Source organism: Anomaloglossus baeobatrachus, chromosome 9 (genome assembly GCF_048569485.1).
Source record: "Anomaloglossus baeobatrachus isolate aAnoBae1 chromosome 9, aAnoBae1.hap1, whole genome shotgun sequence".
NCBI classification, from domain to species: domain Eukaryota; kingdom Metazoa; phylum Chordata; class Amphibia; order Anura; family Aromobatidae; genus Anomaloglossus; species Anomaloglossus baeobatrachus.
This window is the reverse complement of record NC_134361.1, coordinates 199,920,091-199,992,179: the sequence shown is the minus strand read 5'-3', so window position 1 is coordinate 199,992,179 and position 72,089 is coordinate 199,920,091. Positions and strand designations below refer to the sequence as shown.

Genomic DNA, 72,089 nt, shown 5'->3' with positions numbered 1-72,089 from the left:
GTGGCCCATTATTCTGTATGGAGGACTATGTGGGGCCCATTATTCTGTATGGAGGGCTATGTGGGGCCCATTATTCTGTATGGAGGACTATGTGGGGGCCCATTATTCTGTACGGAGGACTATGTGGGGTTCATTATTCTGTTTGGAGGACTATGTGGGGCCCATTTTTCTGTATTGAGGGATATGTGGGACCTGTTATTCTGTATGGAGGACTATGTGGGGCCATTATTCTGTATGGAGGGCCATGTGGTGCCCATTATTCTGTATGTGGGGCTATGTGGGGCCCATTATTCTGTATGGAGGACTATGTGGGGCCCATTATTCTGTATGGAGGACTATGTGGGGCCCATTATTCTGTATGTGGGGCTATGTGGGGCCCATTATTCTGTATGGAGGGCTATGTGTGGCCCATTATTCTGTATGGAGGACTATGTGGGGCCATTATTCTGTATGGAGGGCTATGTGGGGCCCAATTATTCTGTATGGAGGACTATGTGGGGCCCATTATTCTGTATGGAGGACTATGTGGGGCCCATTATTCTGTATGGAGGACTATGTGGGGCCATTATTCTGTATGGAGGGCTATGTGGGGCCCATTATTCTGTATGGAGGACTATGTGGGGCCCATTATTCTGTATGGAGGGCTATGTGTGGCCCATTATTCTGTATGGAGGACTATGTGGGGCCCATTATTCTGTACGGAGGACTATGTGGGGTTCATTATTCTGTTTGGAGGACTATGTGGGGCCCATTTTTCTGTATGGAGGGCTATGTGTGGCCCATTATTCTGTATGGAGGACTATGTGGGGCCCATTATTCGGTATGGAGGGTTATGTGTGGCCCATTATTCTGTATGGAGGGCTATGTGGGGCCCATTATTCTATATGGAGGACTATGTGGGGCCCATTATTCTGTATGGAGAACTATGTGGGGCCCATTATTCTATATGGAGGACTATGTGGGGCCCATTATTCTGTATGGAGGGCTATGTGGGGCCCATTATTCTGTATGGAGGACTATGTGGGGCCCATTATTCTGTATAGAGGATTATGTGGGGCCCATTATTCGGTATGGAGGGTTATGTGTGGCCCATTATTCTGTATGGAGGGCTATGTGGGGCCCATTATTCTATATGGAGGGCTATGTGGGGCCCATTATTCTGTATGGAGGACTATGTGGGGCCCATTATTCTATATGGAGGACTATGTGGGGCCCATTATTCTGTATGGAGGGCTATGTGGGGCCCATTATTCTGTATGGAGGACTATGTGGGGCCCATTATTCTGTATAGAGGATTATGTGGGGCCCATTATTCTGTATTGAGGGACATGTGGGGCCATTATTCTGTATGGAGGGCTATGTGGTGCCCATTATTCTGTATGGAGGGCTATGTGGTGCCCATTATTCTGTATGGAGGGGTATGTGGTGCCCATTATTCTGTATGGAGGGCTATGTGGTGCCCATTATTCTGTATGGAGGACTATGTGGGGCTATTATTCTGTATGGAGGGCTATGTGGTGCCCATTATTCTGTATAGAGGGCTATGTGGTGCCCATTATTCTGTATGGAGGGCTATGTGGGACCCATTATTCTGTATGGAGGGCTATGTGGTGTCCATTATTCTGTATGGAGGGCTATGTGGTGCCCATTATTCTGTATGGAGGGCTATGTGGGGCCCATTATTCTGTATGGAGGACTATGTGGGGCCATTATTCTGTATGGAGGGCTATGTGGGGCCCATTATTCTGTATGGAGGACTATGTGGGGCCCATTATTCTGTATGGAGGACTATGTGGGGCCCATTATTCTGTATGTGGGGCTATGTGGGGCCCATTATTCTGTATGGAGGGCTATGTGTGGCCCATTATTCTGTATGGAGGACTATGTGGGGCCCATTATTCTGTATGGAGGGCTATGTGGGGCCCATTATTCTGTATGGAGGACTATGTGGGGCCCATTATTCTGTACGGAGGACTATGTGGGGTTCATTATTCTGTTTGGAGGACTATGTGGGGCCCATTTTTCTGTATGGAGGGCTATGTGTGGCCCATTATTCTGTATGGAGGACTATGTGGGGCCCATTATTCTGTATGTAGGGCTATGTGGGGCCCATTATTCTGTATGTAGGGCTATGTGGGGCCCATTATTCTGTATGGAGGACTATGTGGGGCCCATTATTCTGTATGTAGGGCTATGTGGGGCCTATTATTCTTTATGGAGGGCTATGTGGGGCCCATTATTCTGTATGGAGGACTATGTGGGGCCCATTATTCTGTATGGAGGGTTATGTGTGGCCCATTATTCTGTATGGAGGACTATGTGGTGCCCATTATTCTGTATGGAGGACTATGTGGGGCCCATTATTCTGTATGTAGGGCTATGTGGGGCCCATTATTCTGTATGGAGGGCTATGTGGGGCCCATTATTCTGTATGGAGGACTATGTGGGGCCCATTATTCTGTATGAAGGGTTATGTGTGGCCCATTATTCTGTATGGAGGACTATGTGGTGCCCATTATTCTCTATGGAGGACTATGTGGGGCCCATTATTCTGTATGGAGGACTATGTGGGGCCCATTATTCTGTATGGAGGGCTATGTGGGGCCCATTATTCTGTATGGAGGGTTATGTGGTGCCCATTATTCTGTATGGAGGACTATGTGGGGCCCATTATTCTGTATGGAGGACTATGTGGGATCCATTATTCTGTATGGAGGACTATGTGGGGCCCATTATTCTGTATTGAGGGATATGTGGGACCTGTTATTCTGTATGGAGGACTATGTGGGGCCATTATTCTGTATGGAGGGCTATGTGGTGCCCATTATTCTGTATGGAGGGCTATGTGGTGCCCATTATTCTGTATGGAGGGCTATGTGGGACCCATTATTCTGTATGGAGGGCTATGTGGTGCCCATTATTCTGTATGGAGGGCTATGTGGTGCCCATTATTCTGTATGGAGGGCTATGTGGGGCCCATTATTCTGTATGGAGGACTATGTGGGGCCATTATTCTGTATGGAGGGCTATGTGGGGCCCATTATTCTGTATGGAGGACTATGTGGGGCCCATTATTCTGTATGGAGGACTATGTGGGGCCCATTATTCTGTATGTGGGGCTATGTGGGGCCCATTATTCTGTATGGAGGGCTATGTGTGGCCCATTATTCTGTATGGAGGACTATGTGGGGCCCATTATTCTGTATGGAGGGCTATGTGGGGCCCATTATTCTGTATGGAGGACTATGTGGGGCCCATTATTCTGTACGGAGGACTATGTGGGGTTCATTATTCTGTTTGGAGGACTATGTGGGGCCTATTTTTCTGTATGGAGGGCTATGTGTGGCCCATTATTCTGTATGGAGGACTATGTGGGGCCCATTATTCTGTATGTAGGGCTATGTGGGGCCCATTATTCTGTATGTAGGGCTATGTGGGGCCCATTATTCTGTATGGAGGACTATGTGGGGCCCATTATTCTGTATGTAGGGCTATGTGGGGCCTATTATTCTTTATGGAGGGCTATGTGGGGCCCATTATTCTGTATGGAGGACTATGTGGGGCCCATTATTCTGTATGGAGGGTTATGTGTGGCCCATTATTCTGTATGGAGGACTATGTGGTGCCCATTATTCTGTATGGAGGACTATGTGGGGCCCATTATTCTGTATGTAGGGCTATGTGGGGCCCATTATTCTGTATGGAGGGCTATGTGGGGCCCATTATTCTGTATGGAGGACTATGTGGGGCCCATTATTCTGTATGGAGGGCTATGTGGGGCCCATTATTCTGTATGGAGGACTATGTGGGGCCCATTCTTCTGTATGGAGGGCTATGTGGGGCCCATTATTCTGTATGGAGGGCTATGCGGGGCCCATTATTCTGTATGGAGGGCTATGTGGGGCCCATTATTCTGTATGGAGGGCTATGTGGGGCCCATTATTCTGTATGGAGGGCTATGTGGGGCCCATTACTCTGTATGGAGGACTATGTGGGGCCTATTACTCTGTATGGAGGGCTATGTGGGGCCCATTATTCTGTATGGAGGGCTATGTGGGGCCCATTATTCTGTATGGAGGGCTATGTGGGGCCCATTACTCTGTATAGAGGGCTATGTGGGGCCCATTATTCTGTATGGAGGGCTATGTGGGGCCCATTATTCTGCATGGAGGGCTATGTGTGGCCCATTATTCTGTATGGGGGACTATGTGGGGCCCATTATTCTGTATGGGGGACTATGTGGGGCCCATTATTCTGTATGGAGGACTATGTGGGGCCCATTATTCTGTATGTAGGGCTATGTGGGGCCCATTATTCTGTATGGAGGGCTATGTGGGGCCCATTATTCTGTATGGGGGACTATGTGGGGCCCATTATTCTGTATGGAGGGCTATGTGGGATCCATTATTCTGTATGGAGGGCTATGTGGTGCCCATTATTCTGTATAGAGGGCTATGTGGGGCCATTATTCTGTATGGAGGGCTATGTGGGGCCATTATTCTGTATGGAGGACTATGTGGGATCCATTATTCTGTATGGAGGGCTATGTGGTGCCCATTATTCTGTATAGAGGGCTTTGTGGGGCCATTATTCTGTATGGAGGGCTATGTGGTGTCCATTATTCTGTATGGAGGGCTATGTGGTGCCCATTATTCTGTATAGAGGGCTATGTGGGATCCATTATTCTGTATGGAGGGCTATGTGGGACCCATTATTCTGTATGGAGGGCTATGTGGTGTCCATTATTCTGTATAGAGGGCTATGTGGGGTCCATTATTCTGTATGGAGGACTATGTGGGGCCCATTATTCTGTATGGAGGGCTATGTGGGGCCCATTATTCTGTATGGAGGGCTATGTGGGGCCCATTATTCTGTATGGAGGGCTATGTGGGGCCCAGTATTCTGTATGGAGGGCTATGTGGGGCCCGTTATTCTGTATGGAGGGCTATGTGGGGCCCATTATTCTGTATGGAGGGCTATGTGGGGCCCATTATTCTGTATGGAGGACTATGTGTGGCCCATTATTCGGTATGGAGGGTTATGTGTGGCCCATTATTCTGTATGGAGGGCTATGTGGGGCCCATTATTCTATATGGAGGACTATGTGGGGCCCATTATTCTGTATGGAGGACTATGTGGGGCCCATTATTCTATATGGAGGACTATGTGGGGCCCATTATTCTGTATGGAGGGCTATGTGGGGCCCATTATTCTGTATGGAGGACTATGTGGGGCCCATTATTCTGTATAGAGGATTATGTGGGGCCCATTATTCTGTATTGAGGGATATGTGGGACCTGTTATTCTGTATGGAGGACTATGTGGGGCCATTATTCTGTATGGAGGGCTATGTGGTGCCCATTATTCTGTATGGAGGGCTATGTGGTGCCCATTATTCTGTATGGAGGGCTATGTGGGACCCATTATTCTGTATGGAGGGCTATGTGGTGCCCATTATTCTGTATGGAGGGCTATGTGGTGCCCATTATTCTGTATGGAGGGCTATGTGGGGCCCATTATTCTGTATGGAGGACTATGTGGGGCCATTATTCTGTATGGAGGGCTATGTGGGGCCCATTATTCTGTATGGAGGACTATGTGGGGCCCATTATTCTGTATGGAGGACTATGTGGGGCCCATTATTCTGTATGTGGGGCTATGTGGGGCCCATTATTCTGTATGGAGGGCTATGTGTGGCCCATTATTCTGTATGGAGGACTATGTGGGGCCCATTATTCTGTATGGAGGGCTATGTGGGGCCCATTATTCTGTATGGAGGACTATGTGGGGCCCATTATTCTGTACGGAGGACTATGTGGGGTTCATTATTCTGTTTGGAGGACTATGTGGGGCCCATTTTTCTGTATGGAGGGCTATGTGTGGCCCATTATTCTGTATGGAGGACTATGTGGGGCCCATTATTCTGTATGTAGGGCTATGTGGGGCCCATTATTCTGTATGTAGGGCTATGTGGGGCCCATTATTCTGTATGGAGGACTATGTGGGGCCCATTATTCTGTATGTAGGGCTATGTGGGGCCTATTATTCTTTATGGAGGGCTATGTGGGGCCCATTATTCTGTATGGAGGACTATGTGGGGCCCATTATTCTGTATGGAGGTGTGAGGTAAATCCGGAGATATGACGATAAATCATGATATTCAAGTTATGTCAGGAAGCCCTCTCCTGGTGTCACCCCCCCTTTCCTTCACACAACTGGTTTAGCAACAAATCCCATGGCCATCTCCTGTGATATGGAGATGAGGTGGTGTGGGAACAATGGACACAGGATGACTCCCTGCCGTCACCCTGTAACAAGAGTTGTATCTCATTAGCAAGGCTATGGAACTAGCTAGACAGAACGACTCCAGTAAAAAATGGTTCATATCTCGCAAGCCATATTTCCGATAAATACGGCAACCATAAAAATGGTGTTTTCGCATGCGGACGATGCTGGCACACCTTTTTTATGGGAGCGGGAGCTTGGGAAATGCCCCAGGCGTGATATCAGCCAATGGGGAACTGGCAGACAGGTCATGAGTCCCCTCGTTCTGTAGCTAAATTCATAACTGTCACAATGAGAGTGTTGGCGTCCGCCTACGACGCTCCCAGGCAAAGTTATGGCCCCTATTCCATGTTGGGATATTGTCCATAACTCAAGCCAGGGGTGGAGCAGTGCTCCCTCTGAGGTCACTAAGGTAGGAGGGGACCTGGATTTGCCCAGGTTGATAACCCTACTTCGGCCATTTTCCAGTGTTCTTTTCGCTGGGGGCACGTGTAGGAAACATCTGTGGGAAGGATCCTAGAAACCTGGGTACAGCGCCCCCCTGTGGCCAGACGCAACAAGGTAACTGCTGGAACTGTGTATGCCTGTTTGTAACCCATGCTTTGATTGTAACTGTACTCTGACATATGTATATTCTGTAGATTCCCTATTGTATATATTGTAGTTTCTAGTGTGCTTTAGGCTGATTAAATTATATAATTAATCTTGGGCTGTTCTGTTATCTCGATCTTGAATCCCACGTCTGTGTGTTCGGCTAATAGTTACCGTAAATCGGTTGGTGGCAGCGAATTGTGCCAAGGATTATTGTGGGGAGGCCAGTGAGATTCGGGGAGATTTTATATATTCCGCCCGCGGAGGTCGGGGGAATATATACCTTACTCTCACCGGGGACCCTTCAATAATCGGCATAAGTAGTATAGCGGCCTCCTTGCTTATTGTCGGGCAATTCCATAATTGGCCTGACTATAAGAGGGGCGCTAGAGAGCGCGTCACGTGCTCTGTCTGTCGGTCGGGAGGTATAAAGGAGGGGTGACCCCCACTTGTTACCCCCCGATTGTGACGTACTGGTAGCCAGCGCGGGGGATTTCTGAGTGACCCCCCCGGTGGTTTGTGACATATTGGTGGCATAGCGGTGGGATCGAGATAATAGTGTGTGTGAGTGTGAGACCCATACTCCCAGACACTAAAGACTGCCTGCAGCAGCTGTGGCTGCTGGGGTCTTCAGACTAGCTCAACACTAGAGTGTCAGAGTGCAGATACTGTAAGGTGTGTGGAGGCATCAGGTGTCAGTTCTGTGTCAGTGACCAAAAGTCTGCAAGAATGGCTGATGGCACCAGGAGCAGAGCTATGCAACTGGCCAATGCTAAGGCAGGAGCCGAAGAGAGGGAGGACGGTGCTGTGGACAGCAATGAGGAGGTTGCCCACGAGTCCTCCAGGAGCCCGACGCCAGAAAACCGTTCTGCCGAGGACATTGCGCAACCTGGCACTGCTGGACAAGATGAGGAGGAGCTCACCCAAGGTTCCTCAACGAGCCAGATGCCAGCCCTCCGCTCTGAAAGGGACAGTGAATCGCCTAGCTCTGCAGCGTGCCGCAGATCACCACGTGCCATTCCCCCGAGCCTGGGAGGCTCGGATAGCCTTCTTCAAATGGCTATGGCCCTTCTCCAGGCTGGAGACCAGAAGGGCTACAAGGAACTCCTGGCAGAGCGCAGGGCAGAGCGGCAGGCAGCGCGTGACGCTGAGGCTGCGGAGCGGCACGCAGAGCGTGAGGCTGCGGAGCGAGAGCGGCAGGCAGCGCGTGAAGAGCGAGAGCGACAGGCAGACCGTGACTACCAGCTGCAGCTAGCTCAGCTCCGGCCCTCATCAGCCACATGTGACCTTCGAGACACCAAACTTCCAAAGGTCCGTGTTGAGGACTTCCCAGTGCTGGAGAAGGATGGAGACTTGGACTCTTTCTTGACTGCTTTTGAACGGACTTGCTTGCAGCACCATCTGGACAAGGACCAGTGGGCCAAATACCTGACCCCCCGTTTAAGGGGTAAGGCCCTGGATATCCTTGGGGACTTGCCTGCTGAGGCAGATCAGGGCTACGACACCATCAAGCGGGCCCTGATCCAACAGTACAACCTCACTCCAGAGTCCTACCGCAAGAAGTTCCGGAGCCTACAGAAGGGACCAAAGGACTCCTGGGCTGACCACCGGCGGGCACTTGCCCGAGCTGCCGACCACTGGACCCAAGGCCTGCAGCTTTCCACCGGACCGGAGATCCTGGACTTGTTCATCACGGAGCAACTCTTGTGGAACTGCCCTGAGGATCTCCGCCAGTTCATCCGAGACCAGAAGCCAAAGGGGTCCACGGCTACAGCTGCCCTTGCCGATGACTACACCAACAACCGGGCCCCTGAGGCCAGGAGAGCGGCCACCAGCAGCACCTGGAGAGGGGGTAAGATGAATTCTGCGACTGCCCCACCTGCCCCTAGACTGCAGGGGGTGTCCCCCTCAACTCCCCTCTCCAGGCCCGTGGCAGAACCAAGACGGTGCCACCAGTGCAACCTACCTGGACACTTCAAGGCCATGTGCCCTCAGCGTCCCAAGGCCCCGGCTCCGTCCCCGTCCCAAGGGCCGCCCAAGGTGTATTGTGTGGTTGGGGGTGGTGGTAGGTCCCTGGACAGCTTCCAACCTGTCACCGTCGGCCGGTCTGTGACCATGGGACTGCGAGACAGCGCCTCGGAGGTGACTCTGGTGCGGCCTGAGATGGTGTCCCCCCAAGACTTGATCCCTGGAAAAACCCTCGCTGTCTCCGGGATTGGAGGCACTGACCCGGCGCTGCCTGTTGCTGACATTTATGTGGACTGGGGCGCAGGGCGAGGGGTGAGGGAGGTGGGGGTAACTGATCGGATCCCTGCAAACGTGCTACTTGGGACAGATTTGGGGCAGATAACCTCCCAGTTCGGGCCCCAACCAAGGGCTGAACCTTCAGCCAGTACTGACATGACTCCTGACAATGTTAATGTGTTATCTATGAATGATGTAAGGGAGGAGGGAGTGAACTCTGATATTTCTGCTTGCACAGACACCATAGACACACACGCAGCTGCAGCTGTGACAGGAGGGGAGGGGGTCAGAGAAAGGTGTGACAATGCCTCTACAAGTAACCAGCCTGTGAGCTGGGATCTGTTGCCCTCTGCAGGGATAAGCAGAGAGCAGGGTGCTGCAGGGGGAGGACCAGTGTGTGGGGTGGGGGCTACCACAGCAAATGTGGGGTCCCCAGAGATTTCACAGCGGGGTTCTGTTGCTGCAGGAGGGGAACAGGCAGGTGAGATTGGGGCCGGTCCCGGAGCGGAAGTGCTCCCAGGTAAGATCTCGGTGCATGGTTCCCCCACAACCGGGGTGTCAGGAAGCCAGGTAGGTCTGCCTGAACCGGCGACTTGGTCAGGAACGGAGGAGGAGCAGGCACGACCCACGGTCGCAGCGGCTGTGGCCGCTGTCACCCGCAGTGGGAGTGCTGGAAGCCAAGGGGCCTCCCGGAGGTCCGATAGCTCTTCCCCTTCTGACCAAGTGGCAGCCGAGTCAGGTGGAGGCCAGGACACAGGTCCCGGGGTACTGACTGAAGATGTGACAGTCTCGTCGATTCTGGCCACATCTAGTCAGGGGTTTCAGGCAGCGTTAGAAGCTGACGACAGCCTGAAAGCTCTTAAGGAGCAGGCGGCACAGCCTCCCTCGGACTCGGACCCGGAGCGAGTGGTCTGGGACCAAGGACGGCTGTACCGGGCCACGGTCCAGCAGGGTTCACCGGAGGCGTGGCCCAGGGACCGACAGTTGGTGGTACCCTATCCGTTCCGGACGGAGTTGTTGCGGATCGCACATGAGATTCCGATGGCCGGACACCTAGGGATCGCTAAGACCAAGGCCAGGTTAAACCAGCATTTCTACTGGCCAAAAATGGGGGCCGATGTGGCTGCCTACTGCCGTTCGTGTGAAACCTGTCAGAGAGTGGGGAAGGCGGGGCCACGCCCCAAAGCCCCACTAGTATCTCTGCCAATCATCGATGAGCCTTTCAGGAGGGTGGCTGTGGATCTGGTCGGCCCGCTGGCCATCCCCAGCAGCTCCGGGAAACGCTTCCTACTGACGGTAGTGGACTATGCCACCCGGTACCCAGAAGCAGTGGCCTTGTCGTCCATTCGGGCTGACAAGGTGGCCACCGCATTGCTGGAGATTTTCTCCCGAGTGGGTTTTCCCCAGGAAATGCTCACTGACCGGGGGACCCAATTCATGTCCCAGCTGATGGAGGCCCTCTGTAAGCAGGTCCAGGTGCGACATCTGGTGGCCAGCCCGTACCATCCACAGACTAATGGCCTGTGCGAGCGGTTCAATGGCACCTTAAAGCAGATGCTTAAGATGTTGGTCGACTCCCATGGGCGTGACTGGGAGCGGTATCTCCCACACCTGTTATTTGCTTACCGGGAGGTTCCACAGGCCTCAACAGGATTCTCACCGTTTGAGCTCCTGTACGGGCGACGTGTGCGGGGCCCCCTGGCTCTGGTGAAAGAGGCTTGGGAAGGGGATTTGGCCACCCCTGGAGTGTCGGTTATCGAGTATGTCATGCGCTTCCGGGACAAAATGCAGGCCTTGACGCAACTGGTACACGACAATATGGCTCAAGCCCAGGCCGATCAGAAGCGTTGGTACGACCAGAACGCTTGTGAGAGGACCTACCAAGTGGGTCAAAAGGTGTGGGTACTGGTCCCCGTACCACAGGACAAGCTTCAGGCAGCCTGGGAAGGCCCATACCTCGTGTACCAGCAGCTCAACCCTGTGACGTACCTGGTCACCCTGGACCCTGCCCGTGGAAGGCGGAAGCCCTTCCATGTGAACATGATGAAGGCACATCATGAGCGGGAGGCATGTGCGCTCCCCGTGTGCAACCTGCCCGAGGAGGGAGAAGCGGAAACCCTCTTGGATATGCTAGCCCAGGTTAGGGCAGGCGGATCCATTGAGGATGTGGAGGTTGGCCACCAGCTCTTGGAGGACCAACGGTCCCAGCTGTGGGCCACCCTACACCCCTTCCGGGGGTTGTTTACCAACCAGCCCGGAAGGACTGACTTGGCTGTCCATCACGTGGACACTGGGGATCATCCCCCGATCCGGCGTTCAGCATATCGGGTCTCCCTGGAGGTGCAGCAACACATGCGCCAGGAGATTGACGAGATGCTGAAGCTGGGGGTGATCCAGGCATCCAACAGCGCTTGGGCCTCGCCTGTAGTCCTCGTCCCTAAGAAGGACCGAACCACTCGGTTCTGCGTGGACTACAGGGGGCTCAATGCTGTCACGGTCGCCGATGCGTACCCAATGCCACGCATCGATGACCTGCTCGATCAGTTGGCCGGGGCTCAGTACCTGACCATCATGGACCTGAGCCGGGGATATTGGCAGATCCCCCTGACTCGCAAGGCCAGGGAACGCTCTGCCTTTATTACCCCATTTGGACTGTACGAGTCCACGGTGATGCCATTCGGGATGAGGAATGCCCCTGCCACTTTCCAGCAGATGGTCAACACCCTGCTCAAGGGACTTGAAGGGTACGCGGCCGCGTACCTGGATGACATTGCCGTCTTCAGTCCCACCTGGGAAGATCACCTAGAGCATCTAGCACAGGTGCTCAGGCGGGTCCACCGGGCAGGTTTGACCATCAAGCCGGGCAAGTGTCAGCTGGCCATGAGCGAGGTCCAGTACCTCGGTCACCGGGTAGGCGGGGGAACACTGAAGCCCGAGCCTGAGAAAGTGGAGGCCATCGCATCCTGGCCCACCCCCAGGACCAAGAAGCAGGTGATGTCCTTCTTGGGGACCGCTGGGTACTATAGGAGGTTTGTTCCATGCTATAGTAGCCTGGCAAAGCCCCTGACGGACCTCACCAAGAAGAAGCTGCCCTCTGCAGTCGATTGGACAATGGACTGCGAGACAGCCTTCCGGGCCCTAAAGGACGCCCTGTCCAGCCCGCCCGTGCTACAGGCAGCCGACTTCACGCGGCCGTTTGTAGTACAGACCGACGCCAGTGACTTCGGCCTCGGTGCGGTGCTCAGCCAGGTGGACTCTGCGAGCCAAGAGCACCCAGTCTTGTACCTGAGCAGGAAGCTGTTACCGAGGGAAGTGGCCTATTCCACAATGGAGAAGGAGTGCCTGGCCATAGTGTGGGCCCTGCAGCGTCTGCAACCCTATCTATACGGGCGCCACTTCATCGTGGAGACGGACCACAATCCCCTCAGCTGGTTGCACACCGTCTCTGGGACGAATGGGCGATTGTTGCGATGGAGCCTTGCGCTCCAGCAATACAACTTCACCATTCGCCACAAAAGGGGCCGTGACCACGGTAACGCAGACGGGCTGTCCCGACAAGGAGAGGTCGCGGACGGGCGCACGGGGGAACACCGGAGTGTGCTGCCCCCTAGCGCCCTCAAAAGGGGGGAGGTGTGAGGTAAATCCGGAGATATGACGATAAATCATGATATTCAAGTTATGTCAGGAAGCCCTCTCCTGGTGTCACCCCCCCTTTCCTTCACACAACTGGTTTAGCAACAAATCCCATGGCCATCTCCTGTGATATGGAGATGAGGTGGTGTGGGAACAATGGACACAGGATGACTCCCTGCCGTCACCCTGTAACAAGAGTTGTATCTCATTAGCAAGGCTATGGAACTAGCTAGACAGAACGACTCCAGTAAAAAATGGTTCATATCTCGCAAGCCATATTTCCGATAAATACGGCAACCATAAAAATGGTGTTTTCGCATGCGGACGATGCTGGCACACCTTTTTTATGGGAGCAGGAGCTTGGGAAATGCCCCAGGCGTGATATCAGCCAATGGGGAACTGGCAGACAGGTCATGAGTCCCCTCGTTCTGTAGCTAAATTCATAACTGTCACAATGAGAGTGTTGGCGTCCGCCTACGACGCTCCCAGGCAAAGTTATGGCCCCTATTCCATGTTGGGATATTGTCCATAACTCAAGCCAGGGGTGGAGCAGTGCTCCCTCTGAGGTCCCTAAGGTAGGAGGGGACCTGGATTTGCCCAGGTTGATAACCCTACTTCGGCCATTTTCCAGTGTTCTTTTCGCTGGGGGCACGTGTAGGAAACATCTGTGGGAAGGATCCTAGAAACCTGGGTACAGCGCCCCCCTGTGGCCAGACGCAACAAGGTAACTGCTGGAACTGTGTATGCCTGTTTGTAAACCATGCTTTGATTGTAACTGTACTCTGACATATGTATATTCTGTAGATTCCCTATTGTATATATTGTAGTTTCTAGTGTGCTTTAGGCTGATTAAATTATATAATTAATCTTGGGCTGTTCTGTTATCTCGATCTTGAATCCCACGTCTGTGTGTTCGGCTAATAGTTACCGTAAATCGGTTGGTGGCAGCGAATTGTGCCAGGGATTATTGTGGGGAGGCCAGTGAGATTCGGGGAGATTTTATATATTCCGCCCGCGGAGGTCGGGGGAATATATACCTTACTCTCACCGGGGACCCTTCAATAATCGGCATAAGTAGTATAGCGGCCTCCTTGCTTATTGTCGGGCAATTCCATAATTGGCCTGACTATAAGAGGGGCGCTAGAGAGCGCGTCACGTGCTCTGTCTGTCGGTCGGGAGGTACAAAGGAGGGGTGACCCCCACTTGTTACCCCCCGATTGTGACGTACTGGTAGCCAGCGCGGGGGATTTCTGAGTGACCCCCCCGGTGGTTTGTGACAGGAGGGTTATGTGTGGCCCATTATTCTGTATGGAGGACTATGTGGTGCCCATTATTCTGTATGGAGGACTATGTGGGGCCCATTATTCTGTATGTAGGGCTATGTGGGGCCCATTATTCTGTATGGAGGGCTATGTGGGGCCCATTATTCTGTATGGAGGACTATGTGGGGCCCATTATTCTGTATGAAGGGTTATGTGTGGCCCATTATTCTGTATGGAGGACTATGTGGTGCCCATTATTCTCTATGGAGGACTATGTGGGGCCCATTATTCTGTATGGAGGACTATGTGGGGCCCATTATTCTGTATGGAGGGCTATGTGGGGCCCATTATTCTGTATGGAGGGTTATGTGGTGCCCATTATTCTGTATGGAGGACTATGTGGGGCCCATTATTCTGTATGGAGGACTATGTGGGATCCATTATTCTGTATTGAGGGATATGTGGGACCTGTTATTCTGTATGGAGGACTATGTGGGGCCATTATTCTGTATGGAGGGCTATGTGGTGCCCATTATTCTGTATGGAGGGCTATGTGGGGCCCATTATTCTGTATGGAGGACTATGTGGGGCCCATTATTCTGTATGGAGGACTATGTGGGGCCCATTATTCTGTATGTGGGGCTATGTGGGGCCCATTGTTCTGTATGGAGGGCTATGTGTGGCCCATTATTCTGTATGGAGGACTATGTGGGGCCATTATTCTGTATGGAGGGCTATGTGGGGCCCATTATTCTGTATGGAGGACTATGTGGGGCCCATTATTCTGTATGGAGGACTATGTAGGGCCCATTATTCTGTATGTGGGGCTATGTGGGGCCCATTATTCTGTATGGAGGGCTATGTGTGGCCCATTATTCTGTATGGAGGACTATGTGGGGCCCATTATTCTGTATGGAGGGCTATGTGGGGCCCATTATTCTGTATGGAGGACTATGTGGGGCCCATTATTCTGTACGGAGGACTATGTGGGGTTCATTATTCTGTTTGGAGGACTATGTGGGGCCCATTTTTCTGTATGGAGGGCTATGTGTGGCCCATTATTCTGTATGGAGGACTATGTGGGGCCCATTATTCTGTATGTAGGGCTATGTGGGGCCCATTATTCTGTATGTAGGGCTATGTGGGGCCCATTATTCTGTATGGAGGACTATGTGGGGCCCATTATTCTGTATGTAGGGCTATGTGGGGCCTATTATTCTTTATGGAGGGCTATGTGGGGCCCATTATTCTGTATGGAGGACTATGTGGGGCCCATTATTCTGTATGGAGGGTTATGTGTGGCCCATTATTCTGTATGGAGGACTATGTGGTGCCCATTATTCTGTATGGAGGACTATGTGGGGCCCATTATTCTGTATGGGGGACTATGTGGGACCCATTATTCTGTATGGAGGACTATGTGGGGCCCATTATTCTGTATGTAGGGCTATGTGGGGCCCATTATTCTTTATGGAGGGCTATGTGGGGCCCATTATTCTATATGGAGGACTATGTGGGGCCCATTATTCTGTATGGAGGGCTATGTGTGGCCCATTATTCTGTATGGAGGACCCATTATTCTGTATGGAGGACTATGTGGGGCCCATTATTCTGTATGGAGGGCTATGTGGAGCCCATTATTCTGTATGGAGGACAATGTGGGGCCCATTATTCTGTATGTAGGGCTATGTGGGTCCCATTATTCTGTATGGAGGACTATGTGGGGCCCATTATTCTGTATGTAGGACTATGTGGGGCCCATTATTCTTTATGGAGGGCTATGTGGGGCCCATTATTCTGTATGGAGGACTATGTGTGGCCCATTATTCTATATGGAGGACTATGTGGGGCCCATTATTCTGTATGGAGGGCTATGTGGAGCCCATTATTCTGTATGGAGGACAATGTGGGGCCCATTATTCTGTATGGAGGGCTATGTGAGGCCTATTATTCTGTATGGAGGGTTATGTGGGGCCCATTATTCTGTATGGAGGACTATGTGGGGCCCATTATTCTGTATGGAGGGTTATGTGGGGCCCATTATTCTGTATGGAGGACTATGTGGGGCCCATTATTCTGTATGGAGGGCTATGTGGGGCCCATTATTCTGTATGGAGGGCTATGTGGGGCCCATTATTCTGTATGTAGGGCTATGTGGGGCCCATTATTCTTTATGGAGGGCTATGTGGGGCCCATTATTCTGTATGGAGGACTATGTGTGGCCCATTATTCTGTATGGAGGGCTATGTGGGGCCCATTATTCTGTATGGAGGACTATGTGGGGCCCATTATTCTGTATGGAGGACTATGTGGGGCCCATTATTCTGTATGTAGGGCTATGTGGGGCCCATTATTCTTTATGGAGGGCTATGTGTGGCCCATTATTCTGTATGGAGGGCTATGTGGGGCCCATTATTCTGTATGGAGGGCTATGTGGAGCCCATTATTCTGTGTGGAGGGTTATGTGGGGCCCATTATTCTGTATGGAGGGCTATGTGGGGCCATTATTCTGTATGGAGGGCTATGTGGAGCCCATTATTCTGTATGGAGGGTTATGTAGGGCCCGTTATTTTGTATGGAGGGCTATGTGGGGCCATTATTCTGTATGGAAGGTTATGTGGGGCCCATTATTCTGTATGGAGGGCTATGTGGGGCTCATTATTCTGTATGGAGGACAATGCGGGGCCATTATTCTGTATAGAGGACTATGTGGGGCCCATTATTCTGTATAAAGTGCTATGTGGGACCCATTATTCTGTATGGAGGGCTATGTGGGGCCCATTATTCTGTATGGAGGACAATGTGGGGCCATTATTCTGTATGGAGGTCTCTGTGGGGCCCATTATTCTGTATGGAGGGCTATGTGGGGCCCATTATTCTGTATGGAGGGCTATGTGGGGCCCATTATTCTGTATGGAGGGCTATGTGGGGCCCATTATTCTGTATGGAGGGCTATGTGGGTCCATTATTCTGTATGGAGGACCAAGTGGGGCCCATTATTCTGTATGGAGGACAATGTGGGGCCCATTATTCTGTATGGAGGGCTATGTGGGGCCCATTATTCTGTATGGAGGACTATGTGGGGCCCATAATTCTGTATGGAGGACTATGTGTGGCCCATTATTCTGTATGGAGGACTATGTTAGGCCCATTATTCTGTATGGAGGACTATGTGTGGCCCATTATTCTGTATGGAGGACTATGTGGGGCCCATTATTCTGTATGGAGGGCTATGTGGGGCCCATTATTCTGTATGGAGGGCTATGTGGGGCCCATTATTCTGTATGAAGGGCTATGTGGGGCCTATTATTCTGTATGGAGGACTATGTGGGGCCCATTATTCTGTATGAAGGACTATGTGGGGCCCATTATTCTGTATGGAGGGCTATGTGGGGCCCATTATTCTGTATGGAGGCCTATGTGTGGCCCATTATTCTGTATGGAGGACTATGTTGGGCCCATTATTCTGTATGGAGGGCTATGTGGGGCCCATTGTTCTGTATGGAGGACTATGTGGGGCCCATTATTCTGTATGGAGAACTATGTGGAGCCCATTATTCTGTATAGAGGGCTATGTGAGGCCCATTGTTCTGTATGGAGAACTATGTGGGGCCCATTATTCTGTATGGAGGGCTATGTGAGGCCCATTGTTCTGTATGGAGAACTATGTGGGGCCCATTATTCTGTATGGAGGGCTATGTGAGGCCCATTGTTCTGTATGGAGAACTATGTGGGGCCCATTATTCTGTATGGAGGACTATGTAGGGCACATTGTTCTGTGTGGAGGACTATGTGGAGCCCATTATTCATTATGGAGGAATATGTGGGGCCCATTATTCTATATGGAGGACTATGTGGGGCCCATTGTTCTGTATGAAGGGCTATGTAGGGCACATTATTCTGTATGGAGAACTATGTGGGGCCCATTATTCTGTAAGGAGGACTATGTGGAGCCCATTGTTCTGTATGGAGGACTATGTGGGGCCCATTATTCTGTATGAAGGGCTATGTGGGCTCATTAGTCTGTATGGAGGACTTTGTGGGGCCCATTATTCTGTATAGAGGACTATGTGGGGCCCATTATTCTGTATAAAGTGCTATGTGGGACCCATTATTCTGTATGGAGGGCTATGTGGGGCCCATTATTCTGTATGGAGGGCTATGTGGGGCCCATTATTCTGTATGGAGGGCTATGTGGGGCCCATTATTCTGTATGGAGGGCTATGTAGGGCCCATTATTCTGTATGGAGGACTATGTGGGACCCATTATTCTGAATGGAGGACTATGTGGGGCCCATTATTCTGTATGGAGGGCTATGTGGGGCCCATTATTCTGTATGGAGGGTTATGTGGGGCCCATTATTCTGTATGGAGGACTATGTGGTGCCCATTATTCCATATAGAGGACTTTATAGGGCACATTATTCTGTATGGAGGACTATGTGGGGCCCATTATTCTGTATGGAGGACTTTGTGGGGCCCATTATTCTGTATAGAGGACTATGTGGGGCCCATTATTCTGTATAAAGTGCTATGTGGGACCCATTATTCTGTATGGAGGGCTATGTGGGGCCCATTATTCTGTATGGAGGGCTATGTGGGGCCCATTATTCTGTATGGAGGGCTATGTGGGGCCCATTATTCTGTATGGAGGGCTATGTGGGGCCCATTATTCTGTATGGAGGGCTATGTAGGGCCCATTATTCTGTATGGAGGACTATGTGGGGTCCATTATTCTGTATGGAGGGCTATGTAGGGCCCATTATTCTGTATGGAGGACTATGTGGGGCCCATTATTCTGAATGGAGGACTATGTGGGGCCCATTATTCTGTATGGAGGGCTATGTGGGGCCCATTATTCTGTATGGAGGGCTATGTGGGGCCCATTATTCTGTACGGAGGACTATGTGGGGCCCATTATTCCATATAGAGGACTTTATAGGGCACATTATTCTGTATGGAGGACTATGTGGGGCCCATTATTCTGTATGGAGGACTATGTGGAGCCCATTGTTCTGTATGGAGGACTATGTGTGGCCCATTGTTCATTATGGAGGAATATGTGGGGCCCATTATTCTGTATGGAGGACTATGTGGGGCCCATTGTTCTGTATGAAGGGCTATGTGGGCCCATTAGTCTGTATGGAGGACTTTGTGGGGCCCATTATTCTGTATAGAGGACTATGTGGGGCCCATTATTCTGTATAAAGTGCTATCTGGGACCCATTATTCTGTATGGAGGGCTATGTGGGGCCCATTATTCTGTATGGAGGGCTATGTGGGGCCCATTATTCTGTATGGAGGGCTATGTGGGGCCCATTATTCTGTATGGAGGGCTATGTGGGGCCCATTATTCTGTATGGAGGGCTATGTGGGGCCCATTATTCTGTATGGAGGACTATGTGGGGCCCGTTATTCTGTATGGAGGACTATGTGGGGCCCATTATTCTGTATGGAGGGCTATGTGGTGCCCATTATTCTGCATGGAGGGCTATGTGGGGCCCATTATTCTGTATGGAGGGCTATGTGGGGCCCATTATTCTGTATGGAGGACTATGTGGGGCCCGTTATTCTGTATGGAGGACTATGTGGGGCCCATTATTCTGTATGGAGGGCTATGTGGGGCCCATTATTCTGTATGGAGGGCTATGTGGGGCCCATTATTCTGTATGGAGGGCTATGTGGGGCCCATTATTCTGTATGGAGGACTATGTGGGGCCCGTTATTCTGTATGGAGGACTAGGTGGGGCACATTATTCTGTATGGAGGACTATGTGTGGACCATTATTCTGTATAGAGGGCTATGTAGGTCCATTATTCTGTATGGAAGACTATGTGGGGTCCATTATTCTGTATGGAGGACTATGTGGGGTCCATTATTCTGTATGGAGGACTATGTTGGGTCCATTATTCTGTATGGAGGGCTATGTGGGGCCCATTATTCTCTATGGAGGACTATGTGCGGCCCATTATTCTGTATGGAGTACTATGTGGGACCCATTATTCTGTATGGTGGACTAGGTGGGATCAATTATTATGGATGGAGGGCTATGTGGGACCCACGATTAGGTTGGTGCAAGACTTAATATGTGTATTATCTGTTTTTTTCTTTTCTTTGTTCATGAACCCATTGATTTGAATGGTTCAGTTTGATCCAAAAATGGATAGATAACTGGGTGACGCCTAAGCCTGAATGCCAGGAAACATAGATTCTATCACCTACAATCACTAAATGGTTCCACCTCCATCAAATTTTAGGGCCTAGTTGGGACCACCCTAATACAGCCACTTGATAGTGTGACGCAAGCCAGGGGTCACAGATCACAACACCACCACACCCTACACCCCAGATAGGTACACCAAAGCTACACAAAAATCCTTGTTGCCTTCCTCCAGGGGCTGATGTCCACACCAGGGGGTGGGCCAGGCGGTTGGCTCCGCCCACCAAGGAGTTCACAGCCCTGGAGGCGGGAAACCAGGCAGTTCAAGCTAGGGGAGTGAAGTAGAAGGAAGTGGTAGAGGAGGACAGTGAGAGTGGTGACAGAAAAAGAAACAGTTAAGAAAGCCTGAAGTTGGTCCGGGTGTGTGCCCCGGACTGAGACAGCAAGGTCAGCAGACGGCGGTGACTGTCTGCAGGAGAGGCTGCTTGGAGGTTGCCGAAAGGACCGTGGACGGGTGGTGGCCCGGCGGTACCGGAGCGCTATACGAAGAGCAGTCAGCACCATTGGCAGGGGCCTCTCGGATCCCGGCAAGGCTAGGAGTCGCCGTGAATTTGCCAAATCCATCAGTGAAGGGGACCTCTGGGTCTCCCAACAACCAAGTCCCGATTGAAGGCAACAGTCCGACCGTTGGAGAGAGACACCGCCACCGCCAGGGCACCGGTTTCTCAGGGCCAGCGCCTGCGGGCAAAGTAGGGCTCCTCTGGCCCATATCCAAGTCGGGGAGCGGGTTACTGGTGGGAACCCATCGCTACCATCATCATCTTAGGTGCAGGAAAAGGGACTGTCACCGTCAACTACTGGGGAAAAGCAACCGCAGCCGTCCGTGGGAACCGTCTTTCCAGCCGTGTGTTTTACCGAGAACTGTGCCCCCGTCTCAGGCTGAGTGAGTACCACAGTGCCGTGAGGCACAGCGCTGCCCACCAAGCCCTGCACCGGCCCCGCCTTCCCTCATCCACCCACCTCATCACTGGGCCCCGGGACAACTACCCCCCTGTCCACGGAGGGGAGAACCAACAACTTTGCTGCTCCCTGTCATCGCTCCTGGGATCCCCATACAGAGCAGCGGTGGTGTCCACATAATCACCACAACCGTTGGTGGCGTCATGGACAATAAACAATCCCAAAGACCAAACCCCTTTCACTCACGGGCGAGGAGCGCCGCTCGAGTCCCCGGGATCCGGCCCATCGCTCGAGCCACCGAGCAGTAGCAGGCCGCAGCAGCAGCGGCAGCCGGACCTGAGCAGTGGGAGAGCGCGGCGTCCCCTCCTCCGCCCGCGACAACTTGGCGTCACGAACAGGATCTTACCGCTCTGCCGTTGGGTAGAGGTGCGCCTTGTTACCGCCGGAGGTGTCCGGCCGAAAAATTTCGGAAGTCGCCATCTTTGGCGCGAAAAGTTCCCGCTCGAGCGTCTTCTCGAGTAGCAGAGGCGCGAAGGCCAAGACCCCGCCCCGATAGAGGAGGGGCCGGAAAGAGGCTAAGGGGGACGAAATGGCGACTGGTCGAATGTAGCCGCGGCTATACAGATAAGGACGCTGGGACCCCACGATCCGCCGACCCCTGCAAAGAATGTCCGCTCCCCCTAGCTATGCGGAGGCTACCGAACCGGTGCCCGGGACAGCGGCATGGCTGAGGGCCCGGACGGCAGGGATCTGCCAACACTACCGGAACCAGATCTGCCGGCTGATGGAACAGTGGACCGCAAAGGTGGAGGATGCAGCTGCAGTTGCACGAGTGTATGGAATGGAGGCCATGATGGAGGAGCTGGTGAGTGACCCACGCCCCTATGTCCCCGAGGGACCGGCCGCTGCGGCTGAGGGACCCGGTCTACCCCTGGCCCCCATGCCACCTCTGTCCTCCTTGCCCGTGCACCGCGCTGCGCCTGGCCCGTCGGGCGTACACCCCTTCGTGACAGTGGCCGAGAGAGTGACAAGCCTGGAAGCTGCGGCAGCTGGCGGTAACCCGCCTGGCGCAGAGACGGACGATAGTGATTCCGGGCCTGACACCGAGCCCGTTTCGGAGGAAGATGAAGGAGTCGTCGCTCTGCAGGGCACGGAGGCCACTTACATTCCCCGGAGTGGGAACAACGGGTATCGGGCGGCCCTTCCTCGCCGCGCTTGCTATGCGCTGGAGGGGCTGGTGTCCGTTTTCTTCCACCCAGAGCCGGGTGAGGAGGACAAAAGTGCACAGTAAGGGCAGCGGAGTACCGTTGCACAGTCCCCGTTGGGACCACCTGTGTGTTTGAAAGTGTTGAAAGTTAAAAATGAGAATAATACCCGAAGATTAACCTGATTGTCTGCAACCGTGATTGAAACCGGCCGTTGCCGGCATTGTCGTCCCCGTGGGGACCATCTAGCTGCATAGGAACTCCTATGAACAGGCCCGAGAACTTGCAGGGCAACCACAAACATTAGTGGCTTGTAAATAAAATATGTTGTTGCAGCTAACCATTACCGCCTCCGGAGAGGCAGGTTGGAGGGAGGGCCCGCAGTGGAGCAGGCTGGGGCCCAGCCACCACAGGAACCGGTGGCTACCCTCTGGAGGGGAAGGACAGATCCCGCTCGGGTAACTGGTTCAGGACTGGGGTCAAGGGGTGCTGCCTGGGTTTTAGGGGCAGCATCAGGGCCAGGTTACTTGGGTGGGAGAGAGCGGCAGCCGCAACCGTTTAAAATGTTAGTAACGTTTAAGAAATGAACCTCCCGATGTGGGATGAAGTTATTTTATATGTATGTTTACCTTTTGTATCTTTTCAGAAAATAAAACCGGTGTTGGACTAGCAGCCCGCGGACGGTCTGCATTTTGCTAAGGGGGAATGTGACGCCCTGGGCAAGCCAGGGGTCACAGGTCACAACACCACCACACCCTACACCCCAGATAGGTACACCAAAGCTACACAAAAATCCTTGTTGCCTTCTTCCAGGGGCTGATGTCCACACCAGGGGGTGGGCCAGGCGGTTGGCTCCGCCCACCGAGGAGTTCACAGCCCTGGAGGCGGGAAACCAGGCAGTTCAAGCTAGGGGAGTGAAGTAGAAGGAAGTGGTAGAGGAGGACAGTGAGAGTGGTGACAGAAAAAGTAATAGTTAAGAAAGCCTGAAGTTGGTCCGGGTGTGTGCCCCGGACTGAGACAGCAAGGTCAGCAGACGGCGGTGACTGTCTGCAGGAGAGACTGCTTGGAGGTTGCCGAAAGGACCGTGGACGGGTGGTGGCCCGGCGGTACCGGAGCGCTATACGAAGAGCAGTCAGCACCATTGGCAGGGGCCTCTCGGATCCCGGCAAGGCTAGGAGTCGCCGTGAATTTGCCAAATCCGTCAGTGAAGGGGACCTCTGGGTCTCCCAACAACCAAGTCCTGATTGAAGGCAACAGTCCGACTGTTGGAGAGAGACACCGCCCCCGCCAGGGCACCAGTTTCTCAGGGCCAGCGCCTGCGGGCAAAGTAGGGCTCCTCCGGCCCATATCCAAGTCGGGGAGCGGGTTACCGGTGGGAACCCATCGCTACCATCATCATCTTAGGTGCAGGGAAAGGGACTGTCACCGTCAACTACTGGGGAAAAGCAACAGCAGCCGTCCGTGGGAACCGTCTTTCCAGCCGTGTGTTTTACCGAGAACTGTGTCCCCGTCTCAGGCTGAGTGAGTACCACAGTGCCGTGAGGCACAGCGCTGCCCCCGCGTCCCTGCACCCCACCAAGCCCTGCACCGGCCCCGCCTTCCCTCATCCACCCACCTCATCACTGGGCCCCGGGACAACTACCCCCCTACCCACGGAGGGGAGAACCAACAACTTTGCTGCTCCCTGTCATCGCTCCCGGGATCCCCATACAGAGCAGCGGTGGTGTCCACATAATCACCACAACCGTGGGTGGCGTCACGGACAATAAACAATCCCAAAGACCAAACCCCTTTCACACACGGGCGAGGAGCGCCGCTCGAGTCCCCGGGATCCGGCCCATCGCTCGAGCCACCGAGCAGCAGCAGGCCGCAGCAGCAGCGGCAGCCGGACCCGAGCAGTGGGAGAGCGCGGCGTCCCCTCCTCCGCCCGCGACAAAAGCAGCTGTATTATGGCTTCTAATCCTCGACCCCCCGCAGTTTAATGTGAACTTGTGTTACAACCCTGTAGATTTTGGATCACTTGAGCTTCGGTACAATCGTGTCTTGAGGCAGTAATACAGCTGCTATAATGAGGCGGCATTACGGTGGTCTCATTCCGAGTCAGTGGAAGGGCCGTATGGAGGAGTAGTTCTAGAGCACATGTCTGAGTTTTTGCCCCCGAGGGTGCACAAGGAAGCAGACGCCCCGTCTTGTTCCAAGTCCTTGGCTGCAGAACGCTCGGTCTGCCCGGGCTTGTCGTTCATCAAGTCAATCGGTATGAATGACAGGCAGCTTCATGCCGCTCCACACTATTCCACATATCATCCTGCTACAGTAAAAGCAGGTGCTGACCTCATCGCCCAGGTGTGCTGTGTTCTCCCTGCGGGATTCATAGTCAGCAGGCGTCACCCAGACGCAGACTTCCCGAAAAAAAAAACCAACAAGACTGTGAGGCCAAAAAAAAGTCATAGAGATCAATTACCCTCAATAATAAACTTATCAATTGCTATTTTCTGGTCTGAAGGCCAAATTGAGTATTTCATGATCTGTATTTGGACCACAATGCGTGGACTGACCTTGGGTCTCCTGGACTCAAACGTACAGCCTGGGGATTGTGGTCCATATGCGAACAGTGAAATACGCCCTCTCTTAATGTGGTGCCCCTGAGTAAATAAGGGTGCCACAGGGTATTGCATCCTTACCCAGGGTGCAGGGCCTACCCCCCATGGTTCCAGGTTCTTAAGAAACCGGTGTCACTACCAACATCACCATAAATCCCAATCTACACCTCACATCATGACCTGTCAGACACACCAGTGGGTTGGTCTAGCTGGGAAAGGGCCACCCACCTAGGGGTCAGGCAGACTGGTGGGAGGGAAGTGAGTCAGTTTGAGTCGAGTAGTAGAGTGGAGAGTAGTGAGAGCCCTCAAGGAGAGAGGGGCTGGGGAGAGTGAGCTCCCGGGGAGCTAGACCGTGGTTGGGTCGCAGATGGTGGTTTGGGACCAGAGGAGTCGGGGACCGGTGGCAGTGACATTGGAAAGGATGCGACGGACATTGTCTACGAGGACTGTCGGCACCGGATAACCCAAAAGAAACTGACCGGTACCGAGCCCGACGGGGAACAGGACCCTAGGTCAGGAGCCGATTCAACGTCCTAGCAATTAATCTGCAGAGAAAGGAGACCTTCAGGGACCTTTCCACAGAGCTCAGAAATTGGGGGCATCAGCACAACGCGGGGGACAGGGTTTTCCAGCTAAAAGCGGCCAACTGAAGTCACAAGTGCCAGCTCCCAAGAGCACAGCTACACTTTACAAGGGTAGCGGGGCCCTAACCGCTTCAAGCCGAGGGGCCACAGACATACACGAGGTGGGCTCCGGGACCATCAAGTGACACCGGTGGGAGCGGACACCTGGACGGAGCTCCCCTATAGCAACTGTGACATACAGAGAACTTGGTTTATCTGCAGTGTGTGTGTCTGCTTTGTAATCCTCATCCTGGACCACAACTACCCACAGTGACTACCTCGCTCCCCCCTGCACCCTGCGCTTCTAACTAATTAACTAATCACCACCAACAACATCCCTGAGCCTGGAGCCATCCCTATTAACACGACCTATTAAGGACTTCAGATGTTAAAGGGGTTGAAAAAGAAGAAAACATGAATTTCTTAAAAATAATAACAGCAGATTATCCGGTTCTCCTGTGGGCCAGTCCAAGTCTGGTTACAGAGGACTCTTCCTCCTGCCTAACCCCTTAGATGCTATGGAAGTTGTTCACCGCAGCATCTAAGGGGTTTAATTGCTGAGATCAAAGCTGTGTAAAACAGCCAGCACCTATGGAGCTCTATACAAGTCCTCCTGGCTTCTGCCATAGATATTGAGAGAAGTAGGTGAACACCAGACATAGGGCACGGGCTGTTTTGCACCAGGCCCCTCACCCCCAAATCCTTGGCCCCACAGCGACTGAGTGGTCGGTCTCCATAGCAGGTGACTAGGAGTGAAAGAGAAGGGACCTAGTTGATGTCTTTAGTGGTCAGACCCCCTGACATAAGCTGTAATAATACTAGATAGGAGTAACAACAGGGACATCTTTCCAGATAGGTACTGCCATAAGATACCAGTCAAAAGTTCTCAACTTTGCAGATTTTGCATAATTTATTCTTTTTAAAAGAAAAAATAAAATAATAAAAAAATAAAATAAAAAAAAAACTAGAATAAAACACTGCCATAGATAGCACTAATACCGTGATTATATGACACTGGCATGAGAACTGGTGCGCTATAAACCAGTTGTAGATTCTATGAAGTGTTCCTATCCCTGCGCACTACCCTCAGTACGTGGCCATGTGCATGCTTGTGCTATGCGTCTCCTGATTACATACTCTGCATGTACACAAATAGGGGATGTAAAATACATCAACTGGGCTCTTCCACCAATGAACACATGTAGGCAACATCAAGGAATGGAACAACCCATTGGCCGCAGCCCAACAGAGTCCATGGGCTCTGTCCAGGATTTGAACCCAAGACCTCTTACACCCCAAGTGAGAAGCCTACCTCTAGACCAATGAGGGGAAGTGAAATACATCACCTGGCTCTTCCTCCAATGAACACATGTAGGCCTCATTGAGGATTGGAACGACCAATTGGCTTCAGCCCAACAGAGTCCATGGGCTCTGTCCAGGATTCAAACCCAGGACCTCTCACACCCCAAGCAAGAAGTCTACCACTAGACCAATGAGGTAAAGTAAAATATGTCACCTGGGTTCTTCCTCCAATGAACACATGTAGCCATCATCGAGGATTGGAATGACCCATTGGCCACAGCCTAACAGAGTCCATGGGCTCTTTCTGGGATTCGAACCCAGGACCTCTTGCACCCCAAGCAAGAAGCCTACCACTAGACCAATGAGGAACGTAAAATATGTCACCTGGCTCTTTCTCCAATGAACACACGCAGCCATCATTGAGGATTGGAATGACCCATTGGCAGCAGTCCAACAGAGTCCATGGGCTCTGTCCAGGATTCGAACCCAGGACCTCTCGCACCCCAAGCAAGACGCCTACCACTAGAGCAATGAGGGGAAGTAAAATATGTCACCTGGCTCTTCCTCCAATGAACACATGCAGCCATCATTGAGGATTGGAATGACCCATTGGCAGCAGTCCAACAGAGTCCATGGGCTCTGTCCGGGATTCAAATCCAGGACCTCTCGCACCCCAAGCAAGACGCCTACTACTAGAGCAATGAGGGGAAGTAAAATATGTCACCTGGCTCTTCCTCCAATGAACACATACAGCCATCATTGAGGATTGGAATGACCCATTGGCCGCAGTCCAACAGAGTCCATCGGCTCTGTCCGGGATTCAAATCCAGGACCTCTCGCACCCCAAGCAAGAAGCCTACCACTAGACCAATGAGGAAAGTCAAGTGGTAGGCTCATTCATCTAGTGGTAGGCTTCTTGCTTGGGGTGCGTGAGGCCCTGGGTTTTAAATCCCATACAGATCTCACAGACTTTGTTGGGCTGCAGTCAATGGGTCATTCCAATCATCAATGATGCCATCATGTGTTCATTGGAGGAAGAGCCCAGGTGATGTATGGACACAAATAGGTGATAACAGAAAACTGAGCTTGTCTGAAATCAGAAGAAAAGTCAGTGGTATTGCAGCTTAGCCATATTTAACCAAATGCAATACCAAACATGGCCTTTTGGCAAGAGTGGTGCTATTTCTGGCAATTTTTTTTAAACTCTCAGAAAACACAAGAGACATTTTAAATCGAACTGGAAAACTAATTTAGTCATTACACGTAGGTTGTTGCAAGTCAAAATGTCAAGGTCTAACTCCCAACACAAAAAAAAAATCAGTCCAGGTTAGTGGTGGACTCCAATTTCGCATAATTTTTGGAGATCCATGAAATCACTAATATCTTTAGTATGTGAGATTTTAGGAGATCCGCCCTCATCTATTCTCCAATCTATAAGGGATTTAAGCGTAAAATAACAGGAGAGATCCGCAATTATTTCCCTAGTTGACGGATTCATCAAGAAAATCCCAATCGAACGGATGATCGTTGCTGTTCCAGCGGAAACTGTGGCAGGTCATATACTTTTCCTACAGCACCCACTGCAGGAAAAAAGAGGTATTACAAGACGACCATTTATACAGGACGGGAATTGGCAGGGTCCTCCTTTTCAAACGTGAAGGTTAGACATCAATCAAATGTGCTGCCATGTCAGATATCGACATCAGAGCGTTTCAATGTTAGACATCAATCAAACGTGCTGCCATGTCAGATATCGACATCAGAGCCTCTCAACGTTCAACATCAATCAAATGTGCTGCCATGTCAGATATCGACATCAGAGCCTCTCAACGTTAGACATCAATCAAACGTTCCACCATGTCAGATATCGACATCAGTGCCTCTCAATGTTAGACATCAATCAAATGTGCTGCCATGTCAGATATCGACATCAGAGCCTCTCAACATTAGACATCAATCAAATGTGCTACAATGTCAGATATTGACATCAGAGACTCAACGTTAGATAATCAAATGTGCTGCCATGTCAGATATCGACATCATAGCCTCTCAACGTTAGACATCAATCAAACGTTCCACCATGTCAGATATCGACATCAGTGCCTCTCAATGTTAGACATCAATCAAATGTGCTGCCATGTCAGATATCGACATCAGAGCCTCTCAACATTAGACATCAATCAAATGTGCTGCCATGTCAGATATCTACATCAGAGACTCTCAACGTTAGACATCAATCAAATGTGCTGCCATGTCAGATATCGACATCAGAGCCTCTCAACGTTAGACATCAATCAAACGTGCTGCCATGTCAGATATCGACATCAGAGACTCTCAACGTTAGACGTTAATCAAATGTGCTGCCATGTCAGATATCGACATCAGAGACTCTCAATGTTAGACATCAATCAAATGTGCTGCCATGTCAGATATCGACATCAGACTCTCAACGTTAGACGTTAATCAAATGTGCTGCCATGTCAGATATCGACATCAGAGCCTCTCAACGTTAGACATCAATCAAACGTGCTGCCATGTCAGATATCGACATCAGAGACTCTCAACATTAGACGTTAATCAAATGTGCTGCCATGTCAGATATCGACATCAGAGACTCAACGTTAGATAACAATCAAATGTGCTGCCATGTCAGATATCGACATCAGAGACTCTCAACATTAGACCTTAATCAAATGTGCTGCCATGTCAGATATCGACATCAGAGACTCTCAACATTAGACATTAATCAAATGTGCTGCCATGTCAGATATCGACATCAGACTCTCAACGTTAGACGTTAATCAAATGTGCTGCCATGTCAGATATCGACATCAGACTCTCAACGTTAGACGTTAATCAAATGTGCTGCCATGTCAGCTATTGACATCAGAGACTCTCAACATTAGACCTTAATCAAATGTGCTGCCATGTCAGATATCGACATCAGAGCCTCTCAACATTAGACATCAATCAAATGTGCTGCCATGTCAGATATCGACATCAGAGACTCTCAACATTAGACATCAATCAAATGTGCTGCCATGTCAGATATCGCCATCAGAGCCTCTCAATGTTAGACATCAATCAAATGTGCTGCCATGTCAGATATCGACATCAGAGCCTCTCAATGTTAGACATCAATCAAATGTGCTGCCATGTCAGATATCGACATCAGTGCCTCTCAACGTTAGACATCAATCAAACGTGTTACAATGTCAGATATCGACATCAGTGCCTCTCAACGTTAGACATCAATCAAACATGCTGCCATGTCAGATATCTGCGTCAACGGTGAGATATCTGAAAAAAATCCATTTCAACCAAAAATTGTGTAAGTTGTGGTTTAAAGTGTTACTCTGTCCTGCAAACACAGGTGGTGAAAAGCCACCAAGACCATGAGTTGGGGCATCTGACCATGGTGGCCTAATCATGAATGCTCAGGTCATGTACTCTCTGCAGCACAGTGGCTCCAAGTTCGAAGATCTGCCCCATTTGGCCCATGCTCCTGTGCTCTCAGTTGCACGTATAGGCTTGCGTCCTTTCGCTGCATGTGTTACACGTCACGTGGCAGCACCAGTGGAACTTGCAGTGGCACTGCCACGTGTGTATATATTGAAAGGTCTTATATCCACGACCACAGCACAAGAGCTCACAGCTGTCAGACAGGGAGGATGTGCGGTTACATAGACGTCCGTGGGTCCCCATGCTTCCCGTGGTGGTATTCCTCTCGCAGAAGTTAGGGGAGCTGTCTATATACACCAGGTCAGTTTCCGCTGGCTTGTTGTAACTTTGAGGATTTTTCAGCTTAAGAAATGTTGGGAGTTGTTGACGTCTTCCCCTCATGGGTTCCACCATTACGGCTTCCTTGTACCTGTCCTTTAGCATGAAGCCCACCTCTCTGAAATGAGGCAAAGTCACCCAGCAGGTTTTCACCGTACAGGAGCCAGAGACGCCATGACACTTACACTCCAAGCGGACGTTCTTCTCTAAGAGCTAAAGGGGAGGAACGTAAAAAATACATTAATATTGGGGTTGAGGTTCACTAATTGTTTATATCAGGATTTTGTGTTACATGGATTTTTTTTTTTACAATTTCTTTTTCCATATCACAATATCTATTAAAAGTAAAAATGATAAATTTTGCAATGTTCAGAAAACAACACACGCACATTAGCAGCAATGATCACCCTAATTTTTGTATTGAAGCATCTAATGAGCGTGGGCAAATGTCATTGTGAAGGAATGGGGAGGAGGTCAGCTATGACATCGCTTATTGTGATCAAAGGATCCTGTGTTAACCACTGTTTATAGTGGTGTTACCTGTCATTCTAATCTTGTCTGTGACGATAAGGAGTCTGCTGAAAACTCTTCCTGAAAGGATAGGAAGTATAAAATCTAAAATAACCCAAGTAAACATTGTGAAAATTGCAAGATTACCCTAATTTTTCTATTAATATAGACTGTGATATATGTAAAAAAAAGACCATTGTCAATTAAAATGGAAAACACATTTTGATTTAAAGAGGACCTGTCACTTGCTTGAAAAAATTTAGTAAAATATCTTGTAAAAATCCCAGTGCTCCCCTGATTCTACTTTTTTTCCGTTTTGTGGTGTCACTCAACTGCAGAGATAGTCACATTTTTTTCTTTTGGGGAGCAGTATGTGAAATCTCTGGTTGTAGTGCAACTGGGCGTTTCTTCAGTCTTCTCTGGGGTGTGTGCACTTTTACCCCTTTTTCCCAGATGCCGCCAGTCACAGCTCGGTAGTCTAGCAGTCTCAAAGTCTTCTCTACGGTGTGTGCACTTTTACCCCTTTCTCTAGGATGCTTCCAGCCACAGCTCGGTAGTCTAGCAGTCTCAGAGTCTTCTCTGGGGTGTGTGCACTTTCACCCCCTTTCTCCCAGAAGCTTCCAACCACAGCTCGGTAGTCTAGCAGTCTCAGAGTCTTCTCTGGGGTGTGTGCACTTTTACGCCTTTCTCCTAGATGCTGCCAGCCATAGCTCGGTAGTGTAACAGTCTAAAGGCCCTGGCACTGATTGTCCACAATTTTACTGCAACCACAGATCTGCCACAGATCTATCTATGTGTGTGACAGGGCCTTTAGAGTCCTCTTTGGGGTGTGTGCTTTTACCCCTTTCTCTCAGATGCTGCCAGCCACAGCTTGGTAGTCTAGCAGTCTGAGAGTCTTCTCTGGGGTGTGTAAACTTTTACCCCTTTCTCCCAGATGCTGCCAGCCACAACTCGGTAGTCTAGCAGTCTCAGAGTATTCCTTAGGGTGTGTGCGCTTTTACCCTTTTCTCCCAAATGCTACCAGCCACAGCTTGGTAGTCTAGCAGTCTCAGAGTCTTCTCTGGGGTGTGTGCACTTTCACCCCCTTTCTCCCACAAGCTTCCAACCTCAGCTCGGTAGTCTAGCAGTCTCAGAGTCTTCTCTGGGGTGTGTGGACTTTTACCCCTTTCTCCTAGATGCTGCCAGCCATAGCTCGGTAGTGTAGCAGTCTCAGAGTATTCCTTAGGGTGTGTGCGCTTTTACCCCTTTCTCTCAGATGCTGCCAGCCACAGCTCGGTAGTCTAGCAGTCTCAGAGTCTTCTCTGGGGTGTGTGTACTTTTACTCCTCCCTCCCAGATGCTGCCAGCCACAGCTTGGTAGTCTACCAGTCTCAAAGTCTTCTCTGGGGTGTGTGCACTTTGACGCCTTTCTCTCAGATGCTGCCAGCTACAACTCGGTAGCCTACCAGTCTCAGAGTCTTCCTTGGGGGTGTGTGCACTTTTACTCCTCCCTCCCAGATGCAGATAAACACATTTCAGCACCTTGCTGAGCTATGATTGGCAGTATCTGGCACTGGGGGAAAGCACACACCCTGAGAGACGACTCTGAAAAAACGCCCAGTTGCACTTCCAGCAGAGATTTCACATATTGCGCTACAAAAACTAAATGTGAATATCTTTGTAATGGAGCGACACAGAGCAAAACGGAAAACAGCGGAAGAATCAGGGGAGCTCAGTCATTTATTTTACATGATATTTAACTACATTTTCATAAGCAAATGACAGGTCCTCTTATCTATTGTTCAATTTTTCAGTCCTGTTATAATTTTGTTTAGCATTTACCATGTCAAAAAGTAGTTTCTCTGTTTTCAATATCTCTGTTTGCTGTCAAAAGCTATAAAATGCGGTATTATTAATCTATAAAGTCCTATTAATCGTCTGGGGGTTCATGGAAAATTGTCACTACAGCCAACCTAGAGTTCACTGCCAAAATGGCATCCAAGAAACATGTAGTCAGGGCATGCCGATGATATAACAGTGACTTCTAGATAATGGACAAATACCAAAAATTTGCCCATTTCAGGTCCATACAAATATCAATTTTTCAAATAATTGTTACAATACCTTTCTTCCCACCAGATTATTGTGCAGGTTCATGAGGGTCCGGGCATTGCGCTTAACCTCCCTGGCGTCCAGAAACTCTTTGGATAAGCGTATGCCATGTTTTACATCCGCAGAGCACCCTCCCCATCTCCATCCTTTATCATGGTCTTGGTTTCCGTGTTTGTCCCGGTCACAACCGCAATAGGTCATATTGCCATGACTGCAGGCGTTGGTGATGGCGTGGGCAATACCGGCAGAGAGGATGGCATAGTAAAAGGCTGTTTGTCGGCTGCCTGTCAAGGGGAAAAAAAAAACAAGATATTTTTGTTATTTTTGTATATATCGTTGCAATATTTTTCTATAATTTACCATATATATGTCGTGCGGTGTTCAGTGTTTCACTCGTTGGGTGTTATGGCGGCGTCAGACTCAGTTCACACGGCAGAGTCTGGCAAACAGCTTGGGAACACTTAGTTGCACAGCATGTCACCTGTCATGAGCGTCGGCTGATTCTGGCTTCACTGCTCTTCAATACAACAGGAGTTAATTCCTGCTGGCTTGTGATCATCTGCTGGGAGCTCAGGCTGCTGATCACCCTTTATAAGGCTCTGGATACTGGGACTGAGTGCCGGATATAGCTTTGCTTCCTCGGTTCCTGTGGTTATTCAGTTCTATGCTGATCTACAAGTTGTGGTTTTGTGTGGTATGGGAGTCCTCCAGTTGTGCGTTAATTCCCTACCCCTTTTGCTTTACTCCCCAGTTCACATACTGCCCTCCTTCGTGTTTAAGTGCAGTGTGTGTGAGTTTTCGTTTACCATTGTCTGTGCCTATTTGTGGGGTTTTGGTTACTGGATTTCTGGCCCACTCCCAGGGTGGGGGAGAGTAGTATCAGGGCTCGGACAGGTGACAGGGTCACGCTAGAGGCTCAAACCTGGCTACCATCAAGTCTACCTACAAGATAAGAGACAGCACAGGGACCCCAGCCTTAGGGTCAGCCTAGGAGCCCCAGCCTTAGGGTCAGCCTAGGAGCCTCAGCTGTAGGGTCAGCCTAGGAGCCCCAGCCTTAGGGTCAGCCTAGAAGCCCCAGCCTTAGGGTCAGCCTAGAAGCCCCAGCCTTAGGGTCAGCCTAGGAGCCCCAGCCTTAGGGTCAGCCTAGGATCCCCAGCCTTAGGGTCAGCCTAGGAGCCCCAGCCTTAGGGTCAGCCTAGGAGCCCCAGCCTTAGGGTCAGCCTAGGAGCCCCAGCCTTAGGGTCAGCCTAGGAGCCCCAGCCTTAGGGTCAGCCTAGGAGCCCCAGCCTTAGGGTCAGCCTAGGAGCCCCAGCCTTAGGGTCAGCCTAGGAGCCCCAGCCTTAGGAGCCCCGGTTCTATCTGTATATACCACATGACAATATAAAACATACAAAGACTGGGATGTTGGGGTTAACAGCTTTCCCACAGTAGTTAGCACTGTTGCGTTCAATCACCGGAGTCCTGGGTTCACATCCCACCTAGGACAAAATCTACAAGAAGTTTGTGTTTCCTCGTATTTTTTGGGTTTCATCCTCATCTTGGAAGGTAATTGATTCTAAATAAATCCTGAACAATTCTTATTTTTCACATGTCGGCGCAGGTAGATCCTCTAATCAAGATAACACTTATCAGTGATCAAAGCTGTCGTCAAGATTCATTTTATTAATGGCAGCATTCTCATTATCCCCTTAAGATGTTATTGACGAAAGCCTAAATGCAATGTAATTAATCTAAAGAATTCGTTAATGAGTAACTCAACCGTGTTACCTGTATAGGATCGGATGTGGTTTTAAGGATAGGGTGTAAATTTCCTATGTTAAGGAATTGTAATGTATCCATAAAAAAAATATGGCTCCGAATGGCATCCGATTTTTTTTTCTGCAGCCATAGACTTTACTGGGCGAGTCTCAAACAAAACAAGAAAGAAACTAGTGTATGCTGAAATTTTTCATTTCGGTCAGTGAAAAAAATCGCCGGCACGAGTGTGTCGCACCCTGGTGAGATCTCAATGGGGTTAGTTGATCGTCGATCCGTTTTAAAACCTGCTCATCATTTTTCCTGAGTAGGAGCGTAATTAGTTCCATTCAGTGCTAAAGCGGTTAAGGTTTCTTTTCTATACTGCTGAGATTGACTTGTAGCTGTTAAACTCAGCTACAACCACTTCCTTCCTCTATATAAACCCACTCCTCACTCTCTCCTATGCCGGTTATAGTTCATTCTATGCTGACCTGTGAAGGAATTGTATGTAGAGAAAGCTGGGGTTCTCTTTCCAGCAGGATTCGGGGGAATAGGAGAAGAATTGGAGTTTCTGTTGTTGTTCGGTCAGTGAAAAAAATCACTGTCACAAGTGTGTTGTGCCCTGCTGAGACTTCGGGGGGATCTGGGATCAGAAGGTCACAGCATGTAGTTGATCGCATATCCATTTTAAAACCTGCTCATCATTTATCCTGAGTAGGAGTGTATTTAATTCCCTTCGGTGCTGAAGGGGATAAGGTTTCTTTTCTATCCTGATGAGATTGACTTGTAGCTGTTAATCTCAGCTACAGCAACTCCCTTCCGCTATGTAAACCCATTCCTCACCCTCTCCTATGCCGGCTATAGTTCATTCTTTGCTGACTTATGAAGCAGTTGTCTCTGGAGAAAGCTGTGGTTCTCTTTCCAGTAGTATTCGGTGGAAAAGGAGAAGAATTAGAGTTTCTGTTGTTGTCTGGTCAGTGAAAAAAAATCGTTGTCACGAGAGTATTGTGCCCAGCTGAGACTTCGGGGGATCTGGGATCAGAAGGTCACAGAGTTTAGTTGATTGCAGATCCGTCTTAAAACTCACTCATCATTTTTCCTGAGTAGGAGCATATTTGGTGCTGAAGGGGTTAAGGTTTCTTTTCTATCCTGCTGACATAGCCATGCACCCTTCTGCTATATAAACCTACTCCTCACCCTTTCCTATGGCGGCTATAGTTCAGTCTATGCTGACCTGTGAAGGAGTTGTCTCTGGAGAAAGCTGTGGTTCTCTTTCCAGTAGTATTCAGTGGAAAAGGAGAAGAGTTAGAGTTTCTGTTGTTGTTCGATCAGTGAAAAAAATCGCTGTCATGAGTGTGTTGTGTCCTTCTGAGACTTCGGGGGAATCTGGGATCAAAAGGTCACAGCATTTAGTTGATCGCAGATCCGTTTTAAAACTCACTCATCATTTTTCCTGAGTAGGAGCGTATTTAATTCCATTTGGTACTGAAGGGTTTAAGATTTCCATTCTGCTGAGATTGACTTGTAGCTGTTAATATCTGCTATATAAACCCACTCCTCACTCAAGCCTATGCCGGCTATAGTTCATTCTACGCTGACCTGTGAAGGAGTTGTCTCTGGAGAAAGCTGTGGTTCTCTTTCCAGCAGGATTTGGTGGAAAAGGAAAAGAATTGGAGTTTCTACTATTGTTTGTTTTTCCTTATTTGTCTCCTCTTCCTCATTCGTCTTTACATTAGTAGTAAGACTAGTGTTTTGCTGGCTTGCGCACTAGTTACGGCAAGTCCAGAGATGTCCAGCTTCCACAACAAAAATATGGAGGATAGGAAGATCTTGCATTAAGACATGATATTTATTAAAACATATGCTGACGCGTTTCAGGCATGTTTGCCCTTAGTCATAGCGATGTTTCATTGCAAAAACCTCTTATCCTCCATATTTTTGTTGCGGAAGCTGGACACCTCTTTAATATTCCTCTGAATAACTGGTAGACGGCCCAAGAAACCTCCGTGCACCGCACCCAGCCTGAACATACAAGTCAAGATTCTGGTGAGCTGTTGAACTTTCTCTGATTATCTAAAGTCCAGGGTCAGTCAAGGACTTGGCACTTGACGGCGCATGGGGAAGGACCCGTCTAAGGACGTTAGAGAGCTCGAGGATCCACCACAATTGAGTTAGGTTGTGCCCCTCTCGCTTCTCCCTAGCGTCAGTGTCTACCTTTACATATTCCGCAGCGCTTTACATACATTGGCAACACTGTCCCCATTGGGGCTCACAATCTAGAGTCCCTATCTGTATGTCTTTGGAGTGTGGGAGGAAACCGGAGAACCCGGAGGAAACCCACGCAAACACAGGGAGAACATACAAACTCCTTGCAGATGTTGTCCTTGGTGGGATTTGAACCCAGGACCTCAGCGTTGCAAGACTGCAGTGCTAACCACTGAGCCACCACAAGACTGCAGTACTATCCACTGAGCCACCACGAGACTGCAGTGCTAACCACTGAGCCACCACAAGACTGCAGTGCTAACCACTGAGCCACCACAAGACTGCAGTGCTAACCACTGAGCCGCCGCAAGACTGCAGTGCTAACCACTGAGCCACCACAAGACTGCAGTGCTAACCACTGAGCCACCACAAGACTGCAGTGCTAACCACTGAGCCACCACAAGCTTGCAGTGCTAACCACTGAGCCGCCGCAAGACTGCAGTGCTCACCACTGAGCCACCACAAGACTGCAGTGCTAACCACTGAGCCACCACAAGACTGCAGTGCTAACCACTGAGCCGCCGCAAGACTGCAGTGCTAACCACTGAGCCACCACAAGACTGCAGTGCTAACCACTGAGCCACCACAAGACTGCAGTGCTAACCACTGAGCCACCACAAGACTGCAGTGCTAACCACTGAGCCACCACAAGCTTGCAGTGCTAACCACTGAGCCGCCGCAAGACTGCAGTGCTCACCACTGAGCCACCGTGCCGCCCATATATTCGAGTCTTCAGACAGCAGCAGAATAACATCCGCATACAATTGTGCATACCATTGTGTCCATCATGCAAAATTACCCAATTAATGATATAAAAAGATAAATGCAACATCTGGAAAGAAATATTTATCTAATGCAAACACTGTAGCATTGCATTCACCGGTGATTTACTGCCGGGAGACAAAGGAATTTGGAAACACATTTCGTGATTGTCTTGTTACATCTGGACGGAGGAAGATAGTAAAACACAAGGTGATATTGAATATTTGCATTAATATGTATACCATTCAGTGAGTATTTATACTATAGGGTGAATTATGATAACAGGATGGGATTGTATACATTTCTCATTGTTATATATGCCCTCGCAATGCTGCAGTACAGGGGGTAAGCAAAGGATTACGGGATGGTTCAGTTACAATACCTTGATAAATTGCTTTAAGAGTTTCCATTTGTTGAAAGATGTTGTAACGCTCGCGGCCGGTTCAATGGCAGTGAGTAGGATTAGTGGACCCACTTGACCACAGGCTTACCTTTAAGTGGGAGGGCATTAACAAAGCACCCACCGTGAGGCAGACACCAGGTACCACTCCCAGGGCAGTGATCGCGACTGTGGCAGCTGACCTCTAGAGTAGGTGACGGACTCAGGAATAGCCAGGTACAAGTGGAATGACTGGGGCAGGCTGGACAGACGGATACGGACAGGAATGGTGGGCATGGCAGGGATAGACAGGTATGGGAAGGCAGGTACTGGAGACGGTCACAGAGATAACGGGACCAGAGCTCAGGATCTGAAAATTAGTTAGGTAGCAGACTGGAGATTAACTGATTAACTAGAAGCGTTGTGCAGTCACCTCCCGTAATGGGAGGGTGCCTAAACTACACAGTGCCATAGGCTGAGATGCATTTCCTGGAAATGGCACACCGGCCCTTTAAGAGGAGTGCCCACGCATCTTAGGTGCACTGCCAGGAACCCTGTGTGGCATGTACAGTGCTCGGGAGGGGAAGGAGGCAGCAGCATATGAGGATGTGCGGGGGAGAACGGGGCAGTGAGTAAGTCGGTGTCTCTGCAGAGGAGCTGCCGCTACAGATGTACTGAGGGGCCCCAGTTGTAATGTGTAATAGGGTTTCCAGTGCCCTACCCCCCCTACTTCAATCTGGTGACTTGTGGTATTGCAATGTATATGTGTATGTTTTCTTTTACTGCATTGTATTGTATTGTATGACATCACCTCCTGTGTAATACGGCCAGCTTCCACCAGGTGTCACTGTTTCCCATGTCCCTTAGTGAGAAGGGATGGATATGGAGTGACAGGGCAGCATGGGTTAAGTGAGGGGGTGGTTCACGAGCACAGGATGAGATATAGGGCAGAGGTTTCCCGGGTACAGGCAGATAGGGAAGAGTAAGAGAGACAAGGACAAACAACAGATGTAGCAGAGTGGTGTGGAGGTCAACAGGCAGAAGATCGAGCAGGTGGAAGAACCCTGGTGACCAGAAGATGCAGATGGCAACAGGGAGGCTACAGTGAGGTAGAGCAAGTGACCAGACAGCGCCCCCCTCCTTAAGTGGCAAATGTGAACAGTGCGGACAGCCGGCGGAGTTGGTGTTGACTAACAGGGCCACTGACACCGCATGATAGAAGACTCTATGAGTTATCCTGAGAAAGTAACATAGCCATCCGCAGCACAGCACCTACCACCAGCAGTGCCAAACCCTCGCCCTCTATGATAGCCGGTGGCACCCTGATTGCAGCCGTAATGGGAGATCCGGAGTGTCCAGCTGCACACTCCACACTCACTCCATACACCAATCTGCCCCCCCCCCCGAGTCTGTACTGTGCCAGGGTGGGTCAAGGACCCCAACCCTCACCCATGACTGCCCCTCTCCAGCACTTTACAAATGCATCCCCCCAAAAAAAGGTCCATTTAGGGTTGAAACATTAAACTACATAATAGTTAAGCTAAAATAAAATTAGATTAATATTTAATTCAATAGGATAGGAGATAACTTTCAATATTGGGATCATTTAAGTGCATGTCACAAGTAGGCTTTTGCAAGCATCACCGTCTGTCATGGCAGTGTCCAGATCTGTGGAAACTCCAAATTCTTGCAGTCTGCCTTGTAACCTTTCTGATGTCTCTGATCAGCACAGGGAGACTTGGTCGTTAACTTGTGGTTAATCTCTGCTAGGCTGTTTGTTAATCTCTTTTGGTCACATGCTGTAGGGGAGCCAGTCACATTCGCTCTTCTCCCATGTAGGCAGGCTGAACACTTCCTTTAATGCCAGCTATAGCTTGTCTATACTGATCTGGAGAGGTGGTTTGATTCAGACTTACTAGTGATTGTTGTGCATTATTGCTGTGAGCAGTTGGGGTGTTAATCCTTGTTGTCCTTTTGTTTCTGCCTTACTTCTCTTGATTTTCTCCTTAGTCTCTTACTTTTTACTCCTGTGAGCTCGCAGTGAGTCTGAGATTTTTTTTTTCTCTGTCTGTCCAAATCTGTGTTTCCATCACACTCCTGCCTCTTTCTTCTCTTTGGGGCAGGAACAGATGAGCTCTATTCAGGAGAATAGCAAGGCATGGGACTAAGGCATCTCCACCATTAGGGGTAACTCTGATAATAGGGATAGCCTAGGGTCCCCTAGCGTGAGGGACAGTATAGACGTCCCCTGCCCCTCGCTATCCAGCAGTCACATAGTGACAGTACATGGCCACATTTTCGTATAGAACTGCTGTGGTTACATCCCAGTGAGGTATTTGACCATTATCGGGAATGGAGGTCCACATGCAAAAGTTACCAGAAAAACCTATATAGCTACAACCCTTTTTGTTGGCAGCTCCTGCTGTGATAATACCCTTTAATCCTACATCCATACTACTTTTTAGCTAGTTTTTCCAGCAACACATGGACTGAGAAACACTAGGCAGAAATGGGCATTTGAGGGAAGGTACATGATGGCCAGGTGGGATCGCCAGACCATCTAGTGTGTATGGAAGTCAACCGATTCTCCTCCCAATGGCAGATATTGGGGGAAAGAGGGATCATTCATGTTGGATCATAAGTTCGTAACCTGCCCAAGTCTTTGGCCCCGCAGGATAAGCCACTAACAGAGAAGTACCTTGTCTCCCTCTTCTTTTTGATAAAATCATCTGTGTTTATGGCGGAACAGGTAAGATTAGCTGTTGGCCAAAGAATACAGTAGAGGCAATCTGTTGCTTTTTGGCCTTGAAATTGCAGGAGCTATAGAACCGTTCAATGTCTGACTCCTGTTTAGGACTCATGTCAGGTGTGCTTCTCAATAACTAGGTGTCACTAGATACAACTAGTAGAGAAGTAGTCAGACAAGCCGGGGGTCAGGAGTCAGGAAATCACATATGGAACACAGGGAGAAATCAAAGCCGAGGTCAGGGTATGAGCCGGAGGTCAGGAGCCAGGATGTCATGCATGGAACACAAGGAGAAAGCGGAGCTTAGGTCAGGGTACGAGCTGGAGGTCAGAAGCCAGGAAGTCATGTATGGAACCCAGAGAAAAAGCGGCACCGAGGTCAGGGTACGAGCCATAGGTCAGGAGCCAGAGGATAACATGAGAGTCAGGGACATGGGCGGAGAAGGAAAACTAGTGAACTGGGTCACTGGACAAGATCAGAACAGTTCACTTATGGGAGCCAGAGGCACTAACTGCAGAACAGGAACTACGACTGGCGGCGTTCTAGGGGAGGTTGCTCTCTAATGAAGCAGAGGAATTACCCGGAATGAGGCTCCTGTGAACAGGCCCCTGCCAGCACCAATGCAGGATCGGGAAACAACCCATCCACCGGAGCACAATGCAACCACAGACCATCAGCTCTGCAAGAGAGCCGAACATAGTATATCAGAACCATGACATCAGGTTTTTATATTAAAAGGAATAATTTATCGTATATGTCAGGCACCTCACACGTACCTACTTTTAGCTCCGGTCCAAAGAGACTTGGTTCCGCCAAAGAGCTGCAGTTCCATCGGCTATGCTGAAACTGATAACGGCATTCTTCGGTTCCTAAGCGTACCCCCGTACCTATGGCTACCATGGCATCTGGACGGGCTTCACAAATGCTTCTCTGTCTTGGTGAAAGACCCGGCATTTTTCGGCAGATAATACTGGCTCCAAGAGCTAGCACAGAAGATACACCTCTGACAAAGAGAAGACAAGAAGAGATAGCACATTTAGAAGACAGTAGTGTCGGTGTACTCAATAAAAAGCATAAAATAACCAAAAACATGATGTAAATGAATAGAATAAATGCAATATTTTATATAACCTTGCAATTAAAAAAAATATATATATAAATGGATGCACAGTTTTGTATAGGGGAAATCAGGGTCTGCACATAGGGAGGGGAGCCGGCACCTGCTCCTTTCAAGCGGTATAAGACCATGAAAAGACCCTTTTAGAATTGCAATGTTGCTAGTTTCCGGGGTATTGAGACAGTAGATCCTCATTAATATTGATTCAGTAGAGAACTGAGGGTCATTCATAACTTGTAGGACATGGCCATAGAATACGTCTATGGTAAATGCACAGCCGGTGGTGACTATGGCTTGGCCAAGCAATTGGGACAATGGGCAATGTCCAAATAGCAGAGACCTGATAAGCCCAAAAGGACAATTCCATCTGCTTTGGAGGTAGAAATGGACCCCTTACTTCTTGGTCCCCTGTGCGGCTGCACAGGTTGTCCGCCCCGATCTATATACACCATGGACATAATGTAAACCAAAATCTTGCACAATTGCATCATTCTTCGGTTAAAGGGGTTATCCCTTGTAAAATGGAATTGTACCATAGGGTTGTAGAAAAAAAATCAGCCAATTACTGAGATCAGCGGCTCATGCTAGTTTAGTGATTGTCTGTAGTGGTGATAGATACTATAGACGTGACGTCACTGCTGCAAACGATCCAAAAAAATTGAAGCATCTGGTGTTGGATCCATGGAGGGTATATAGTTTATAGGGCAAAAACCTGCTGATTGGTTCCCTTAAGGGTATGTGCACACCCAGCAGATTTTTTGCAGAAATTTTCTGCATCAAATCTGCACCTTCTCCCAGAAAAATGCACCAAAAACGCATGTGTTTTTTTAGTGAAGTCAATGACTGGAAGAACTAAAAAAATGCAGGAAAAAAACGCTCCAAAAATTGACATGCTGAAGATTTTTTTCTGCACCAAAATCACCAAGGAAAAAAAAAAAGCACAGCACTTCAGAAATCTCATAGACTTTGCTGGATTCAGGATAGGTATGCAGATTTAAGCACAGATTTCTCAAAAAACACATCAAAAATTGCACTGTGTGCATAGACCCTTAAAGTTGGATTGGCCAAGAGTACCAAAGGATCCCAGTAAAGGTTCAGAAACAATAATAGGCCCCAATTCTTCAGCAAAATATGACCACATTCGGCACTATCTAGAGCAAATCACTAGGGTAGACTAGTAGACCTTATAGACCTTATCGATGATATATCCTGAGTGCACAATGATAACAACAAACACTACAGGCTGGGCCCTCAAAATCATGTCCTCTCGTGGTCCCAATGAAATCTAGTCCCCCTCCCCAGGCAATGTTTTTTGCTTTTCATGTAGAATTATTCCATATACAACCACTAAAATGAAGGCAAAAGATGGTGGTGGATGTATATATATATATATATATATATATATATATATATACAGCTCTGGCAAAAATTAAGAGACCACTTCCAAATTTTCAGTTTTTATGATTTTTCTCTTTATAGGTATATTTTTGAGTAACATGTAAATTGTTCTTTTATTCTATAAACTACTGACAACGTCTCCGAATTTCCAAGCAAAAGATTTTGCATTTATTTTCTGAAAATGAGAAATGGTCAAAATAACAAAAAAATGCACAGTGCTTTCAGACCTCAAATAATGCAAAGAAAACAAGTTCATAATTATTTAGACACAACAATACTAATAATGTTTTATCTCATGAAGCGTTCAGAAATCAATATTTTGTGGAATAACCATGATTATGATCGGCATGCTTTCCACCAGTCTGTCACACTGCTTTTGGGTCACCTTATGCCACTCCTAGTACAAAAATGTAAGCAGTTCTTCTCTGTTTGATGGCTTGTGACTATCCATCTTCCTCTTGATTACATTCCAGAGGTTTTCAATGGGGTTCAGGTCTGGAGATTGGGCTGGCCATGACAGGGTTTTGATGTGGTGATCCTTCATCCACATCCATTGACCTAGCTGTGTAATATGGCGCATTGTCCTGCTGGAAAAAACAGTCCTCAGAGTTGGGGAACATTGCCTGAGCAGAAGGAACCAACTGTTTTTCCAGGATAACCTTGTATGTGACATTTGTAAAAGCTTATCCACATGGCTTCTACCACTGTATTCATATCCAAGTAGAAAATCTGAGGTAAATATGTCACCTGAATCCTAAATATGTCACCGTTACCCTAAATAAGTCACAAGAACCCTAAATAAGTCACCTGAACCCTAAATATGTCACCTGAACCCTAAATATGTCACCTGAATCCTAAATATGTCACCTGAACCATAAATAAGTCACCTGAGACCTAAATATGTCACCTGTACCCTAAATAGGTCACCTGAACCCTAAATAAGTCACCTGAATCCTATGAAAGTCACCTGAACCCTAAATATGTGACCTGTACCCTAAATAAGTCACCTGAACCCTAAATATGTCACCTGAATCCTAAATATGTCACCTGAACTCTAAATAAGTCACCTGTACCTTAAATAATTCACCTGAACCCTAAATATGTCACCTGTACCCTAAACATGTCTCCTGAACCCTAAATATGTCACCTGTACCCTAAATATGTCACCTGAACCCTAAATAAGTCACCTGAACCCTGAATAAGTCACCAAAACCCTAAATATGTCACCTGAACCCTAAATATGGCTTCTGTACCCTAAATATGTCACCTGTACCTAAATAAGTTACCTGTACCCTAAATATGTCACCTGCACCCTATTTAAGTCACCTAAACCCTAAATATGTCTTCTGTACCCTAAATATGTCACCTGTACCCTATATAAGTCACCTGAACCCTAAATATGTCTTCTGTACCCTAAATATGTCACCTGTACCCTAAATAAGTCACCTATACCCTAAATATCTCACCTGAACCCTGAATAAGTCAACGGAACCCTAAATAAATCACCAAAACCCTAAATATGTCACCTGTACCCTAAATATATCACCTGAACTCTAAATAAGTTACCTGAACGCTAAATAAGTCACCTGTACACTAAATATGTCACCTGTACCCTATATAAGTCACCTGAACCCTAAATATGTCTTCTGTACCCTAAATATGTCACCTGTACCCTAAATAAGTCACTTGTAGCCTAAATATCTCACCTGAACCCTAAATATGTCACCTGTACCCTAAATATGTCACCTGTACCATAAATTAGTCAACTGTATCCTAAATTAGCCACCTGAACCCTAGGTATGTCACCTGTAGCCTAAATAAGTCACCTGTACCCTAAATAAGTCACCTGAACCCTAAATAAGTCACCTGAACCCTAAATATGTCACCTGTACCCAAAATATCTCACCTGAACCCTAAATATGTCAGCTGTACCCTAAATTAGTTAGCTGAATGCTAAATATGTCACCTGTAGCCTAAATATATCACCTGAACCCTAAATATGTCACCTGTACCCTAAATATGTCACCTGTACCATAAGTTAGTCACCTGTATCCTAAATTAGCCAACTGAACCCTAAGTATGTCACCTATACCCTAAATATGTCACCAGTACCCTAAATTAGTCAGCTGAATGCTAAATATGTCACCTGAACCCTAAATACGTCACCTGTACCCTAAATATGTCACTTGAACCCTAAATATCTCACTTGTACCTTAAATAAGTCACCTGAACCCTAAATATCTCACTTGTACCTTAAATATGTCACCTGAACCCTAAATAAGTCACCTGAACCCTAAATATGTCACCTGTACCCTAAATATGTCACCTGTACCTAAATAAGTCACCTGTACCCTAAGTATGTCACTTAAAAGCTTTGTAATCGTGCTCTGCGGCGCCATATTTACTCGCTATGCCCCTGTACGGTTAGGGTTGGCACCATTTTGTCCTGAATTTTAGGGTGCATTTTGTTAATACACCAAGATGTTTCAGGTATTGGTACCAACTACAACTCGTAGCATTTAGACATGAGCGGGTTAAAATGAGAAACCTTGTTCTCCCATCGTGCCAGGCTGGGCAAAGATGTCGGGGGCAGTGGGGGTGGAATGGTGGCAGATAACAGGTCATGAAATCCTCTATCGATCTATCCACAGCCTGTAACTGAACTACCCAAAACAACACAAGGGGCCTTTCTGTGCCGGCCTCCCAGAACAAAACGCCTGTGTGTCCCGCTAACAGATCAAGCGTTCTGTCACTTAACACTAAAGTCACGTTTTTATTATTTATTTATCACGAAATACAAGAGAGATGCCCACTGGGCCCCATGAGAGCGAGAAACGTATGAAACAGGGAGGGGGACAGTGCGCGCGTTCACCATTTTGGCTACATGTAAAAACTCTACATTATGTATGTTGGCTACATCTAAATACAGATTTATCCATAGCAACCAATCACATCGCAGCTTTCATTCTGCCAGAGCAGTTTCAGAAATGAAAGCTGAGATCTGATTGGTTGCTATGGACAACAAAGACAGATTTGAGGCCTAGTGCTTCATATGTACATCCGTGGCACCCCAAAAGTAGCTTCCAACTGGTGGGATGAAAAATAAATATAAGAGGGACTACTATGATAAGATTTTGGAAAACAAGGGACACATATACTGTTTTTGTAAATGGACCCCTGCTGCTGTCTGCGTCTCCAAGAAATGTAACCCCCCCATAGTTATTAAACTAATGTCGGCTGAACCTGCCCATATTTACAAGTTTGCCAACAGGCCAATATGTATGGGCCCAAAATATAATTGGTGCTACCTGTGCAGTTGCACAGAGGCCCAATAGGTAAGGGGGCCCATTTCTACCTCGAAACCAGGTGGACTTGTGTGTTTTGAAGAATCATTAGACTGAAAAGGGCCCATGTACTTTTTTCTGCATAGGGGCCCTTTTCTGTCTGGCTACATCTACATACAATGCAGATGGGCAAATTTATCCATAACAACCAATCGCAGCTCAGCTTTCATTTTTCCAGAGCAGTTTCAGAAATGAAAGCTGAGATCTGATTGGTTGCTATGGACAACAAAGACAGATTTGAGGCCTAGTGCTTCATATGTGCCTCTGTGCGACTCCAGTAAGAGATGCGGCCCACTGGCACCTTGGCAGTGGGCCCCATTTCCTACGTGGCACCTCAAAAGTAGCCTAGTACTCCATATGTGCATCCGTGGTACCTCAAAAGTAGCTTCCAACTAGTGGGATGAAAAATAAATATAAGAGAGGGTACTATGATAAGATTTAGGAAATCAAGGGACACATATACTGTTTTTGTAAAATGGCCCTCTGCTGCTGCCTGCGTCTCCAAGAAATGTAACCCCCCCATACATATTAAACTAATGTCGGCTGAACCTGCTGATACTTACAGGTTGGCCAACATGCTGCTATGGACAGATGATGTCTAGGAAGTTAAGGATCCAGTATGTCCAATCCTAAGGTTGCAAGAGAGTATACAGATATTATAGCATGAGATCGCAAATGATTCTTTATGTGAGGTAAAACATTTCCCTATCTGTTTTTAAAAAGTTTTACCTCACAGAAAGAATCAGTTATGATCTCGTGCTGTAATGTCTTTATACTTTTTTTTTTTTACTTCCTCCTCTGCTCAGGAGATGTGATATGATCAGACCATGTCCCTGTACAATCAGACACAGCCATTACACAGTACACAGCAGGGACACATATATAAGATTATCTCAGCACAGGAACATTTTTGTTAAACACATCCAATTGTGGAAATTATTATTATTCCAAGATCTATTAAAATTAACCTTGTTCATGGGAAAATCCCTTTAACTTGAAATTCCTGGCCTTATCTTGTAAAATGTATAGCTTTCATGCCAAATCTCCCAGACTCTTTCCTGGAAAAAAAGGAGACTCTTTCCTGGACTACCGAAAATATTGGTAAAAATCCTGAGGGTCAACGATTCTTCTGGGAAAAGGGAATAGTCCAAAGTTTTTTTTATTGCTGCTGGGATGGCACCATCATTAGTAGGAACCCTGGTATCCAAGCAGATATTTAGGTGGTGGGTACTGTGATCTGGAGGATGACACATTTGTAGCCCAAAATTATGCTGACATCTACACTTTAATGGGGGTTTTCAGTAAATTCAACTGTTATGCAACTTTCTAATAAACTTTATCAATTTCTGATAGTTTTCAAGTTTCAAGATCTCTGCTTGCTGTCAGTTTAAACCGAAGTGATGGGCACACAAGTGCAAGACCCATCTACGATAACTGGACTATCTGTATAGTGCCGCTCCGAGTCTCCCATCCCATGACTGAGACCAATGAAGGAGCCCAGTCAATGGCAGCAAGCAGAGATCTTAAAAATCAAGAATTTATAACAATGTATATTTGAAAAGGCAAAAAAAAAGACAAAGGACATGGATTATTGGTGGAACCATGTGTCCTGTGGTCTGAGGAGACGAAGATAAGCTTATTTGGTTCAAATGGTGTGAAGAATGTGTCGTGGCAAATAGATGAGGACTACAAAGACAAGTGTGTCCTGCCTACAGTCAGGCATGGTGGTGGAGGGTCATGGTTTGAGGCTGCATGAGTGCTGCCAAATGTGGTGTGTTACAATTCATTGAGGGAACCATGAATGCCAACATGTACTGTGACATACTGAAGCAGAGCATGATCCCCTCCCTTCATATTCCAATATGATAATGAATAAACACCTCCAAGACAACCACAGTCTTGCTAAAGAAACTGAGGGTAAAGGTGCTGGACTGTCCAAGTGTCTCCAGACTTAAATCCCATGGGCTTCCTGAAATGGAAGGTGGAGGAGCATAAGGTCTCTAATACCCACCAGCTCCGTGATGTCGTCATGGAGGATGGAAGAGAATCCAGCGGCTCCTGTGAAGCTCTAGTGACCTCCATGCCCAAGAGAGTTAAGTCTGTGCTGGAAAATAATGGTGACCATACAAAATATTCACAATTGGGCACAATTTGAGTATTTTTATTAGGGATGTGCTCACTTTTGTTGCCAGCGGTTTAGACATTAATGGCTGTGTGATGAGTTATTTAGAGGACACTAAATGTAGCCTGTTAGGCCTCTTTCACACGTCCGTGAAAAACCACTCACGTTTTTCACGGACGTGTCAAAGGTGCGTTTTGCCCTCCGTGAGCCGTGTTTATGGCACACGTGTGTTCTCAGTGTGTTATCCGTGATGAGACACGGAGAACGGGAACTTTCTACTCACCTGTCCCTGGCGTTGCTGTCCGTGGTGCTGATCTTCGGTCTCCAGTCCTGCCGACTCCCCGCTGCTGCTGCTTCCGGCCGCAGTGAAGTGAATATGCAATGAGCATAATGAGCGGCGGTCGGCAGCAAGTGACAGCAGCGGCAGAGACAGCAGGGCTGGAGAAGGTGAGTAATGTTGTTTTTTTTTTATCGCAGACATGTGTTTTCTCCGGTGCGTGTCACACGGAACACATCCCTGTAGTCCGTTTGTGTAACGTGTGACTCGTTTGCGTTCCGTGTGACACCCGTGATGCCGGAGAGAAAACGGACATGTCTACGCGTGGAGCACACGTATGCTCCAGATGTACACACGGTCCATGGCAGAATACGCACGTGAGCGCAGACCCATTGATATTAATGGGTCTACGTGTGCCTGTGTCTCCGGTACGTGAGAAAACTGATCAAACACGTACTGGAGGCACGGACGTGTGAAAGAGGCCTTACATTGTATCACAGGGTCAGATCTTCAGTGTTGTCCCATGATAAGAAATATGACAAAATCTACAAGAATTTGAGGGGTGTACTCACTTTTGTTATATTCTGTATGAATACACACACATCAAATTTGTCAGCAATGAGAATGCTATGCCTCACCCATTTCCCCTGCAGTCGCTTGTTTAATTAAGATTGATTTGCTTTTCTGTCTGGTCTGGTATAACGTGTCTGGAACATGCCTCGATATCACAGCCATGTCTATCTTGGGCACATCTGCCAAAGCACATGAATAAGAGGCAGCTAGGTGGCATGATTGTGTGCAGTATATATCGTCTAATATGATCAGAATCTACTTTACCTCTTAAAAACAACCCCTTTGTTTTGGGGTACACGGACATTATAGAGAGGGGCAATTTTTGCAACCCCCCTTTTATGAGCATGGAGCAAGCAAACCAAGTATTTGTGTCTATGGTTGGTTATTTGACCGAGTGCCACGCTAGGGAAGTACCAAGCGTACGGCGAAAATGAAGGGGAACTGCGTCTAAGGAAGGGAGAGCTGGTGACCCTTGTCCAAACCTACTGCTGATCCCTGGGGTCCCTCACCACCCTATATACAGTTAGGTCCAGAAATATTTGGACAGTGACACAAGTTTTGTTATTTTAGCTGTTTACAAAAACATGTTCAGAAATACAATTCTATATATAATATGGGCTGAAAGTGCACACTCCCAGCTGCAATATGAGAGTTTTCACATCCAAATCGGAGAAAGGGTTTAGGAATCATAGCTCTGTAATGCATAGCCTCCTCTTTTTCAAGGGACCAAAAGTAATTGGACAAGTGACTCTAAGGGCTGCAATTAACTCTGAAGGCGTCTCCCTCGTTAACCTGTAATCAATGAAGTAGTTAAAAGGTCTGGGGTTGATTACAGGTGTGTGGTTTTGCATTTGGAAGCTGTTGCTGTGACCAGACAACATGCGGTCTAAGGAACTCTCAATTGAGGTGAAGCAGAACATCCTGAGGCTGAAAAAAAAGAAAAAATCCATCAGAGAGATAGCAGACATGCTTGGAGTAGCAAAATCAACAGTCGGTTACATTCTGAGAATAAAGGAATTGACTGGTGAGCTTGGGAACTCAAAAAGGCCTGGGCGTCCACGGATGACAACAGTGGTGGATGATCGCCGCATACTTTCTTTGGTGAAGAAGAACCCGTTCACATCATCAACTGAAGTCCAGAACACTCTCAGTGAAGTAGGTGTATCTGTCTCTAAGTCAACAGTAAAGAGAAGACTCCATGAAAGTAAATACAAAGGGTTCACATCTAGATGCAAACCATTCATCAATTCCAAAAATAGACAGGCCAGAGTTAAATTTGCTGAAAAACACCTCATGAAGCCAGCTCAGTTCTGGAAAAGTATTCTATGGACAGATGAGACCAAGATCAACCTGTACCAGAATGATGGGAAGAAAAAAGTTTGGAGAAGAAAGGGAACGGCACATGATCCAAGGCACACCACATCCTCTGTAAAACATGGTGGAGGCAACGTGATGGCATGGGCATGCATGGCTTTCAATGGCACTGGGTCACTTGTGTTTATTGATGACATAACAGCAGACAAGAGTAGCCGGATGAATTCTGAAGTGTACCGGGATATACTTTCAGCCCAGATTCAGCCAAATGTCGCAAAGTTGATCGGACGGCGCTTCATAGTACAGATGGACAATGACCCCAAGCATACAGCCAAAGCTACCCAGGAGTTCATGAGTGCAAAAAAGTGGAACCTTCTGCAATGGCCAAGCCAATCACCAGATCTTAACCCAATTGAGCATGCATTTCACTTGCTCAAATCCAGACTTAAGACGGAAAGACCCACAAACAAGCAAGACCTGAAGGCTGCGGATGTAAAGGCCTGGCAAAGCATTAAGAAGGAGAAAACCCAGCGTTTGGTGATGTCCATGGGTTCCAGACTTAAGGCAGTGATTGCCTCCAAAGGATTCGCAACAAAATATTGAAAATTAAAATATTTTGTTTGGGTTTGGTTTATTTGTCCAATTACTTTTGACCTCCTAAAATGTGGAGTGTTTGTAAAGAAATGTGTATGTGAGGTAAATCCGGAGAGATGACGATAAATCATGATATTCAAGTATGTCAGGAAGCCCTCTCCTGGTGTCAACCCCCCTTTCCCCCACACAACTGGTTTAGCAACAAACTCCATGGCCATGTCCTGTGATATGGAAATTAGGTGGCTTTGGGACAATGGACACAGGATGGCTCCCTGCCGTCACCCTGTAGTAGGAGCTGCTAGCTAATTAGCAAGGCTCTGGAAATAGCCAGACAGAACGACTCCAGTAAAAAATGGTTCATATCTCGCAAGCCATATTTCCGATAAATATGGCAACCATAAAAATGGTGTCTCCGCATGTGGACGATGCCGGCACCCCCTTTTTATGGGAACAGGACATTGGGAAATGCCCCAGGCGTGATATCAGCCAATGGGGAACTGGCAGACAGGTCATGAGTCCCCTCGTTCTGTAGCTAAATTCATAACTGTCACAATGAGAGCATTGGCGTCTGCCTACGACGCTCCCAGGCAAAGTTATAGCCAAAATCCCCTTGGCTGGATAATTCTGATCCATGCAGGGGGAGTGGCAGTGCTTCCCTGTGAGGTCACTAAGGTAGGAGGGGACCTGGATCTGCCCAGGTTGATAACCCTACTTCGGCCATTTTCCAGCGTTCTTCTGCTCGGGGGCCTGGTTGGGACAGACCTGTGAGAGAGTTCCTGGAAACCTGGTCTACAGCGCCCCCCTGTGGCCAGACACACAAGGTAACTGATTGAATTGCATACCTGTTTGTAACCCATGCTTTGCTTGTAACTGTACTCTGACATAACTGTATATTCTGTAGATTCCCTATTGTATATATTGTAGTTTCTAGTGTGCTTTAGGCGATTAAATTATATAATTAATCTTGGGCTGTTCTGTTATCTCGATCTTGAATCCCACGTCTGTGTGTTCGGCTAATAGTTACCGTAAATCGGTTGGTGGCAGCGAGTTGTGCCAAGGATTATTGTGGGGAGGCCAGTGAGATTCGGGGAGAGTTTATATATTCCGCCCGCGGAGGTCGGGGGAATATATACCCTTCTCTCGCCGGGGGCCCTTCAATAATCGGCATAAGTAGTATAGCGGCCTCCTTGCTTATTGTCGGGCAATTCCATAATTGGCCTGACTATAAGAGGGGCGCTAGAGAGCGCGTCACGTGCTCTGTCTGTCGGTCGGGAGGTATAAAGTAGGGGTGACCCCCACTTGTTACCCCCCGATTGTGACGTACTGGTAGCCAGCGCGGGGGATTTCTGAGTGACCCCCCCGGTGGTTTGTGACATATTGGTGGCAAGCGGTGGGATCGAGATAATAGTGTGTGTGAGTGTGAGACCCATACTCCCAGACACTAAAGACTGCCTGCAGCAGCTGTGGCTGCTGGGGTCTTCAGACTAGCTCAACACTAGAGTGTCAGAGTGCAGATACTGTAAGGTGTGTGGAGGCATCAGGTGTCAGTTCTGTGTCAGTGACCAAAGTCTGCAACAATGGCTGATAGCACCAGGAGCAAAGCCAAAGGAATGGCCGATGCTCAGGCCAGAGACGATGAGGAGGTTGTCCACGAGCCCTCCAGGAGCCCGACGCCAGAGAACAGCTCTGCAGAGGACATCGCACAACCTGGGACTGCTGGACAAGATGAGGAGGAGCTCGCCCAAGGTTCCTCAACGAGCCAGATGCCAGCCCTCCGCTCTGCAATGGACAGTGAAGCACCAGGCTCCGCAGCGGGCCGCAGATCACCACGTGCCATTCCACCGAGCCTGGGAGGCTCGGATAGCCTTCTTCAAATGGCTATGGCCCTTCTCCAGGCTGGAGACCGGGATACCTACGAAATACTCATGGCAGAGCGCAGGGCAGAGCGGCAGGCAGCGCGTGAAGAGCGCCAGGCAGAGCGTGACTACCAGCTGCAGCTAGCTCAGCTCCGGCCCTCATCAGCCACACGTGACCTTCAAGACACCAAACTTCCAAAGGTCCGTGTTGAGGACTTCCCAGTGCTGGAGAAGGATGGAGACTTGGACTCTTTCTTGACTGCTTTTGAACGGACTTGCTTGCAGCATCATCTGAACAAGGACCAGTGGGCCAAATACCTGACCCCCCGTTTAAGGGGTAAGGCCCTGGATATCCTTGGGGACTTGCCTGCTGAGGCGGATCAGGGCTACGACACCATCAAGCGGGCCCTGATCCAACAGTACAACCTCACCCCGGAGTCCTACCGCAAGAAGTTCCGGACGCTGCAGAAGGGACCAAAGGACTCCTGGGCTGACCACCGGCGGGCACTTGCCCGAGCTGCCGACCACTGGACCCAAGGCCTGCAGCTTTCCACCGGACCGGAGATCCTGGACTTGTTCATCACGGAGCAACTCTTGTGGAACTGCCCTGAGGATCTCCGCCAGTTCATCCGAGACCAGAAGCCAAAGGGATCCACGGCTACAGCTGCCCTTGCCGATGACTACACCAACAACCGGGCCCCTGAGGCCAGGAGAGCGGCCACCAGCAGCACCTGGAGAGGGGGTAAGATGAATTCTGCGACTGCCCCACCTGCCCCTAGACTGCAGGGGGTGTCCCCCTCAACTCCCCTCTCCAGGCCCGTGGCGGAACCAAGACGGTGCCACCAGTGCAACCTACCTGGACACTTCAAGGCCATGTGCCCTCAGCGTCCCAAGGCCCCGGCTCCGTCCCCGTCCCAAGGGCCGCCCAAGGTGTATTGTGTGGGTGGGGGTGGTGGTAGGTCCCTGGACAGCTTCCAACCTGTCACCGTCGGCCGGTCTGTGACCATAGGACTGCGAGACAGCGCCTCGGAGGTGACTCTGGTGCGGCCTGAGATGGTGTCCCCCCAAGACTTGATCCCTGGAAAAACCCTCGCTGTCTCCGGGATTGGAGGCACTGACCCGGCGCTGCCTGTTGCTAACATTTATGTGGACTGGGGCGCAGGGCGAGGGGTGAGGGAGGTGGGGGTAACTGATCGGATCCCTGCAAACGTGCTACTTGGGACAGATTTGGGGCAAATAACCTCCCAGTTTGGCCCCGCCCCAAAGGCTGAACCTTCAGCCAGTACTGACATGCCTCCGGACAATGTTAATGTGTTATCTATGAATGATGTAAGGGAGGAGGGAGTGAACTCTGATATTTCTGCTTGCACAGACACCATAGACACACACACAGCTGCAGCTGTGACAGGGGAGGGGGTCAGAGACAGGTGTGACAATGCCTCTACAAGTAACCAGCCTGTGAGCTGGGATCTGTTGCCCTCTGCAGGGATAAGCAGAGAGCAGGGTGCTGCAGGGGGAGGACCAGTGTGTGGGGTGGGGGCTACCACAGCAAATGTGGGGTCCCCAGAGATTTCACACCGGGGTTCTGTTGCTGCAGGAGGGGAACAGGCAGGTGAGATTGGGGCCGGTCCAGGAGCGGAAGTGCTCCCAGGTAAGATCTCGGTGCATGGTTCCCCCACAACCGGGGTGTCAGGAAGCCAGGTAGGTCTGCCTGAACCGGCGACTTGGTCAGGAACGGAGGAGGAGCAGGCACGACCCACGGTCGCAGCGGCTGTGGCCGCTGTCACCCGCAGTGGGAGTGCTGGAAGCCAAGGGGCCTCCCGGAGGTCCGATAGCTCTTCCCCTTCTGACCAAGTGGCAGCCGAGTCAGGTGGAGGCCAGGACACAGGTCCCGGGGTACTGACTGAAGATGTGACAGTCTCGTCGATTCTGGCCACATCTAGTCAGGGGTTTCAGGCAGCGTTAGAAGCTGACGACAGCCTGAAAGCTCTTAAGGAGCAGGCGGCACAGCCTCCCTCGGACTCGGACCCGGAGCGAGTGGTCTGGGACCAAGGACGGCTGTACCGGGCCACGGTCCAGCAGGGTTCACCGGAGGCGTGGCCCAGGGACCGACAGTTGGTGGTACCCTATCCGTTCCGGACGGAGTTGTTGCGGATCGCACATGAGATTCCGATGGCCGGACACCTAGGGATCGCTAAGACCAAGGCCAGGTTAAACCAGCATTTCTACTGGCCAAAAATGGGGGCCGATGTGGCTGCCTACTGCCGTTCGTGTGAAACCTGTCAGAGAGTGGGGAAGGCGGGGCCACGCCCCAAAGCCCCACTGGTATCTCTGCCCATCATCGATGAGCCTTTCAGGAGGGTGGCTGTGGATCTGGTCGGCCCGCTGGCCATCCCCAGCAGCTCCGGGAAACGCTTCATACTGACGGTAGTGGACTATGCCACCCGGTACCCAGAAGCAGTGGCCTTGTCGTCCATTCGGGCTGACAAGGTGGCCACCGCATTGCTGGAGATTTTCTCCCGAGTGGGTTTTCCCCAGGAAATGCTCACCGACCGGGGGACCCAATTCATGTCCCAGCTGATGGAGACCCTCTGTAAGCAAGTCCAGGTGCGACATCTGGTGGCCAGCCCGTACCATCCACAGACTAATGGCCTGTGCGAGCGGTTCAATGGCACCTTAAAGCAGATGCTTAAGATGTTGGTCGACTCCCATGGGCGTGACTGGGAGCGGTATCTCCCACACCTGTTATTTGCTTACCGGGAGGTTCCACAGGCCTCAACAGGATTCTCACCGTTTGAGCTCCTGTACGGGCGACGTGTGCGGGGCCCCCTGGCTCTGGTGAAAGAGGCTTGGGAAGGGGATTTGGCCACCCCTGGAGTGTCGGTTATCGAGTATGTCATGCGCTTCCGGGACAAAATGCAGGCCTTGACGCAACTGGTACACGACAATATGGCTCAAGCCCAGGCCGATCAGAAGCGTTGGTACGACCAGAACGCTTGTGAGAGGACCTACCAAGTGGGTCAAGAGGTGTGGGTACTGGTCCCCGTACCACAGGACAAGCTTCAGGCAGCCTGGGAAGGCCCATACCTCGTGTACCAGCAGCTCAACCCTGTGACGTACCTGGTCACCCTGGACCCTGCCCGTGGAAGGCGGAAGCCCTTCCATGTGAACATGATGAAAGCACATCATGAGCGGGAGGCATGTGCGCTCCCCGTGTGCAACCTGCCCGAGGAGGGAGAAGCGGAAACCCTCTTGGATATGCTAGCCCAGGTTAGGGCAGGCGGATCCATTGAGGATGTGGAGGTTGGCCACCAGCTCTTGGAGGACCAACGGTCCCAGCTGTGGGCCACCCTACACCCCTTCCGGGGGTTGTTTACCAACCAGCCCGGAAGGACTGACTTGGCTGTCCATCACGTGGACACTGGGGATCATCCCCCGATCCGGCGTTCAGCATATCGGGTCTCCCTGGAGGTGCAGCAACACATGCGCCAGGAGATTGACGAGATGCTGGAGCTGGGGGTGATCCAGGCATCCAACAGCGCTTGGGCCTCGCCTGTAGTCCTCGTCCCTAAGAAGGACCGAACCACTCGGTTCTGCGTGGACTACAGGGGGCTCAATGCTGTCACGGTCGCCGATGCGTACCCAATGCCACGCATCGATGACCTGCTCGATCAGTTGGCCGGGGCTCAGTACCTGACCATCATGGACCTGAGCCGGGGATATTGGCAGATCCCCCTGACTCGCAAGGCCAGGGAACGCTCTGCCTTTATTACCCCATTTGGACTGTACGAGTCCACGGTGATGCCATTCGGGATGAGGAATGCCCCTGCCACTTTCCAGCGGATGGTCAACACCCTGCTCAAGGGACTTGAAGGGTACGCGGCCGCGTACCTGGATGACATTGCCGTCTTCAGTCCCACCTGGGAGGACCACCTAGAGCATCTAGCACAGGTGCTCAGGCGGATCCACCGGGCAGGTTTGACCATCAAGCCGGGAAAGTGTCAGCTGGCCATGAGCGAGGTCCAGTACCTCGGTCACCGGGTAGGCGGGGGAACACTGAAGCCCGAGCCTGAGAAAGTGGAGGCCATCGCATCCTGGCCCACCCCCAGGACCAAGAAGCAGGTGATGTCCTTCTTGGGGACCGCTGGGTACTATAGGAGGTTTGTTCCATGCTATAGTAGCCTGGCAAAGCCCTTGACGGACCTCACCAAGAAGAAGCTGCCCTCTGCAGTCGATTGGACAATGGACTGCGAGACAGCCTTCCGGGCCCTAAAGGACGCCCTGTCCAGCCCGCCCGTGCTACAGGCAGCCGACTTCACGCGGCCGTTTGTAGTACAGACCGACGCCAGTGACTTCGGCCTCGGTGCGGTGCTCAGCCAGGTGGACTCTGCGAGCCAAGAGCACCCGGTCTTGTACCTGAGCAGGAAGCTGTTACCAAGGGAAGTTGCCTATTCCACGATGGAGAAGGAGTGCCTGGCCATAGTGTGGGCCCTGCAGCGTCTGCAACCCTATCTATACGGGCGCCACTTCATCGTGGAGACGGACCACAATCCCCTCAGCTGGTTGCACACCGTCTCTGGGACGAATGGGCGATTGTTGCGATGGAGCCTTGCGCTCCAGCAATACAACTTCACCATTCGCCACAAAAGGGGCCGTGACCACGGTAACGCAGACGGGCTGTCCCGACAAGGAGAGGTCGCGGACGGGCGCACGGGGGAACACCGGAGTGTGCTGCCCCCTAGCGCCCTCAAAAGGGGGGAGGTGTGAGGTAAATCCGGAGAGATGACGATAAATCATGATATTCAAGTATGTCAGGAAGCCCTCTCCTGGTGTCAACCCCCCTTTCCCCCACACAACTGGTTTAGCAACAAACTCCATGGCCATGTCCTGTGATATGGAAATTAGGTGGCTTTGGGACAATGGACACAGGATGGCTCCCTGCCGTCACCCTGTAGTAGGAGCTGCTAGCTAATTAGCAAGGCTCTGGAAATAGCCAGACAGAACGACTCCAGTAAAAAATGGTTCATATCTCGCAAGCCATATTTCCGATAAATATGGCAACCATAAAAATGGTGTCTCCGCATGTGGACGATGCCGGCACCCCCTTTTTATGGGAACAGGACATTGGGAAATGCCCCAGGCGTGATATCAGCCAATGGGGAACTGGCAGACAGGTCATGAGTCCCCTCGTTCTGTAGCTAAATTCATAACTGTCACAATGAGAGCATTGGCGTCTGCCTACGACGCTCCCAGGCAAAGTTATAGCCAAAATCCCCTTGGCTGGATAATTCTGATCCATGCAGGGGGAGTGGCAGTGCTTCCCTGTGAGGTCACTAAGGTAGGAGGGGACCTGGATCTGCCCAGGTTGATAACCCTACTTCGGCCATTTTCCAGCGTTCTTCTGCTCGGGGGCCTGGTTGGGACAGACCTGTGAGAGAGTTCCTGGAAACCTGGTCTACAGCGCCCCCCTGTGGCCAGACACACAAGGTAACTGATTGAATTGCATACCTGTTTGTAACCCATGCTTTGCTTGTAACTGTACTCTGACATAACTGTATATTCTGTAGATTCCCTATTGTATATATTGTAGTTTCTAGTGTGCTTTAGGCGATTAAATTATATAATTAATCTTGGGCTGTTCTGTTATCTCGATCTTGAATCCCACGTCTGTGTGTTCGGCTAATAGTTACCGTAAATCGGTTGGTGGCAGCGAGTTGTGCCAAGGATTATTGTGGGGAGGCCAGTGAGATTCGGGGAGAGTTTATATATTCCGCCCGCGGAGGTCGGGGGAATATATACCCTTCTCTCGCCGGGGGCCCTTCAATAATCGGCATAAGTAGTATAGCGGCCTCCTTGCTTATTGTCGGGCAATTCCATAATTGGCCTGACTATAAGAGGGGCGCTAGAGAGCGCGTCACGTGCTCTGTCTGTCGGTCGGGAGGTATAAAGTAGGGGTGACCCCCACTTGTTACCCCCCGATTGTGACGTACTGGTAGCCAGCGCGGGGGATTTCTGAGTGACCCCCCCGGTGGTTTGTGACAGTGTACAATTCCTACAATTTCTATCAGATATTTTTGTTCAAACCTTCAAATTAAACGTTACAATCTGCACTTGAATTCTGTTGTAGAGGTTTCATTTCAAATTCAATGTGGTGGCATGCAGACCCCAACTCGCCAAAATTGTGTCACTGTCCAAATATTTCTGGACCTAACTGTAGGTTCCGCACCTATACACCGAGCCGGATACCTGACCCTAGGCATCCCTAGTGATGGTCCCTGGGGTTCCTCACCACCCTAGATAGGTTCATTATCTATGCGCCAAGCCGGATACCTGACCCTAGGTATCCCTACTGCTGGCCCCTGGGGTCCCTCACCTCCCTAGATAGGTTTCGCACCTATGCGCCGAGCCAGGTACCTGAAACTAATTATCCCTAGTGCTGGTTCCTGGGGTTCCTCACCACCCAAGATAGGTTCCGCACCTATACGCCGAGCCGAATACCTGATCCTAGGTATCCCTACTGCTGGCCCCTGGGATCCCTCACCAGATAGGTTAATTAAATATGCGCCGAGCTGGATACCTGACCCTAGATATCCCTACTGCTGGCCACTGGGGTCCCTCACCTCCCTAGATAGGTTCCGCACCTATGCGCCGAGCCGGATACCTGACCCTAAGTTTCCTTAGTGCTGGACCCTAAATAGGCAACGGGTGGGATGAGCTCTTTGTCAACCCCACTAAACACTAAAGAAGATGCAAGGAGGACAGACTGGGGAAAAATGCATGAACTACTTATCCACAGATGACTCAGGTAGAAGTTCAGCAAAGTTTCAGCAACGATGACACAGATGAGTACAAGCCACCTGCTTGCAACCAGAGCTTGAATGAACTGAATAATATCACCAGCACCAGTCAAAGGAAGATGGGAGTATTTACGCACAAGGGGAATACTGATAATCAGCAGCTGGACAGGATGAGAAATTCCCTGGGTCCTAAAGGGGAAGAGATGAAAACTCAGTAGGAAAGCTGAATACTAAAAGCAAGAACAATAGAAAGTGAGGGAGCATGTTCTGCAGCCAAACACTGTGACCTTCTATTGCCATTATGCCACACCCGTGACACACCCGTGACACCAGGTAGCATGTAATTCTACATTACTAGTAGCAGTGATGTGGCTCCAGCTTTGTCTAGTCACGATACACTATGAATTTCCCCTCTGGATTTTTTTTCACCTTATATCAGACCTGTGTGAACATACACCCAAGGAGACGAGCTGTATAAAACTTTTCTGGACTTTCGAAAAGTTTTGACATCGCAAAAAAACGCCATAAGCTTTTATTGATGAGAACCAAGTGATAAAACCTCAACTGATCTCTAAAACCAAGGGGCTGATCGCTGCTCTCCTCCGAGAATAAAGATGGGCTCACTGGAAAAGTCTATGACCCCGATTCATCAGCCATGTTTCTTTAAGTGAATTTTCTCTTTTTTTTTGCCTTGGGGTATTAGTTGCCATTATTTGTGGCAAGTCCTTCAAAATGGAGCACATTAGTTCATACATTTTTGCACAAAATCAAAGGATGACAGACAGTCCTGTGGTGTCCGGGTGTAGAAGGTCGCAGAGTTTGGCTACACAAGCTGCTCCCAGACATTCTATTTCTCCCTGCTGTGGTATAAATGGTATCCTATGTATCTTATCTGCTTGGGATTAATCCCTTTCCTTTTAGGACCCTGCAGATATCCTCACCTTTTAGCTATTAATCATCATCACTTCCCCTGGTGTCCTTAAATACTCACATTTCCTCCTGGTGTTTGCTGGTGATAGCATTATTTTCCTACACAAGTAGTCGGCTTGTATCCTTCTGAAGTATCACGGTTGTTCTTTCTTGTACCTCTTCGAGAGTCATCCTGGAGATAAGTTGTTCTTATACTTTCCCTGTGTCTTCATTAGAACTTAGTGGGGTTGACTAAGCGCTCATCCCTTCCGTTCCCTACCTAGGGCCCAGCACAGGTTCAGCCAGGGCCAGGTATCCTGCTCGGCGCATAGGTGCGGAACCTATCTAGGGTGGTCAGGGGAACCAGGGGCTAGCAGAAGGTTTGGTCAGGGGGTCACCATCTCCCCCTTCCCTAAACACAGGGTCTCATCGTCTCTTCCCTGTCACCATATGTGAGGTTCTTCCCCATACCTAGCGTGATAGGTAAGGTGGCCATTTCTACCTCCAAAGCAGGTGAAATTTAGCATTTTTATGAGTTCTTGAGCTGCAAAGGGCCCATATACTGTTTTTGCACAGGGACTGGTGTACATATGCACAAAAATTTAGCAACTTTTTAAAAAGTCACAAATCAGGATTCAGCCACAAATAAACTCCAGCCACAATAGAAAACTGACAAAAACACACGAAGAAGTAGAAAATAGACTTAAAATAGGCTCAAATCAAAAGAAGAATTTGGTGCAAAATAATAAACAGCCATAAAATAGGAGCTGGACAAAAAATAGGCCCAAATTCAATAATCAACCAGGCCCTACAGGTGCGTTTTTAATCTTTAAGAAGAGCAGCCCTCAGCTGTGAGCTCTTGCACCTTTGCATTAGCGATCGGTGGGGGTCTTGGCCCTGTAACGCCTGCCTGGATCAACAGACTCAGGTGGGATGTAATGGACAGACTACAGGGAAGCCACTCACCAAGCAGGACCCCCAGAACCCTGAAACCCTTTAACCCCTATACAGGGATTTGGAATTACACAGGGCCCCGGAGATCACTACCTGTGGAAGGCTGCAGTCCGATGAGAGTAGTAGTCAGGCAGAGTCAAACCAGGAATAGCAGAACAGAGACAGAATCTGCAGGCAAGGACGTAATCAGAAAACTTGGCAGAGGTCAAATCCGGATCGGGCAGCGAGGCACAAAAACAGCAGGCAGAAGGGTAGTCAGGAAACAAGCAGAAGTCAGCACACAGGAATCACAAAACAGAATAGGGCGGAGCAGGAGCCAGGAAATCAGAACTATCTCTGGCAGAGGTCAGCAGACAGGAGGGGAGCTAAGAAGGGTGTGGTGTCTTCCCATTGGCTGTAGCTGAACGCTGGCAACTTCAGCTGGAAGACACACGCCACCCACAGTCAGCCAGTGGTACTGCAGATCCCAAGATAACCCAGCCCAGTGGATGATCGGAGCCTGCGCCCACCGGTGCCGCTGGCATCGACTCCTCTCCCATCACCAGCACCATCCAGGGCAGGAACACGGCGTCACCTGGCGATCGGAGCAGAAGTCGCTGGAGCGGATTCCGGTGGTGATGTAACAGGGACTCAGAAAAAAGGGCGTAACTGTAGAAGGTGCAGGGGTTGCAATCGCAAATGGGACTTGGAGACTAGAGAGGTCCAAAAGGGCCATTTAGTCCATATGAGACGACCAATATTTAAGCTCCTGAACGTTTAATGCCTCCAAGATTGGGGCAGTGGTCACCTCCTCTCCAGTCACTCTCATGGGACTGCCGACGACCAGCCAAGAGCAGTGCGTGGCTATTTCTGGTGGTCTCATTAAGGCCTCTTTCACACGTCCGTGTCTCCGGTACGTGTTTGGTCCGTTTCCTCACGTACCGGAGACACGGGCACACGTAGACCCATTAAAGTCAATGGGTCTGCGCTCACGTGCGTGTTCTGCCATGGACCATGTGTACGTGTGGAGCATACGTGTGTCCATGTACTCCACACGTAGACATGTCCACTTTTCTCCGGCATCACGGGTGTCACACGGAACACAAACGGACCACACGGAGGTGTTCCGTGTGACACGCGCCGGAGAAAACACACGTGTCTGACAAAATAATAAAAAAACTTTACTCACCTTCTCCAGCCCTGCAGTCTCTGCCGTTGCCACTTGCTCCGACCGCCGCTCATTATGCTCATTGCATATTCACTTCACTGCGGCCGGAAGCAGCAGCAGCGGGGAGTCGGCAGGACCGGAGACCGAAGATCAGCACCACGGACAGCGACGCCAGGGACAGGTGAGCAGAAAGTTCCCGTTCTCCGTGTGTTATCACGGATAACACACGGAGAACACACGTGTGCCATAAACACGGCTCACGGAGGGCAAAATGCACCTTTGACACGTCTGTGAAAAACGTGCGTGGTTTTTCACGGACGTGTGAAAGAGGCCTAAGACTGTATGGAGTGGAGGTGCTCATGATCAACCACCGCTCCATTCACATGGGGCTCTTCAGAGCAGGACCGGTCGGGGTGCCATTGTCTGGAATCACAGTGACTGGTAAGCTATGGTTAGAGGATAACGTCCAAATTTGAGAATACCCCTTCACGACCCACAAGCTGACAATTGGGGGGGATTCAGATCTCATTGACCAAAACAGATCTCAATGACAAGTGAAAGGTTTTGTTAAAGCACAATCCCTTTTTAAGGCGACCTCTTTAGTCTAGGCTCTAGCTAGTATTTGGAAGCCAAAACCAGTGATGCGTGAAAAATGCAAAAGTGGTGACGTGTTTCTATTTTATATATTATGTTACACATATATTATATACATAGTATACATTATGGGGGGGGGGAACTGCATCTTCAAGTGTGAAGCTGATAAAACTACACAAAACACAAACATGTGTAAGCGCCGAGACATATGCAAACATAGAATATGTGAAATTTAAACTGCATAATGCTATTGTACCGCCTCGTGTGCTCGGCAGCCGAGCCGCTCGGATCCGGACCTTCAGTGGGTGGCTCGAGGGTCTCCGGACCCAGGGGCCTCACGGTCACTTCAACCCAAAAGGGGGGTTGTGGTTTGGGGACGTAGGTGTACGGCCGGAGCCGTGTTAAGTTCGTGACGCCACCCACGGGATGTGGTGAAGGTGGTCACCACCGCTGCAGTTACAGGGCACCCGGGGTAGATGTTTGGCAGCAAGTTGTTAACCCCTCCAGGGGCAGGGATGGTGGCCTCGGGGGTGTTTGGTGGTGCAGGGAGATGGGCGGCCAGAGGGCACTGTTGTACTCACTATTAGTAAACACACGAGTCTCTGGTAAACCAAGGTGATGGTGGTCGGTGCCCACAGCCGGCTGCAGTCTGGTCCCCCACCCGGCTGGTGGTCTCTGTCTTTCTCCCGCACCTGTTTTGAATGGTGGACTGCCTGTGCTTGCAACTTCAGGAGTTCGCTCCCGTCTTGTGGTCGCCTAAGGAGCCCTTTGCCTGCAGACGCTGGCCCGTGGGATCTCTGCCGTGGCAGTGGCTTTCTATCCCCCTTGTTGGGCTGTTGCTTTCTTTCGGGACTTTGGGTGGGACAGGACCTCTAGTCTTGGCCTCAATCAGTTAATTAGCTAGCCCCCAGTAGCTTCTGGACCTAGCTTCAGGGTCTGAGTACCCCCTTTTGTGCTCCGGTTTCCGAGTCGGTTCCCCAGGTCGGTACCGGCGGGCCACTACCCTGTCCTGGTCCACCACTTTTCCACCGAGCCGTCTTCCCGGCTCCTGCAGACAGAGGCCTCCGTCTGCCTCCTAGCCAGAGGTACCAGGGCTCCTACCCCGGCACCCGCTCAAATTGGGTTTTTCCCTCCTCTGCTGGAGCTGCACCCAGCTCCAGCCCACACACCTCTCCAAATTGAACTCTACACTTGTTTTTTTTCTTTCCCGCCTCAGGCTCTCTGAACTCCTCGGTGGGCGTCTTCCAACCGCCTGGTTCCGCCCCCTGGTGTGTCCATCAAGCTCTGAGGGGGGTGACTAGGGTTTTACAGTCATATGAAAAAGTTGGGGCACCCCTATTATAGTTAACCTTTTTTCTTTATAACAATTTGGGTTTTGCAGCAGCTATTTCAGTTTCATATATCTAATAACTGATGGACTGAGTAATATTTCTGGATTGAAATGAGGTTTATTGTACTAACAGAAAATGTGCTGTCCGCATTTAAACAAAATTTGACCGGTGCAAAAGTATGGGCACCTCAACATAAAAGTGACATTAATATTTTGTAGATCCTCCTTTTGCAAAAATCACAGCCTCTAGTCGCTTTCTGTAGCTTTTAATGAGTTCCTGGATCCTGGATGAAGGTATATTTGACCATTCCTGTTTACAAAACAATTCCAGTTCAGTTAAGTTTGATGGTCGCTGAGCATGGACAGCCGCTTCAAATCATCCCACAGATTTTCAATGATATTCAGGTCTGGGGACTGGGATGGCCATTCCAGAACATTGCAATTGTTCCTCTGCATGAATGCCTGAGTAGATTTGGAGCGGTGTTTTGGATCATTGTCTTGCTGAAATATCCATCCCCTGCGTAACTTCAACTTCGTCACTGATTCTTGCACATTATTGTCAAGAATCTGCTGATACTGAGTTGAATCCATGCGACCCTCAACTTTAACAAGATTCCCGGTGCCGGCATTGGCCACACAGCCCCAAAGCATGATGGAACCTCCACCAAATTTTACTGTGGGTAGCAAGTGCTTTTCTTGGAATGCCGTGTTTTTTTGCCCCCATGCATAACGCCTTTTTGTATGACCAAACAACTCAATCTTTGTTTTATCAGTCCACAGGACCTTCTTCCAAAATGTAACTGGCTTGTCCAAATGTGCTTTTGCATACCTCAGGCGACTCTGTTTGTGGCGTGCTTGCAGAAACGGCTTCTTTCGCATCACTCTCTCATACAGCTTCTCCTTGTGCTTTTGCATACCTCAGGCGACTCTCTTTGTGGCGTGTTTTCAGAAACGGCTTCTTTCGCATCACTCTCCCATACAGCTTCTCCTTGTGCAACGTGCGCTGTATTGTTGACCGATGCACATTGACACCATCTGCAGCAAGATGATGCTGCAGGTCTTTGGAGGTGGTCTGTGGATTGTCCTTGACTGTTCTCACCATTCTTCTTCTCTGCCTTTCTGATATTTTTCTTGGCCTGACACTTCTGGGCTTAACAAGAACTGTACCTGTGTTCTTCCATTTCCTTACTATGTTCCTCACAGTGGAAACTGACAGTTTAAATCTCTGAGACAACTTTTTGTACCTTCCCCTGAACAACTATGTTGAATAATCTTTGTTTTCAGATCATTGGAGAGTTGTTTTGAGGAGGTCATGATGCCACTCTTCATAGGAGATTCAAATAGGGGAACAACTTGCAAGTGGCCACCTTAAATACCTTTTCTCATGATTGGATACACCTGCCTATGAAGTTCAAAGCTCAATGAGGTTACAAAACCAATTTAGTGCTTTAGTAAGTCAGTAAAAAGTAGTTAGGAGGGTTCAAATCAAGAAATTGATAAGGGTGCCCATACTTTTGCATCGGTCAAATTTTGTTTAAATGCAGATTGCACATTTTCTGTTAGTACAATAAACCTCATTTCAATCCAGAAATATTACTCAGTCCATCAGTTATTAGATATATGAAACTGAAATAGCTGCTGCAAAAACCCAAATTGTTATAAAAAAAAAGGTTAACATTAATAGGGGTGCCCAAACTTTTTCATATGACTATATATATATATATATATATATATATACATTTTTAAATTTTTAATACATATATTATATACATATTATACATTATATCTATACAATGGATGATACAATATTTCTACTATAAGTTTCCTCTGATTGCTCCACTCCTGATTTTAGTTTACAATACTGAGCGTGTGAACATGGCTTTACAGAGGATGGCACCCAGCTTTCCCTGAATCCTGCATATCAGATCTAATTGTTTATTGCATATTTATTGAGACCAAATTCCAATATATGAGAGAATTGCATGCATGGTAATTCCCTAAAGGAATATTATCATAGCTGCCCTAAGAGGTCCCGCACGAAACAGTTAAAAGTTTTTAGAACTTTGGAATGTTCAGTAAAACAAAAGTTTCTGTTTTGCAATTTCCTAATAGACAAATCTACACCTTTCCAGGCCAGATTTTCGGTAGCAGCTGATTACACATTTCCTTGGATCCTGTACTATGGGAATGAACAGGTATGTGAAGAATACATTGCACATAGAATGCAAAATTTGCACAGGGTGCACAGACAGGGTGCACAGGGATCATACAGGGGAACAGGGTGCACAGAGATCACACAGGGGAACAGGGTGCACAGACAGGGTGCACAGGGGTCACACAGGGGAACAGGGTGCACAGACAGGGTGCACAGGGGTCACACAGGGAAACAGGGTGCACAGACAGGGTGCACAGGGGTCACATAGGGGCACAGGGGTCACATAGGGGAACAGGGTGCACAGACGGTGCACAGGGATCACACAGAGGCACAAGGTGCACAGAGATCACACAGGGTGCACAGACAGGGTGCACAGATATCACACAGGGTGCACAGATATCACACAGGGTGCACAGATATCACACAGGGTGCACAGATATCACACAGGGTGCACAGATATCACACAGGGTGCACAGACAAGGTGCACAGATATCACACAGGGTGCACAGACAGGGTGCACAGATATCACACAGGGTGCACAGACAGGGTGCACAGATATCACACAGGGTGCACAGACAGGGTACACAGAGATCACACAGGGACACATGGTGCACAGACAGGGTGCACAGACATCACACAGTGGCACCGACAGGGTGCACAGAGATCACACAGGGTGCACAGACAGGGTGCACAGATATCACACAGGGTGCACAGACAGGGTGCACAGAGATCACACAGGGACACATGGTGCACAGACAGGGTGCACAGACATCACACAGTGGCACCGACAGGGTGCACAGAGATCACACAGGGTGCACAGACAGGGTGCACAGAGATCACACAGGGTGCACAGATATCACACAAGGTGCACAGACAGGGTGCACAGATATCACACAAGGTGCACAGACAGGGTGCACAGACATCACACAGGGTGCACAGACAGGGTGCACAGAGATCACACAAGGTGCACAGACAGGGTGCACAGAGATCACACAGGGTGCACAGAGATCACACAGGGTGCACAGACAGGGTGCACAGAGATCACACAGGGTGCACAGACAGGGTGCACAGAGATCACACAGGGTGCACAGATATCACACAAGGTGCACAGACAGGGTGCACAGACAGGGTGCACAGACATCACACAGGGTGCACAGACAGGGTGCACAGAGATCACACAGGGTGCACAGAGATCACACAAGGTGCACAGACAGGGTGCACAGAGATCACACAGGGTGCACAGAGATCACACAGGGTGCACAGACAGGGTGCACAGAGATCACACAGGGGCACAGGATGCACAGAGATCACACAGGGACACAGGGTACACAGAGATCACACAGGGGCACAGGATGCACAGACAGGGTGCACAGAGATCACACAGGGACACATGGTGCACAGAGATCACACAGGGACACAGGGTACACAGAGATCACACAGGGGCACAGGATGCACAGACAGGGTACACAGAGATCACACAGGGGCACAGGATGCACAGACAGGGTACACAGAGATCACACAGGGGCACAGGATGCACAGACAGGGTACACAGAGATCACACAGGGGCACAGGATGCACAGACAGGGTACACAGAGATCACACAGGGGCACAGGATGCACAGACAGGGTACACAGAGATCACACAGGGACACAGGGTACACAGAGATCACACAGGGGCACAGGATGCACAGACAGGGTACACAGAGATCACTCAGGGACACAGGGTACACAGAGATCACACAGGGGGACAGGGTGCACAGACAGGGTGCACAGAGATCACACAGGGTGCACAGACAGCGTGCACAGAGATCACACAGGGGCACAGGGTGCTCAGAGATCACACAGGGGCACAGACAGGGTGCACAGAGATCACACAGGGTGCACAGACAGGGTGCACAGAGATCACACAGGGGCACAGACAGGGTGCACAGAGATCACACAGGGTGCACAGACAGGGTGCACAGAGATCACACAGGGTGCACAGACAGGGTGCTCAGAGATCACACAGGGGCACAGACAGGGTGCACAGAGATCACACAGGGTGCACAGACAGGGTGCACAGAGATCACACAGGGGCACCCGGAAGAGGACTTCCCCGCATCATACTAAGGAACCTGCAAGGGGGAGTGATGGACAGGGGCGGGTGGGGGGACCAGTTGTGCCAGGAGGAGCGGACTACAGCTGCCAGACTGTTGCATTCTTTGAGAACAATCCGCTCTAGACTTGCACACATACATATAAAGCCAAGGAGGAATGAAAAATATGAGAGCGCAGGTTGCTGGCAGGGAAATAGGTTGCTGTAGAGACAGGTGTGTTTGTTTGGCAGCTCCGGGGGTGGCGCCAGGTGGTATTTTGTCACAAAAAACCTCACTTGTGGCGATACCAGACATTGGCACACCTCTCCGACTACTACGGTACATCTCTGCCAGCTTATATACTACGCCAATTATTTGGGTTGATTGGGGGGTCCAACTTGCGTCCTGACAACAATCACAGTCTCCCATAAATCACAGTCTCCCATAAATCACAGTCTCCCATAAATCACAGTCTCCTATAAATCACAGTCTCCCAGCTATTGCCTTTGCGCTTACCCTTCTCCGCAGAGCATCAACCCAACGTAGAGCACGATGTGACACAGGTCCAGCACGCTCAGCTTCAGTCTCATACTGTTTTCGGGCCGTCCTTTACCCCTCGTGTCAATCTGTAGGAGTTTTTTCTTCTTGGTGGATTACTGAGAACATTCTACCTGCAGGATAGGGAGAAAAATAATACAAATGTGCGCGGGTTACGGATGAGCACGAGGAACTTAGCAGTCTACAGAGCTGTCACTGTTCCTTCCAGATGCTAAGAGCCGCACAATGCCACTGGTGTCTGACACTGATTCCCTCCCCTGATGCCTCCTTGAACGCCTCCGAAATCTCCAAGGAGCTCCATGCCCACCGCTAGAAATCCATCATTGTGACAGCTGACAGCAAAAATCCATACCTCCCTAAACATAATAGCTGGTACCTTCTCCTGGGCACATAGGTCACCCATCCTATCCTTTAGCCTGGGAAGAGGACGTAGAGTCACCTGTGGACAGGTGGGTTCAGTCTCCATACCTCGCAGATGAAGAGCTCCGCACAAGTGCCTCCCCTGTACTAATTTTACCTTTATGTTTGGAGGCGTGCGATAGTTTTCGGATGGGGTGGGGTGGGGGGTGAAGGAGAAGGTGGGTTAAACAATTCCCTTACTCCTGCCAAAAAATATTCTCTCCTATTCATTCCTCTAGCACCTGCCCCCTCCTTGAGAAAGAGGACTGAAGAAGGGTGGGGGGAAGCGAATAGCTCGCTGGGTGGGACATACTGTCAAAGGAGCAACAAGTGATATTGCTTATAATCACGGTGCTGGCGGCCAGGTTGTCTTCAGATCCAGCCCCCGGGAGCCCCCAAAAAAAAATAAAAATGCAAGGTGAAGGCAATGTAGCCTGGAGGGCTGTCAGCACGTAGGGAGTGAGGGGTCGGGGGGAACTGTTATCACAAATCTTGCTGACATCCTCTGCTACATATTTATATCTATGGAAGCTATACGTGTTAGGAAATATGTCCCGTCCGACCAATACACCTGCAGGCATCACGCTGCCGGAGGGCGCCGTGAGTGATGATGCATGTGAAATATTACCCAGGTAGCGATTCCTCATAGAAAAGAAAAGAATTCATGGCCGTGTTCTTAGGCAAAAGTGTGAGTGAGCCCCCTCCATGGATGAGAAGCCCCCACATATGAAAGGTCTCACCTTTTCTCCTTCTATCGGATGTACTAAACAGTCCGAACTCCCCTTTTTCCAAGAGCCATAAAAGTTTTGGACCCTGACTGATCGTATATGAACCCCTTCACCCCCCGCAATTTCCATAAAAGTTTTGGAAACCGACTGATCTTATATAACCCCTTCACCCTTGGGCGACTTTCCGTTTTTTTTTTTTTCATTTTTTCCTCCCCTTCTTCCAAGACCCATAAAAGTTTCGGACACCGACTGATCTTGTATGTACCCCTTCACCACCCGGGCAATCTTCCGTTTTTTCCTCCCCGTCTTCCAAGAGCCATAAAAGTTTCGGAGCCCGACTGATCTCATATTAATACCTTCACCCCCCAGGCAATTTTCCATTTTTTCGTTTTCGGTTTTCCTTTCCCTCCTTCCAAGAGCCATAAAAGTTACGGAACCCGACTGATGTTGTATGAACCCCTTCACCTGGGGTGATTTTCCATTTTTTTGGTTTTCCCTTCCCTTCTTCCAAGAGCCATAAAGTTTCGGAGCCCGACTAATCTCATATTAATACCTTCACCCCCCAGGCAATTTTCCATTTTTTCGTTTTTCCTTTCCCTCTTTCCAAAAGCCATAAAAGTTTCGGAACCCGACTGATCTTATATGAACCCCTTCACCCCGGGTGATTTTCCATTTTTTCGGTTTTTCCTCCCCTTCTTCCAAGAGCCATAAAGT

The 72,089-nt window shown here is 49.5% G+C and overlaps 1 protein-coding gene across 2 annotated transcripts; it reads right to left on the bottom strand.

The window, feature by feature from the left end:
- Window positions 1-27,849: 27,849 nt before the first annotated feature.
- LOC142251431 (protein Wnt-7a-like) lies at window positions 27,850-70,729 on the bottom strand. Of its 2 annotated transcripts, none has more exons than XM_075324231.1 (5): window positions 70,601-70,729; window positions 70,207-70,361; window positions 41,912-42,138; window positions 33,259-33,530; window positions 27,850-30,859 (listed from the first exon to the last, which is right to left on the bottom strand). In XM_075324231.1, exons 2-5 carry the CDS (start codon window positions 70,278-70,280, stop codon window positions 30,380-30,382), a joined length of 1,053 nt encoding a protein of 350 aa, XP_075180346.1. In that variant the 5' UTR covers window positions 70,281-70,361; window positions 70,601-70,729; the 3' UTR covers window positions 27,850-30,379. The 2 variants fall into 2 exon arrangements, with proteins under 2 accessions (XP_075180346.1, XP_075180345.1); XM_075324230.1 differs by having other exon boundaries at window positions 70,625-70,729.
- Between the last annotated feature and the right edge of the window lie 1,360 nt (window positions 70,730-72,089).

What these genes read in the sequence shown, in the direction of transcription:
- LOC142251431 (XM_075324231.1), bottom strand. Translation starts at nt 70,280, where the DNA reads ATGAGACTGAAGCTGAGCGTGCTGGACCTGTGTCACATCGTGCTCTAC. An exon ending in TTGATGCTCTGCGGAGAAGG is followed by an intron (nt 42,139 to 70,206) that starts GTAAGCGCAAAG and finishes TCTCTTTGTCAG; the next exon opens with AGGTGTATCTTCTGTGCTAG. An exon ending in TGGACCGGAGCTAAAAGTAG is followed by an intron (nt 33,531 to 41,911) that starts GTACGTGTGAGG and finishes TCCCCTTGACAG; the next exon opens with GCAGCCGACAAACAGCCTTT.